Source organism: Aedes albopictus, chromosome 3 (genome assembly GCF_035046485.1).
Source record: "Aedes albopictus strain Foshan chromosome 3, AalbF5, whole genome shotgun sequence".
NCBI lineage: Eukaryota > Metazoa > Arthropoda > Insecta > Diptera > Culicidae > Aedes > Aedes albopictus.
Window position 1 is genome coordinate 89,982,773 of NC_085138.1, and position 72,089 is coordinate 90,054,861.

Here is a 72,089-nt window from a genome sequence, read left to right on the forward strand (position 1 = left end):
TGATAGGTATGTAAAAAAAGGTAAACATCATCAGTTCGGTAGTTGCGCCACCGAAACAAAGATGGGTAACAGTATGTTTTGTTTTGCCCTTGAAAGCCAATTACGGACCTGATAACAAATTTTAGGCCACAGAACAACAGACGTCACACTCTGCTCGCTTCCCATCGATCACCTTTTTAACGGTTAATTAAAATTTTCTGTAGTTGGTCGATTGACCACTCGCAGCGCTGGCTGGCATTGTTTTTGCTCTTGTTTGATGTTTGGTCACAACTGCCACCTAGTGATGGCCTGGCCAAGCACAGTACGTTTAGCATTGGGCGGTTATGTTTTGATGACGATGTTTTTCAATGAAATTTCTTCCGCAGAGAAACAGACGTCACACTCTCATCGCTTCCCATCGATCACCTTTTTAACGGATGAATCAAATATTCAGTGGTAGGTCGATTGACCACTCGCGGCGCTGGCTGGTATCGTTTTTGCTCCTGTTTGACGTTTGCTCACTACCGCCATCTAGTGGCGGCCCGGCCAAGCACAGTACATTTAGCATTGGATGATTACGTTTTCGTAACGATGTTGTAGGCTTTGGGCACTACGCGTAGATTTTGCCAATACATTGCAAGTAGCCGGTACATTCACAATACTAAGAATGCCTTACTGAAAAAGTTAGAACACTTTTAATACAGGGGAAATTGTGTGTTTTCGGCAGTTTTGTTCTCTTCGTCATGGGGGTTTTTTGACAGCTGTTTAACCCGAGTTGGTCTCAAACCCTTCTCACGACACGGTTTTATTTGACACGATTTTCTCAAAATTACGCGATGTGCTTTTGGAAAGATTCCTCCTCCTCTCGACTGGGCTCAAATTGTTATCAGAGATCTCTCTTATTTTGACACCGCGTTAAAATTTTAACACAATCCGGTAATGTTGTCACCGATTCCAAGAGCAATCCAAACGTTATCTTTTGTTTAGGATAGGCTTTAGTTGTATATATAAGATGATCTAATCAATAGTTTTCTATAATATTTAACAAATTTATCAACACATTTTTGACTCCTCCCGCTATATTATTCTACGCAGGTTTGTTTTGACTCGGCTTTTTCACTGAATCCTTGCTTAGCCCAACAATATTTAGTCAATACCCAACTAATGAAAAGACACGGCACCGCTTGTTTCAGAGCATCTCCATTGTTGTCCACGTCTGAATAGAGCATGCCCACCACAGGGAGGATTTCATCGTCACAGGTAAAAATTGAAAACTTTTTTTACGCGATTTTGTTTTTTGCGGACAAATCAATCGCGTAAAAACAGAATTTAGTGTATTCTTGATACGATGTGAAGGTATTGATCTGATTACTGATTCTCGTCAAATGAAGCACCGACCAATGAACAAATTTTTACTTGCTTTATATTTTATGACAAATTTGATACTAAATTACTAAATCATGAAGTAATTTTCAAATCTCATGTAATAATTTATGGTAACACCAAAAGAAATTGACCCTTTACGGGCCCGATCCCCGACAACTTGTTTTTTAATGTTGGATTTTCGTGGCTCATTCGATTTCTTTGAGACCACCCTCAATCGATCAAACATACCTAGATGCAAGTACGTGACTACCAAGTGACCATCTTCTTCGGATTATCTTATTGGCGGAACGTTCTAACTGGGACAACGCCTGCTTCTCTTAGCGCTCCCATTTTTGTTTTATCTAATTCAAACTTTATTCAGTAAGGCCATGTTATGAGTGTCTTAGTTCGATTCCCGGTCGGTGCAGGCTCTTTTGATAAGGGAGATTCCACAAATGACATTGTTGTTTTTTTTTTTAATTTTTGACGTTCTCCTGCCTTTTGCAGTACATATTCTCATACTAAAAACATTTTTAGTCAAATAGGCTAAAAGAGGTTCTGAAGACTATCATAAAACCAAAATAAAAGGTACATACTAGGTTTTATGACGGTTCTCAAAACCTCTACAAAAATAATTAACCATCAAAATGTTACTTGGCATACTTGATACATGGATCGTTATGCGGACCCCTCACGAGCATAAATACTTCATCAATATCGGTACTTTTAGTTGAAATTTTCATCAAACCTTCAGCTCAATCAAAAAATAATCCAAAAATAAATTGGGAAAACCATTAGTTTGACAGAAATTCCGACGAAAAGTACCGATATTGGAGAAGTATTGATGCTCGTGTGAAGCCCACTTTACACTATCGAAAAATTCCCTCCACTCACTAGGGGAACTGCGGCCATAACATCCATAGGGGGCAAGATGCGTCACCCTTGTTTTAGGCAAACCACGTTATTTTTTATACTTTTTTCATCTGGAATCGTTAAAATAAGAATAAAAATGCTTCTTAACATTTGAGTTTACATATTTTTACCATAAAAATTGTACAAAAACACCAAAAAATGGTTTTGGTTACTTTTGATGTAATTTTGACATGTCAAATTTTTGCCCTTTTTACCCTTCTTACACCCATAAGAAGGGTATAGATACCGCTCGAAAAACCGACTTTCGATCCGAGGCCCGCAAGGCCGAGTCTCATATACCAATCAACTCAGCTCGACGAACTGAGCAAATGTGTGTGTGTGTGTGTGTGTGTGTGTGTGTGTGTGTGTGTGTGTGTGTGTGTGTGTGTGTGTGTGTGTGTGTGTGTGTGTGTGTGTGTGTGTGTGTGTGTGTGTGTGTGTGTGTGTGTGTGTGTGTATTTTTTTTTTTTTTTATTCTAGGAGTCCAAAAATCTTCAAAAGACGCTGTGTGGGATTCGAATGTGCGCCTACCCACTAAAAACACTCTCCTAGTTCACCTCCACCTTAAATTCCCCTCCGGTACCACCATGCAGTATTTCTTCGGAGGGGAGGCGTTATGTGCCTTGTGCACCATCACCAATTTGTTATTCTACGCTGTTATTGTTAAAATTTTCTATGCTCTTTCGCTACCTCCATGCTAAGCCATTTAGCTCTTGTTAATTTGTTAGGTTTCGCCAATCAGCAAGCAACATGCGTCATGCTGAACCATTTAGCTCCTGTTAGTAATTTGTTAATTTCCTACATTTTTCGCCATTCAGCGCAGACCCGCCCGAAGGCAGACATCTTCTACGCCTTGCGGACATTACGAACTTACCGGCAGGGTGCCGAAGTCACTCCAGCGATGCCGGTGGGTCCTGTCGTCCGGTTCACTGGCGCTCCGACGACCCATACCGGTGCTACGACGCGTTCTACTCTACTAGCCCTCGGCTCTACTCCGTCAGAGAGTTTCCCGGCGAAGGAATGTCTCCCGAAACCGATCGTTGTTCCTCCCGCCAACTTTGCTGTAGTACAACCATGATCTGAACTACAGTCCTGTTAACTACGTTCCACTTTTCTTCGTCGCTGCACATACGTTCGACGATATTTTCCACATTTACGTCGACGCCGACAATTGCTGCCATTTCTCCTCGCGAATGCGCGAACCTTGGACAACTGAAGATGACGTGCTCCGGTGTTTCTTCTGTGTCCCGACACTCAGGACAGATCGGTGAACTGGCATGGCCGAATCTGTACAAGTACTGCTTAAAGCACCCATGACCAGACAGAAATTGTGTCATGTGGAAGTTAACCTCCCCGTGTGCTCTGGTGATCCACATCGACACGTTGGGAATTAGACGATGAGTCCACCTGCCATTCGCAGCGTTATCCCACTGCTGCTGCCACTTGTGTAGTGTGCTGACTCGCGCTCTCTTCCGAATTCCTCTTGTGCCTCGGTCCCTGTAGCATTCGCTATCTTCTTCCAGTAGAAGGCAGATAGGGATCATCCCGGCTATTACACACACGGTGTCTGACGAGATGGTTCGATACGCACTCGACACTCGCATCGCCATCAGCCTGGACGTACGGTTCAGCTGGGCGCGGTTTCTCCCAGTCTTTAATGCCGACGACCACACTGGGGCTGCGTATCTGACGATGGATGATGATACGCTCGCTAGTAGTCTCCGCTTGCTGCTGATGATCGCAGAGTTGTTAGGCATGATCCGGGATAGTGCCGAGATCACCACCGTGGCCTTCTTGCAGACGTAGTCAACGTGGTTGTTGAAGTTCAGTCGGTCGTCTAGCATCACTCCCAAGTGCCTGACTTCGCGCTTCGAGTCGATAGTACACTCGCCAACCACAATTGTTGCATGCTGCACATTCTTCCGGTTGCTGATGACAACTATCTCAGTCTTGTGGTGAGCTAGAGATAGCTTCTTCTCCCGCATCCAGTCTTCCACCGTGTCTATCGCCTCCGTGGCCAGTACTTCTACTTCCTCTCGTGTTTCTCCGATCACAAGCAGCGCCACGTCATCCGCGAATCCGACGACCTTTACTCCTCTGGGAAGGCTCAGTTTCAAAACCTCATCGTACATGACGTTCCAGAGAGTCGGGCCCAGAATGGATCCCTGTGGAACGCCCGCCGTAATAGCCACACTTCTCTTTCCGGCGTCTGTTTCGTAGATCAATCTGCGGTTCTGGAAATAACTTTTCAGAATCTGGCACAGATACTCAGGTACCCTCAGCCTGTGCAGCGAATCGGCAATTGCTGCCCAGCTGGCACTGTTGAAAGCATTTTTGACGTCTAGGGTGACCACCGCGCAGTAACGGTTTCCCCTTCTCTGTTGCTTCTGCGCCGTCTGCATAGCATCCACAATCGTTCTGATGGCATCTACAGTGCTCCTGCCTTTCCGGAATCCGAACTGCAATTCTGATAGACCGCTCTCACTCTCAGTGTATTTCGTGAGCCTGTTTAGGACCACTCTCTCCAACAATTTACCAACGGTATCCAATAGGCATATCGGCCTATACGCTGATGGGTCGCCGGGAAGTTTCCCAGGCTTTGGCAGTAGCACCAATTTCTGTCGTTTCCAGATGTCAGGGAAACTGCCCTCCTCAATGCAATGTTGTATTGTGCTCCTGAACATATCCGGGTTTTCGTAGATTGCTGCTTTTAGGGCCACGTTTGGTATCCCGTCCGGGCCAGGGGCTCTCTCGATTGGCAAGACTTTCGCTACCGCGATCAGCTCTTCGTTAGTCACCCTGATTTCTTCATCGTGGGTATCCTTATTGACGTACGGTGTGGGCGGCCAGATTGTCGGCTCGTGAATCGGAAACAGTGCCTCGATGATAACTTTCATCTTTTCCGGGCATCTGTCGGGTGGTACCGCAGGACCCTTTATCTTCGACATTGCTACTTTGTACGCACTACCCCATGGATTCATGTTGGCCTTATGACAGAGATTGTCAAGACAGGCTTTCTTGCTGAGCTTGATCGCTTTGTTCAATGCGGCTCTTGCTGCTCTGTAAGGTAACCTACGTTGCTCCCTATCACCGTCATTTCTAGCCCTCTGCATCCTTCTTCTAGCTCGTAAGCACTGTGCTCGCAGATCAGCAATCGTTGGGTTCCACCAGTAGACGGGGTGTCGACTGTTTCTTGGTTTTCCCATCCTTGGCATTGTAGCGTCGCACGCGCGGGATAGTACCGCTACCAGCTCGTCTGCACTGAGGTTCAGTGAATTGCTCTCCAGCCTTAGCGCCTCAACAAACACGTCCTTTTCGAAGTTCGCTGTCCTCCACCTCCGCTCATTTGTTTGTGTCCCACGTGACTCCAGCCGAGCCCTGCCTCCAATATGGTACCGGATGGCTTGATGGTCGCTGTGGGTGTATTCCTCACATACTCTCCAATTTATCGCTCCCATCAGAACAGGACTGCAAAAGGTGACATCGACGATAGACTCTCTACCTTCCCTACGATACGTGCTGGTGCTACCTTCGTTGGCGATGTCTATGTTTAGCTTAGCTAGGGCCTCCAGTAGACTACTTCCTCTTGGGGTTGTGAGACGGCTACCCCATTCGACCGCCCAAGCGTTAAAATCGCCGGCAATGACGACTGGTCTTCGGCCGATTAGCTCCTCGGTTATCCTGTCCAGCATTTGGTTAAACTGCTCTATCGTCCATCTTGGTGGGGCATAGCAGCTACATATAAAAATTCCGTTGATTTTCACAACCACAAAACCTTCATCTGCGCAGTACACCACTTCTTGCACGGGATATCTTCCCGCTGTCCAGACTGCTACTGTTTTCGCCCTATCTGCTGTCCAGTTTCCATCTTCGGGGGGGATTCGGTATGGCTCCGAAATAATAGCAACATCGCAGTTTTGCTCCACAACGGCTTGTCGCAGCAAAAGCTGTGCAGTCTCACAGTGGTTGAGGTTGATTTGGATTACCTCCACTGGGACTTAGTTGCACTCACTTGCTTGAATGCCGGGCATCTTCGGCCACCTGTCGGATGATTGCTGTTCTCTGTGTTTGCGCAGATGAGGCACTTCGGGGACTTCCTGCAATCCTGAGCTTTGTGGCCTTCCTCACCACACCTTCTGCATAGTTTGCTTCTGTCAGGCCCTTTGCAATCTCTTGCCAGATGGCCGTACTCTAGGCATTTGAAACACACTTCCGGTTGCTGAGAGATACTCAGGGGGCACACACACCAGCCTATTTTGATCTTGCCAACTCTTAGTGCCTTATTGGCTGCATCGATCGGTAGTTTGATCGATGCCACCTTCGTGCCAGAAGGTCCGTTTCTTACACGGATGGTCATCCTGGCTTCTCCTAGCTCGCACTGCTCCTTCATAGCTACTTCAACTTCCTGCTCCGATGTGACCTCGTCCAAGTCTTTGCATAGGAGGGTTGCTTCCGGACATAGGGCCCTGACTTCGACCTTATCGCCCATAGCTTTCTCGGTAAGCTCTTTGTAGGAGGAGCTGCTTCCTTTTGGATCCCTTCTTAACTCGAGGATCATTTCCCCATTGCGGGTGCGCCTAATTTTCTTCACGTCTTCCCCTAGCTCCCTAAGGTCCGGATTAGTCCGCATGGTGCGCAGAACTTCCGCGTACGAGTCGTCACTTGTTTTGACGATGAGAGCTTCACCTTTATTTTTTCTCTTTATGAGCTTCCGTTTGTCGGACCTGCTTTTACCGGCCGACTTCGCTTTTCTTTTGCCGACGACCTGCCACGGGGTATGGCCGTCTGTGACGACATTCTCTGCTGGATGGCGTGCACCAGTAACGGGGGCGTCCTTATGTTTCTTGGAGCCACCGGGTCTCACTTCTCCTGGCGATGCCCTTGGTCTCTTCGGCGTGAAAAAGGGTGTAGTTTGCATCCTCTGGGAGATGCTTTCCACCACGCTATTTTTCTCCGCAGTTTTGTTAGTGATCTGCCTTCTCGCTTCCGACGTTCGGCTTGCTTCACTGGCAGTCTTGGCTGCCAAGAGCTCCTTCTCTGCATCTTCGGCTCTCTGTGCCATACTCTTCCACTCTTTAACTGCCGATCCAAGGGCCCCTTGGATCTTAATCACCAACGCTTTGATGTCCTTGTGCACGTTGCTCCGTTTGTCGACGTATTCGTGCAGCTCGTCTACCAGCTTTTTGGCTACTTCTACCCTTGGTAGTTTTGGTACTCTCGACCATGCGCTGTATTGCTGCTGCTGCATCTGTTGGTGCTCCTTCTCTTGCCCTTGTAGCTTTTGCACCTGCTGGGTTTGCGATGGTGGTGTCCTCGCCAACCCAGTTCTGGCAAACGGATTTGCCGCTCCTGCTTCGTTGTTTGTTGTTTGATCTTCCATTCTTCAGGGTCCCCCCTCCGCACCGCTATCACCATCCGTTGTATCTAGTCGCTTTCGTGATCTCTTGGTTATCTATGGATCAGGGAGGCCAAGCGAGGGTTGGACACGTTCCTTCATGGGGTTCATGTCCAGAGCCAGATCAGCGTTAGTCGGGAATGGTTCATCCGAGCCTAGTACGCATCAGAGATGATGTACAGATGATGACCGTATCCGGAGGCTTGCCAAGGTTTTACCGGGACGGAGGCAAACGTGCCATTAGCCCACTCGCCGTTTCAAGTTGGTGTCACCCTACTTTACTCAGGGAGTAGAATAGCACGAGTACCAGCCCATCGTCGCCATCCGATCCGTATTCCGTAACTTGTCCATTGTCGTTTGCGTTGACCAGTATGCCATAATCAGGATGTTACTGGCATCGATCCTGATGTGCCGGTTGGCACTCCGGGTGTTTGGGCTAAGGCACTTTGGAAGCGGTACCAGGTCGCTTGTACGGAGTTGCTTGCAGATGTGTGGCTTTTTATGGGGATCCAACAGAGCCCACTGTTAAAACCCCGCCACATCCTAGGCATCCTCTGCTTGAGCTGTCTGGAAACCAGAAGCTCGGTCACTTCCCAAAGGAAGTGCCAATGGTGGTAATCCACACGGGTGTGTAAACAGTTTTCGCTTAGGAAAAATTCCCAAGCTTCCACCCGACTCGCAGAAGGGGGGGTTTGTCAGGCCCCTGGACTCCTGTCCCTGCTGCCCCAGTGTGTGTGTGTGTATATGTGTGTGTATGTGTGTGTGTGTATGTGTGTATGTGTGTGTGTGTGTGTGTGTGTGTGTGTGTGTGTGTGTGTGTGTGTGTTTTTTTTTTCCTCCCAACCTCCCCAGCAGAGAAAACCGATTGGAAAAACTCTGCTACACCTTGATGCCTCGATCCCCCTGGTACCACTGATATGCGACTGCTTCAGGGGGAGCAATTCGCTCATGCGCTCTTCTGCTACTGTGCTCATGCACTTTTTGTCGCTCCTAATCTGTACTCATACTCATACACGTCTCGTATTTTGCTAACTCCGGTTGGTGTTGGCTCGCCATTAAGCGGACAACATGCTTAGTTTCAAATTTGTTATTCTACACGTTCTAATGTTAGTACCTAACATATCGCCATTCAGCGACACATAGGTACAACATACACACAATTTGTTATTCTAACACCACGCAAGGCATTCGGATCCTACTAACTTGCTCCGAACAGTGTCCTCCCCGTGCCGCCGTTGTGCCATTTAGCACTCCAGCTTTTCGCGCACGACTCGTGTAGTCCCCGACGGTGGATCTACCCTACGCCGACAAAGAGTTCCCCGGCAGTGGAACATCTTCCGAAACCGTTTCTTCCCAGACAGGTGCCGAGGTCTCTCCTGCGATTCCGGTTGGAGACTGGCTTCCGGTTCACAGGCGCCCCGACGACCAAATTCCGGTGCTTCTTCGCGATAGACTCGGTCTAGTCCCCGGCGGTGGACCTAGCCTACTCCGACGGAGAAAAACCCCGGCGGTGGAAGTTCTCCCGATACCGATGCTTCTATCCCGACCAGTAAGGTGCCGAAGTCGGTCCGGCGATTCCGGTTGGTGGTGGACTTCCGGTTCACCGGCGCTCCGACGACCAAAAACCGGTGCCACGTTACGGACGACTCAGTCATGTCCCCGGCGGTGGATCATGCCTACCCGGATCGCGTTCCGCCGCTCTCTGGTCTTCGCGCCACTTCCTCTGCAGCGCGGACAGCACCCTCGTTACTGCTCTGTCGACAGCGTTCCACGTGTTTTCATCGCGACACATCTCTTCGACAATGTTCTCGACTGTCACTCCGCGCAGCAAGACGCGAATTTCTTCGAACCTGGGGCATTCGAAAACGACATGTTCCGGTGTCTCCTCCACGTTAACACACTCCGGGCAAAAGGGCGAAAGAGCGTGCCCAAACCGGTGCAGGTACTTCCTGAAGCAGCCATGGCCGGACAGGAACTGCGTCAGATGGAAGTTCACCTCCCCATGCTTCCTATTCACCCACGCTGACACGCTAGGGATAAGCCGGTGAGTCCACCTGCCATTCGCCGAATTGTCCCACTCTTGCTGCCATTTAGCCAACGAGTTCGCTCTGACTATATCTCTTACGCTCCTGGTACTTCTGCGTTGGTAGCATTCCACGTCTTCGGCGATGGTGATGCAAATGGGCATCATTCCCGCGATAACACATACTGCCTCCGTCGAAATGGTTCTGTACGCGCTGGCGACCCGAGTGGCCATGAGTCGGAATGCGCTGTCTAGCGCTCTTCTATTCCGCTTCGTACTCAGTGCTTCAGCCCATGCTGGGGCACCATACCTGAGTATTGAGCCTGCTACGCTCGCCAGAAGACGCCTCTTACTACTTCGTGGTCCCCCGACGTTCGGCATTATCGTCGCTATAGCATTGACAGCCTTCGCCGCCTTTCCGCAGGCGTAGTCGACGTGCTCCTTGAAGTTAAGTCGATCATCGACCATCACTCCTAGATGCTTCAAAGCTCGTTTCGATGTGATTACGTGCTCTCCGACTACGATCTCCATCGTTTGGACTGCTTTACAGTTGCTGACCAGAAGCACCTCCGTTTTGTGATGGGCAATCTGTAGCTTGACCCCAGTCATCCATCTTTCAACAGTGGACATTGATTCCGTCGCCAGCATTTCAACTTCTTCAAGAGTCTCTCCCATTACCGTCAACACGACGTCGTCTGCGAAGCCCACAATGACGACTCCTTTGGGAAGTTTTAACGACAGTACGCCGTTGTACATGGCATTCCAGAGCGTTGGGCCTAGTATGGACCCTTGTGGAACACCTGCCGTTACTTCTATAGACCTCTGCCCTTCGTTGGTCTCGTACACCAGTACCCTGTTCTGGAAGTAGCTCCGTAAAATCTGGCACAGATAATCGGGAACCCGCATACTGTGTAGCGCTACGGCGATAGCCTCCCAGCTGGCACTGTTAAACGCATTTTTGACGTCTATCGTTACCACAGCGCAGAATCGGTCACCTCTCCGTTTTTTCTTGGACACCTTCTGGGCATTCTCGATGACTAACCGAATCGCATCCACCGTCGATTTTCCCTTACGGAATCCGAATTGCATCGCTGACAGTCCCCTCTCACTTTCGGCGTATTCTGTCAACCTGTTAAGGATGACCTTCTCTAACAGTTTTCCTAGGGTATCCAGCAGGCAGATCGGTCTATACGATCCTGGGTCCCCCGGCGGCTTTCCTGGTTTCGGTAGAAGCACCAACTTTTGAACCTTCCAACCGTCTGGGAAGTAGCCTTCATCCAGGCATTTTTGGAGCACCATCCTGATCATGTCCGGAAACGCCAATATCGCCGTTTTAGCTGCTACGTTCGGGATCCCATCCGGACCGGGAGCTTTCCCGATCTTGAGCCCCTTCGCAATTACCAGCAACTCTGCATTGGATATCCGAGCACCTTCGTTGGGTTCTTCTGTATTCTCTGCGTATGGTGTGGGCGGCCAAAACGTTGGGCCATGGTGCGGAAAAAGACCTTCCACGATCCTCCTTAGTTTGTCCGGGCACATTTCCACGGTTACTGCTGGACCTTTGAGCTTCGATACCACGATTCGGTACGCGTTGCCCCAGGGGTTGGCGTCGGCTTCTCGACACAACTCTTTGTAGCAGTTCGACTTACTCAGCCTTATCTCGCGTTTAAGAGCGGCTCGAGCTCCCCGAAAAACGGTTCGCCTTGCTTCTCTCTCAGCTTCATTTCTGGCCCTCTGGAAACGTCTCCTAGCACGGAGGCAAGCAGCACGGAGGGTACTGATCGTCGCGTTCCACCAATACGCTGGCCGTCTTCTGTTTCTGGGCTCTATCTTCCTCGGCATTGCTATGTCGCATGCCGTAACAATCGCTTCCGTTAGTTCACCTGCATCAAGGGTTGCACCGCCGTATGGCCGCAGCGCCTCGACAAAGACTTCTTTGTCGAAGTCTTTTGTCTTCCACCTTCGTTCGCATGTTCGCGTTCTCCTCGTCGAAGTAGAGGCTCGCCGGCCAATGCTGTAGAGGATCGCCTGGTGATCACTGTTGGAATATTCCTCGCTGACTCTCCAGTTCATGTCTTCCGTAAGCGACGGACTACAGAACGTAACATCGATGATGGATTCACGGCCGTCTCTGCGGAATGTGCTGGCCATACCATCGTTGCAAAGCCTCACATCCAGCTTCACCAGGGCTTCCAGTAGGCTGTACCCCCTAGCATTGGTGAGCCTACCCAAGCAACACACATGTTATAATAAAGTTACTACAGCGCAAGTTTTGGTTGTATAGAAGTTTATTTTACGTAATTCTAACATAGTGTTGAAATAACGTAAAATAAACTTCTATACAACCAAAACTTGCGCTGTCGTAACTTTTATATAACATGTGTGTTACTTGGGTACTACCCCATTCCACGGCCCAGGCGTTGAAATCTCCTCCGATGACTACCGGCTTCCGCCCGACCAGCGTGTCCGTGAGTGCATCCAACATCCTGTTGTACTCTTCATCTGACCACCTTGGAGGTGCATAGCAACTGCAAACGAAGACTTCATTAATTTTGGCAACCACAAAGCCTTCGTATGAACACTCGATCACTTCTTGAATGGGGAATCTACCCATCACCTGTATGGCCGCTATCTGGGATCTGTCCGTCACCCAATTGCCGTTCTCAGGGGGCACCCGATACGGCTCTGCGATGATTGCAACATCGCACTTAGTCTCTGTTGTCGACTGCCACAACAGTTGCTGTGCGACGTCGCAGTGATTGAGGTTGATTTGGGTTATCTCAATCATTGTTGACCTGCCATCGCCTTTTTATAGGCCGGGCACTTAAGGCGAAACTGGAAGCATTTTCTCATTTTTTCGGTTTCTGATTTTTTATTAAATAACGAAGCAATATTTTCAAAATCGGTTTTCGTGCACATGTAGAGCATGGATCAAGGTATCTTCTGAATTTTTTTGAGTTGGAAAATGTTTTCCATTTTTGCAGAAACCATTTTTTTGTGAAATTTTGTTCAAAAATGGTTTCTGCAAAAACGAAAAACATTTTCCACTACAAAAAAAAATCAGAAGATACCTTGATCCATACTCCACATGTGCACGAAAACCGATTTTGAAAATATTGCTTCGTTATTTAATAAAAAATCAAAAACCAAAAAGATAGGATTTGCTTCCAGTTTCGCCTTAAAGCCTCCCGTCTTATGGTCGTTTCCGTCCTCCGGCTTACACAGCATGCACTTGGGTTGGCTCGTGCAGTCCCGAGCAACGTGGCCGTTTCCACCGCAACTCCAGCATCGTCCGGACCTGTCGGGGCCCTTGCAATTTCTCGCCTGATGACCAAACTCCATGCATTTAAAGCATCGCTCCATTTGTTTGGTGGCTCGGGGAGCCAGTCGCAACGAGCATTCCGCCCATCGAATTTTCACCTTGCCAGTTGCTACCAGCTTATTGGCAATATCCACAGGCAATCGGATTGCCGCCGTCTGAGTGCCTCCATACGACTTCCTTATCCGAATCACCATCGGTCCTTCGACGTTGCACTGCTCCTTCAATGCGCGTTTCAGATCATCTTCTGTCGTGATCTCGTCCAGATCCTTGACTTCAACCACCGCCTCCTGTGATAAGGCTCTCACATTGGCCTCGTTCTCCAGGGATTTGGCAACGAGCTCCCTGAACGCCGAGCTCTTAACCGTCGGATCCTTCTTGAGCTCGAACAGCATCTCTCCTTTTTGGGTGCGTCTGGTCTTCACTACGTTTTCGCCCAACACCTTCAACTCCGGGTCCTCCTGCAGTTTCCTAAGCAGAGCAGCGTACGTCGTCTTGTCCTTCGCCTCGACGACCAATGCATCGCCCTTCTTCCTCTCCCTAGGAGGCCGGTGGGTTTCTTTCTTCTTCTGTTCCTTCTTCTTTTCTTCCTTCTTCTTATCTTCTTTTTCCTTTCGCTTTTTCTTCTTCTTCGCCTGCTGGTTCTCCACAGTGCGCCATCCATCATCACTCCGATTGCTGGCACGCTCCCGTTCGCTTCTCTGTTTCTTCGGGACTTCCTCTTCTCCTGGCGTGTCCCTGCCTCGTTTCTCTGAGCGAGTACTCCGGTGGCTCCTCGGCGTCTCCATGTTTTCAGCCGTAGGTCTATCCGTGGCTTCCGCCAGAGACTTCTCGGCTGTTTCCACTCTCAGCTTCAGCGCCTTCTGATCGCGTTCCGCAACTGTAACGGCAGACTTGATGCTCGTCACTAGTTGCTTGATCTTCAGGTGAACGTTGTGCTTGTCTTTGACAAACTCGTACAACTCGTTCACCCTTCTCCTCACTTCGAACAAGCTCGACTCTTGAGCTGTGCCGCTGTTCGAGTTCGGTGTAAGCACTCGCTGATTCAGGAATGCTAGCTCCCGTTGGCTTCCTTGAGGCTCGCTCCGTATCGCGCTACTACTCGTTCTCGCAGCAGTTTCCAGCGGCGTCACTGGTGATCGCTGCATCATTCCACTTCTTCTGAACGCGTCCGCGTTCTCTCCAACTACTTCGGTATAATTTGATGTCTCCATTCTATTGGGTCCCCCCTCCGAGCCGCTATCTCCACCTGCTGTACGTAGTCGCTTTCGTGATCTCTTGGTTGTCTATGAATCAGGGAGGCCAAGCGAGGGTTGAACACGTACCTTCATGGGGTCCGTGTCCAGAGCCAGATCAGCGCAAGTCGGGAGTGTTACATCCGAGCCTAGTACCCATCAAAAATGATGGACAGATGAAGAACGCCTGCCAAGGTTTTACCGGGACGGAGGCAGACGCACCATTAGCCCGCTCGCCGTTTCAAGTAGGTGTCACCCTTCCTTACTCAGGGAGCAGAATGGCACGAATGTCAGCTCATCGTCTTCATCCTATCCGTAATCCGTAGTCCGTTGTCGTTTGCGTTGACCAGTATGCCATAATCAGGATGTTACTGGCATCGATCCTGATGTGCCGGTTGGCACTCCGAGTATTTGGGCTAAGGCACTTTGGAAGCGGTACCAGGTCGCTTGTACAGAGTTGCTTGCGGATGTGTGGCTTTTTATGGAGATCCAACAGAGCCCACTGTTGAAACCCCGCCACATCCTAGGCATCCTCTGCTTGAGCTATCTGGAAACCAGAAGCTCGGTCACTCCCCGAAGGAAGAGCCAAAGGTGGTAATCCACACGGATGTGTGAACGATTTTCGCTTAGGAAGAATTCCCAAGCTGCCACCCGACTCGCAGAAGGGGGGGGGTTCGTCAAGCCCCTGGACTCCTGTCCCTGCTGCCCTGGTGTGTGTGTGTGTGTGTGTGTGTGTATGTGTGTATGTGTGTGTATGCGTATGTTACAAAACAAGTCACGCACGTTTCTCAGCCATCTGATATCCGATTTGGATTCTCTTAGTTGCAAATGAAAGCAACAACATTCTAGTAGAACCCTATTGAATTTTATTACGATCGGACATTTGGTTACCGAGATATCTTTCAAAGAGTACTTTAAAGTAATATAGGTTAGCTTTTTGAGAGATTTTTGACATTTAGCATATTGATGTATATCTCAGCCGTCTGTCAACCGATTTGAATTCTCTTGGCAGCAAATTAAAGCTACAATATCCTAGTAGAACGCTCTGAAATTTTATTTCGACTGGACGTTTGGTTACTGAGATATCCTTCGACGAGTACTTAGGAGTTATACAACTAAACTTTTTGAGATTTTTAACAAAGTTTAACATACAAAATATCTCAGCCGTGTGTCAATCGATTTGAGTTCTCTTGGCACCAAATGAAAGCTACAACATCCTAGTAGATTGCCCAGAAATTTTATGTCGATTGGACATTTGGTTACTGAGATATCTTTCGAAGAGTACTTAGGAATTATACAACTAAACTTTTTGAGATTTTTAACAAGGTTTATCATATTAAATATCTCAGCCGTGTGTCAATCGATTTGGGTTCCCTTGGCACCAAATGAAAGCTACAACATCCTAGTAGATTTCCCAGAAATTTTATTAGGATTAGACATTTGGTTACAGAGATATCTTTCGAAGAGTACTTAGGATTTATACAACTAAACTTTTTGAGATTTTTTGACCAAGTGTATCATAATAAATATCTCAGCCGTCTGTCAATCGATTTCGGTTCTCCTGGCACCGAATGAAAGCTATAACATCCTAGTAGAACCCTATACAATTTTATTAGGATTAGACATTTGGTTATTGTTAAAAAACGGCTTCGCAGTACGGTTTTTCCCGCTACTCGACTGGAAGGAATAACTTTATTTAAACAAACATCTGTCGAATGAATTCAATGATCACTTACAAATTAGTTTCCTTACTATCCAGATAGATCCAATCCTGATTCCAGTAACAGATTCTGAGGTTAGGTAAGCTATAGTAATATAAAATTCTGATTAAACTCAGGTCTAAATGTTCAATAATCCGTACTTACTTATGTTTTATCTTGATCGTTAATCAGAATATTCCATAACTTAACAATAGATTTATCCATTTGTTAATCGATTCAAGATCTTTTCGCAGTTAACAAAAGATACAATATTCCAGAATATGTAAGCTATTTTCAAAAATTTCATACAAGATTCTAGAAGGTGTCTGGCTATTCTGGTAGTTTAGTCAATGGTCCATGATGCTATTTTGGAAACCAATCCACTAGATGCCAAATCCACAATATTTTATAGAACTTTTGGTCCATCACACAAAATAAATATGTTAAATACAAATAATACAACAATAGTTTTAATAAGTGTAAGAAGGGTTCTGTTCACCATAGGTGGATTAAATCGGGTTTTTACATAATATTCATGAAATTTCTTCTTGCTATCCCCATACATTGTTTTGCACACTTCCATTATTTGTGTTTCAGGCGAAAAAAGTATCGTATTTGATCCTTATAAGTTTTTTACAAGGGTCCAAACTTTCTTCGCTGGAGTATCTACCGATTGATTGATCCACGCTCTTACCTCGCTTCTATAACTTTGACGGCTCCTAGCACTGTGTCGGCTCCTAAAGCTAGAAGTGCTGCCTCTAAGCTGCTTGTCCGACTGAATCTCAGCCTCCAGCTGATGCTTCTCGGCTAGAAAAGCTCGCTCGCGTTCAGCTTGCTGCAGTAGAAGGCGATCTTCCAGCGCCTTAGATTCTTCTAGCTGCCTCAACCGCAAACGGGCATTCGAGCTTCCGGAGCTGACCGAAATCGCTGAGCTGTTAGTGCCGTCGTCCCGGCTGGAGCAATATCCACAATGCCATGGCTTGTTGCAGATAGAGGCTTGAACTCCTGCACAGGTGTAGTGGAACCAAGTTCCACAAATATCGCATGCAACCATATCGTCGGCATGGTCCGGCCGATTGCATGCCTTGCAGTGGTTGACAGACTGCATCGCTGCACTGCTCATTACTGGCTGGAACCTGATTGGATGCAGTAATTTTCGAGGATGTTAAAAAACGGCTTCGCAGTACGGTTTTTCCCGCTACTCGACTGGAAGGAATAACTTTATTTAAACAAACATCTGTCGAATGAATTCAATGATCACTTACAAATTAGTTTCCTTACTATCCAGATAGATCCAATCCTGATTCCAGTAACAGATTCTGAGGTTAGGTAAGCTATAGTAATATAAAATTCTGATTAAACTCAGGTCTAAATGTTCAATAATCCGTACTTACTTATGTTTTATCTTGATCGTTAATCAGAATATTCCATAACTTAACAATCACGACTAACTATTTGTTTTACTGTAATTTTAGGAATACATTGTAGGTTTAGATTTAAGGCATGTGCATGTTTTAGAATAGGTTCAATTTGCATGGATAAATCATAGAAATAATCTAGGAAATAATCAAATTATACAATTATACCAACCTCAAACTATTAGAAATTCACGCTATCGATTAAGTAGTCTGATAATTCAATTATTTATAGTAGAAATAATACAAGTTATTGCAAATTAAATTATTCATTAACTCTACGGTCTTGTGGTAATGTTTTCATTTGCTATTTGCTCTCGTGGTTCAATGCTGTCATCGATATGTCACGGTTGACGTTCAACGCAACGTCCCGCCGCCTCCATGTAGAGCAGATCCAAAGGGCCTATCATTCGTATTCCGCAACACCCCGACCCGTAATGCCTTACCTTTGAACGGCCTTACCACTCTGCAGAACGTCCAACAAAGCTACTTTGATCGCTGGTCTCTGGTATAATCCTGATGCTGTCTGGACATCAACCTTCCTGACCTGACCATCACTCGCTGTGTAGACCTTCACAATACGACCTCGAAGCCATCCGTTACGAACCGTCTCGTCTACGATGATTACCGGATCGTCAACTTGGAGCGGGCGGACATCGTTGAACCACTTGGTCCGACGTGCTATGGTAGGAAGATAGCCTTGAATCCACCGCTTCCAAAACTGGTTTAAAAGTTGTTGCATCAGTTTCCAATTTACTCTTAAGGAGATCTCTTCAGATATTGGTATTCTCGATGCAGTGTTGGCGCCACTCGAACTCATCAGCAAGAAGTTGTAGGGGGTAATTGCTTCTTCTGTAGAGTCTTCTAGCGGCACGAAAGTCAACGGATGGGAGTTGACAATCATTTCAGCTTCTGTCAAAAAGGTCGCCAGCTCCTCATCGTTCAAGTGTTGCTTATGGTGTAAAGATTTGAACGCGTCTTTGATTGAGCGTACCTTTCGCTCCCACACACCACCCATGTGGGGAGCAGAGGGCGGGTTGAAAATCCACTCGATTTCAGCATTGGTGAATGAATTGGCCAGTTCCCGATTGATAGTTTTGATCTCATCGGCAATCTCGCGAGCAGCTCCCCGAAAATTGGTACCGTTATCACTAAATATCTGTTGCGGTGCACCTCTTCGGGATATGAAACGGCGGATTGTCAGTCTACACGATTCCGTTGACAACGTATGCACTACTTCAACATGTACCGCTCGTATGGTTAAACATGTAAATAGTGCCACCCACCGTTTCTCATTACATCGCCGCCGCTTCACAATCAAAGGCCCGAAATAATCCAAGCCGGTAAAGGTAAACGGACGAACATAAGGCGCTACTCTTGGATGTGGTAGAGTAGCCATCTTTGGCTCAGCAGGTTTCGCTCGGTAGACTTTGCACCACATACATTGTTTCACGACCTTCTTCACTTCAGAACGAATCTTGGGGATGTAATACCGTTGGCGCAGTTCATTGACAACAGTGTCGACGTTCGCGTGTCCGTAGCGTTGATGATGTTCAAGAATCAAGAGCTTGGTGACATGATGACCCCTAGGAACTATCACCGGATTTTGGAATTCTGCCGAGTAATACAGCGAAACTTCGTTGATCCGACTACTCATCCGCAACACACCTTTGTCATCTAGAAATGGTGACAACTTTCGAATGCAGCTGCTCTTGTTCAGCGGCTTGCGTTCGTAACTGGGCATCTCACAATTCTTACGCAGAATGGATACCTCTTCGGGGTATTCTGCGCCTTGTATAACTCGCCACAAACTTGCCTCTGCTGCTACGTAATCTCGCTGCTCCAAAACTGCAATCCTACTGCCAGTCGTTTCTCGGTGAGGAGTTCGGCAGCGATGGACGAAGTGATGCAGGTAGCTCAGGTTCTTCACTAGATCCTTCCAGCGAGAAAACTTTCCGAAATCGTTAGTTGAGTCGCACACTGCAACGTGGTGTTGAACAGCTTTAGTCTCTTCCTGAGGCTCTGCGTATTTGGCCGGTTGACGCGGCCACTCCTTTTCCGCTCGATGTAGAAATGCTGGTCCCGTGAACCACGGACTATCTGGATCGAAACACGGACCGCTTCCCCACTTGGTACCCTTGTCGGCGACATTCAGGTTTGTTGGGACGTAGTGCCATTCATCGATACTTGTTTCTGACTGAATCTCAGCAACCCGAAAAGCAACGAATTGCCGGAACTTCCGAGGATCTGCTCTCAACCAAGCGAGAACGGTCGTTGAATCAGTCCACATGTAGCGTTTCTGGACTGGTATGGAGTGATTCTCCTGGATGCTCCTTAGAAGTCTCACTCCAATCACCGCAGCGCACAGTTCGTTTCTTGGAACCGATTGAGGTTTTAGAGGTGTAACTTTCGTCTTCGCGGCTACTAGGGCACAGCGTGGTGAACCTTCGTCGGAAATCCTGAAGTACGCTGCAGCACAGTATGCCATTAGGCTGGCATCAACGAAGATATGGAGTTCGAGAGAATCGTAGCTGTCCGGGTGGTAATTCGGGAAATAACACCTTGGAATTCGAACCTGTCTCAGATGCGGAGCCAATCGAACCCATCGCTGCCAATTCTCAAAAACATCTGTCGTCACAGGATCGTCCCAACTAACACCGGATCTCCAAACATCCTGAATCAAAATTTTTCCGTGCACTGTATACGTAGCTACGATCCCGATGGGGTCAAAATGGCTCATTATGACCCGGAGAACTTGTCTTTTTGTGGGGACGATGCTTCCGGATAATAACGGATGAAGATCTTCACGGAACTGGGTTTCAAATTCGAACATGTCATCCTTGGGATCCCATGTCATCCCCAAAACACGTTCGGCAACCGTAGACTTCTCAACTGAAAAGCATCTTGCAGTATCGTTGCTGTCGACCCCGACCCGTCGAAGTACCTCATCAGAATTAGACTGCCAGTTGCGAATCTCGAATCCAGCTTTATCGAAGATCAAGCGCACTTCTTTCACGATCCTCACAGTTTCATCTACCGTGTCTCTGCTGTCCAGAAAGTCGTCAACGTATGTACAGTTGATGATCGCCGCCGCCGCTTCTGGAAACGTTTCCTCAAAGTCCTTGGCGTTGGTGTTTTTAACATGCTGCGCCAAACACGGGGAGCACGATGCGCCGAAGATAACGACGTCCATGACGTACACCGTTGGCGCTTGCTCGGGATCGATTCGAAATAAGAATCTTTGGGCTTGGCGGTCCCTTTCCTTGACCAGCAGTTGGTGAAACATTTGGCGGACATCACCAACTGCAACGTACTGCCGTTGACGAAATCCACAGATGACCTTGAGCAGTGGGGTTAGAAGATCTGGCCCGACCAGTAACATGGAGTTGAGTGACACATCTCCTACACGGGCCGCTGCGTCCCACACGATGCGAAGTTTCTCAGGTTTGCGAGGATTCTGGACGATACCTAGGGGAAGGTACCAGACGTGACGTGGATCAGACTGCTGTAACTCGTCCTCGGTAGCAATATGAGCATAACCGCGCTGCAGATACTCGTCGATCTGCTCTGCTACCTTCATTTTCAGCGCTGGATTTTTGGCAAATTTCTTTTCCAAACAGATTGAGCGACGTTCAGCCATTCTGTAGCTAGAAGGGAACTCGAAATCGTCGCTCTTCCATAGGAGGCCGCATTCGAACCTGCCAGACTCGGTCCGCTTTGTGGACTGCATCAAAATCTGCCGAGCTCGTTGATCTTCGGAAGACTCTAAAGGTGGCAAAGGGTTCACACCGAGCGACTCCACTGCGAAGTAGTCGTTAACAAGCTTGTGGAGAGACTCGTCTGCGCTACAGTTGCACATGTGGAACATCACGTGATCGGTATGTGGCATTCCTCGGTGTCCACCTCCGAATATTGTCCACCCAAGTCGCGTTTTGGCTGCTATCGGTTCTCTGCTACGCCTCTCGCGTTTGTCCAACGTTAACTTCAGCGCGGCGTTATCCAGACCTATGAGAATACGAGGAACTGCATTCGAAAAACTTCGAACAGGAAGACCTTTCAAATGCGGAAATAGTTTGGAGAGTTCTTCATAATCCAGGCTTTGTTGCGGTAGGTCCAGGTGCGGTATTGTTTGGACCCCTGATATGGCGTAATCTGGTCCACCGTTGACACCGGAAATGCGCAACTCCACTTGCCTAGATGACGGTTCCTTCCTGGTAACGCTCCCTGTCCACTGGATGCATAGCGAACTGATATTCCCGTTCAGCCCAAGTTCATCAGCAATAGCTTCTTCCATCAGCGTGACATTCGATCCATCGTCCAGGAATGCGAAGGTTGAGACGGACTTGCCATTGCTGGAGAGGGTGACAGGAATCACCTTGAATAACACGCCGGCTTGGCGAGAACAGTGAGCCGAGATAATTCCTGACGGGCCTGCATGCTCAGCATTGTTTGGTTTGGTGTTCGCAGGATGGAGCAGTCTATGATGAGGTTCCTTACATCCGTTGGTTTCACAGATTTGCTTTGATCTGCACGGCCACTTTCCGTGGCTTCCCAGGCAACGTTGGCATAGTTTAAGCTGATCGACGAGACGCTTCCTTTGCTCCATACCGAAGCCAATGAATTTATCGCAGGTACGGAGCTTATGGTCACTATTATTACACGCAGGGCACGGTTTAGGGACATACGATTCGGATTTTGGATGATATTCCTTTTTCGGGCTCGATACCGGGGAGCTCCTCTTCTCCTCCACGGTGTGCGCGTTAATGAACCCCCCTTTCTCCTTCTTACTTCTTCGGTACTCGTCCGAATGCGAATCAGTAGGCAGCGACACTTTGCACGCAGCAGTTTTGATGGATGTGACGTAATCACTGAAGGCCCTCAGCGAGACCTGCGGTACCCTTTGCGTATGAAGACCCCATTCAAGGCGAAGACTAGGAGGTAGTTTCCCTACCAATTCTGACAGCAGCATCGGGTTCGACAGGTGGTCTTGCAAATTCGCCCCGTCAATGAAGGTTACCAGGTTTCTGACCTCCCTTCCGAAACTGATTAGCGTCTCAAGCTTGTTGACATTGGGCGGAGGTGCGTGTCGAATTTTGACCAGCAGACAATGAACTAGCTGTTCCGGTCGGCCACATTCGTCGCGAAGAGTTTCAATGATCTCTGGGATCGCCGTCGGCAGAGTTAGTATGCTCTGGACTTTCTCCCTAGCAGCGCCAACCAAGCTTTTTTGTAGCCTGGCCAGATTCTCGTCTGGTTGAATCCCACACATGGCCGTCGTGGACTCAAACGCGTTTATAAACATTGGCCACTCAAGAGGATCACCTGAAAATTTAGGCAACTCACGTGATACCACTTGTCGTGCAGCCAACTGCTGTGCGCTCAATATGCCTTCAGCAGCCTGTGCTCGGTGGAAGCTCGAAGCTTGACCAAAAAGTGTCTGCTGATTAGAATGTCCTGCTGGATCGAGTTGTGGTTCCGATGCGTAGGTTCCTGCTACATTTCCCACAGTTGTACTCGATTGCTGGAGTGGCACCGATTCTGTTGACCATCGAGGGTACGACGGTTGGTAGAAATTCATCGGGTGAGAAGCGCCGATCGGTTGCACAACGGGAATCTGGTTTGCAGTTGGGAAATACTGCTGGTTGTCGACGAAAGTCACACTTGCGTTTCGTGGCCACTGTGCTGGAAACGAAGAGGCGTTCTGGTTCAGTGTTGGAGGAAAGGGCTGACCAGTTTGTTGACCACACGGCTGGAACCGTTGATGAATTTGGTGCTGCATCCTGGGTAGCTGAGCATCTGGCAGCTGAGCTTGACTTCCACAGCGTACACGGGCAGAAACGTGACTTCCCAAAGGATTCGAACCTGAAAGCACTGGCTGCTTCGGACCTGACAGAACGGTCGGTGGAAGTTGCCGGTTAGGCTGATGCAGTGGGTGTTGTTTCTGCTGTTCTTGGTGGACGACGTTGCTAAGCGGAACTGAACACGACTGCTCAGGAGGATGAATAGTTGTGCAGTTTGTCATTGTTTTCGGTGGGTCGCTGTTAGCTACTGACACGACGGGTGCGACGACTGACGGCAAATCACTTGGTGGGAGAATCGATGTGACCTGGCCAACGTTGGGGTGCACGAATGGAGGTTGATTGGCAAGACCCTGGGTTACCATCGGATGATCGAGAGAAGAAACCGGCTGAGCTGATACCGTTTGTTCTTCTGGTACCGCTAGAACCACGTTCCCAGTGGAAACAATAGGTGTCGATGTTGACGCCCCTGGTTGATGATCCACCGTCTTCGCTGGAGTATCTACCGATTGATTGATCCACGCTCTTACCTCGCTTCTATAACTTTGACGGCTCCTAGCACTGTGTCGGCTCCTAAAGCTAGAAGTGCTGCCTCTAAGCTGCTTGTCCGACTGAATCTCAGCCTCCAGCTGATGCTTCTCGGCTAGAAAAGCTCGCTCGCGTTCAGCTTGCTGCAGTAGAAGGCGATCTTCCAGCGCCTTAGATTCTTCTAGCTGCCTCAACCGCAAACGGGCATTCGAGCTTCCGGAGCTGACCGAAATCGCTGAGCTGTTAGTGCCGTCGTCCCGGCTGGAGCAATATCCACAATGCCATGGCTTGTTGCAGATAGAGGCTTGAACTCCTGCACAGGTGTAGTGGAACCAAGTTCCACAAATATCGCATGCAACCATATCGTCGGCATGGTCCGGCCGATTGCATGCCTTGCAGTGGTTGACAGACTGCATCGCTGCACTGCTCATTACTGGCTGGAACCTGATTGGATGCAGTAATTTTCGAGGATGTTAAAAAACGGCTTCGCAGTACGGTTTTTCCCGCTACTCGACTGGAAGGAATAACTTTATTTAAACAAACATCTGTCGAATGAATTCAATGATCACTTACAAATTAGTTTCCTTACTATCCAGATAGATCCAATCCTGATTCCAGTAACAGATTCTGAGGTTAGGTAAGCTATAGTAATATAAAATTCTGATTAAACTCAGGTCTAAATGTTCAATAATCCGTACTTACTTATGTTTTATCTTGATCGTTAATCAGAATATTCCATAACTTAACAATCACGACTAACTATTTGTTTTACTGTAATTTTAGGAATACATTGTAGGTTTAGATTTAAGGCATGTGCATGTTTTAGAATAGGTTCAATTTGCATGGATAAATCATAGAAATAATCTAGGAAATAATCAAATTATACAATTATACCAACCTCAAACTATTAGAAATTCACGCTATCGATTAAGTAGTCTGATAATTCAATTATTTATAGTAGAAATAATACAAGTTATTGCAAATTAAATTATTCATTAACTCTACGGTCTTGTGGTTTTGTTTTCATTTGCTATTTGCTCTCGTGGTTCAATGCTGTCATCGATATGTCACGGTTGACGTTCAACGCAACGTCCCGCCGCCTCCATGTAGAGCAGATCCAAAGGGCCTATCATTCGTATTCCGCAACAGTTATCGAGATATCTTTCAACGAGTACTTGGGAGTAATACAGGTTAACCTTTTAAGAGATTTTTGACCAAGTGTATCATAATAAATATCTCAGCCGTCTGTCAACCGATTTGGGTTCTCTTAGCACCAAATGAAAGATACAGTATCCTTGTAAAAGGTCCTGAAATTTTATTTCGATTGGACATTTGGTTACTGAGACATCTTTCGAAGAGTATTTCAATAAATTCCTTTTTTTATTATTATATTCGCTTGTTATCTTGCATGAGCTTTTGACCAGTCTATGGGAAATTCTTGTTCAATAATGCTATAATGCTGACCTCATATAAAGTGTGTACTAGCAGGTTATTGTTTTCAATAAAATTATAAATAACAAATTACAAATAAACAGGAATTCTATGAAAACTAACAATATGTTAAATAAAAGCTTTGAATTTATATATTGTTGAAAAAATGCAGGAACTGAACAGCCAAAATAACTAGCTAATTCCAAAACCACTGATTAAGAGATATTAGACAAAGTGTATCTCGCTGATTTTCTTATCCATTTGTTAATCGATTCAAGATCTTTTCGCAGTTAACAAAAGATACAATATTCCAGAATATGTAAGCTATTTTCAAAAATTTCATACAAGATTCTAGAAGGTGTCTGGCTATTCTGGTAGTTTAGTCAATGGTCCATGATGCTATTTTGGAAACCAATCCACTAGATGCCAAATCCACAATATTTTATAGAACTTTTGGTCCATCACACAAAATAAATATGTTAAATACAAATAATACAACAATAGTTTTAATAAGTGTAAGAAGGGTTCTGTTCACCATAGGTGGATTAAATCGGGTTTTTACATAATATTCATGAAATTTCTTCTTGCTATCCCCATACATTGTTTTGCACACTTCCATTATTTGTGTTTCAGCTGAAAAAAGTATTGTATTTGATCCTTATAAGTTTTTTACAAGGGTCCAAACTTCTGAGGCATGTGTGGGGTAAAATGCCCACCCCTAGGTAATTACATTAAAAAAGACATTTAGATCCAAATGTTGGCATAAATTGTATTGAACACAAATAAGAACCATACAATAGCACTTTTGCATTAAAAATAAGTTCACTAATCACACATCCGATGGTCATTTTGCGAAATTGTTGATAAAACAGCTCATTATGCGTTTAAATGGTATTGACCCATAATTACAGGTGATCCATAATTATTTAATGACTGTATACCGTTCACGAACAATGAAACTTGATAATAAAACATGCACGTAAGTATATGTGCACAATTTGGCATCCTGGCATTAGCTGTAGCTAGTGGCGCGTTTTACCCCGCATTAAAACTAAAATGCCAAAAATCGAACTCTTTTTTTCGAATTTGAATTTTTGAGTAGTTAACAATAAAACTGGTTCATGGTTTCTTCCATTTGGAAGGAAACATGTTGATGCTTCATACTTGTGTCAAAAAATTGTGTATTATGAAGTGTTTCGTGTTCAAAATTGGACCCTTCCTTAACGTGGGCGTCTTACCCCCAGTTCCCCTACCTGTTGGTGGGGCCGATGTTTCTGCCCGCCGCCACTGTGGATTTCAACGGTGCTCATCTCACAACCGTGGGAGAGACTGCGAATTGGTATACTTTTTGTTTACTTTTATTATCTTCGACCATCAGTACCAAATACAATACGTGTGTGAAGTTTTTCGCTTTCTCCACTCACGTAGTCCGATTTTTCCCAGTTTACCCGGTCTCAATCCTGGTCCGCCGCATAGCTTCTTCCGTCGGAAGTTCCAACACAATCAACACATCAATCATATTTTACTTAATACGTGATTCAATGGCTCATTCGAAAATAAATTTTATTAAGAATTTTTGTCTGATACCAAGTGCTCTGAAACGAGTTACAGGGGCCATTTACCAAAGTTCTCCTTAAATTTGGAATGTATTTGTTGGAAATATTTGGAATCGACTCGTACTTGTTGGCGCAAAAATTCAAAAATTCCAACTTCCAAAATATTTTTCTTTTATAAATAATTCATCTGCATTCGATTATCATTTCAGTTATCATTAAGATAAAACACATTAAATACTGGGAGAAATTCATGCAGGAATCCAGGGAGAGTAACCACGAAAGAATTTTGAAGGAATCCCGACAAAAATCTTTTAAAGAATCCCAAAAAGAACCTTGGAGTTATCTCTGAAAGAAACTCCAAATGAGTTTTTTTTTCTCAAATATCCAGGATGAATCCCTGTAAAAACATTGGGAGAGATCTCTGGAAGAATCTTGGAGTAAACCATGAAGCAATCTGAGGAGAAATCCTAAAAGGAAATCCGGGAGAGAACTAATGTAGGAACCCCAGCAGAAATCCCTGAAGGAATCCCTAAATGCAATCCGAGAGGAATCTCTGGAAGGATCCCTGAAGAAATCATTAACCTTCCGTCAGTCGTGCAATTGGCCACCCCCATTATCACCACGCTGAAGCGAGCTTTTATCAGCGCGTTGTACGAAATAAAATAGTACGACTATTGGAGGGTTGAAAGAATCTCGCGAGAAATCCTGAAGATATACCAGGATGAGTTTATTAAGGAATTCCTAAAAAAATACCCTATGGATCTCGCGAGGAACATCTGAGAGAATTCCGGAAGCAATCCCGGGAGAAATCAAAGAAGGAATCTCAGAAACAAGAGGAAACATAGGAAAAACCAGGGAGTAGTTAATAAACATATCCTAGGAATTCCTGAATATTTCCCAAAATAAATCCTGGAAGGAATTCCGGATGATTCCCTGCACAAAGGCTCAGTGAAAACCCAGGAAGAATTCTGATTTCGGGAATTTCAATTACATTCCATGGACAGTTCAAACGACACTGAAATAGTTTCAGTGTCGTTTCAAGGGTGTTCCAAGAGGTTTCAGGGGCATTTCAAACGGATTACGGGGGTTTTTGGAGCGTTTCAATGGGATTATAAAGGATTTCGGGAAGTTTCGAGATTTTTCAGGAGCATTTTAAGAGGTTTCAAACGTATTTTTTTCTGGAGGAATCTCAGAAGTTAAGGCTGAACACCCTTATTTGAAATTCAAAACAGATAACGAGGGTTTCAGGAGCGTTTTAATAGTATGAGACGTCTCAGAGACCTCCTGGAACCCCCAGAAACACGTGAGACTCTCTAAAAGCACCCCCCCCCATCCAAGACACCCTTAAATGCCCCTGAGACTCTCGTAAACGCCTATGAGACTCCTGCAACGCTCGTGAGACCTATTTGCCTATTTCACTTTCAGTATGACATGTCGGTTGATCTTGAAACTTTGCAGCATTGTCTTGTGTCCCCCTGAATTCCACTGAGACCCTAAGAACACTAAGTTGGAAAAATGCATGCGATGTTTTTAATTGAGACTCAAAGAACAAAAAAAAGAAGAATTGCATTGCACATTTTCCTATGCTATAAGTGTTCCATAATGCACAAATATGTTTTTTTTAATTAGGGCCTGTCCATAAAATACGTAGACTCTAAAGGGGGAAGGGGGGGGGGGGTATTCTGGTCAAAGTCTACGCTCCTTACAAATTTCAGAAATTTTGTATGGTCAAAAGTCTACGAGGGGGGAGGAGGGGCGTATGAGATGGCCTTAAAAAAGTCTACGTAGTTTATGGACAGCGCTTTAGAGTGTAGAGTGGTATTTCGTGTGGCAACTACTTCGTTCATTATTGATTCTATAAAGCAATATAACTTTCTCTAATAGTAATTTAACCTTTTAGCAGTTACTTTCTTTCCTTCGCATGAGTCAATCAAAGGAACATGCACGACAGGACCCGTCGTGGTTGCTACAGGCTTCCCCTCAAAATAGGCGCTGTCCATGAACTACGTAGACTCATTTTTGGCCATCTTGGAAAATCCCCTGTTCCTCGTAGACTTATCCATAGAACATTTTCGGAATTTGTATGGACCGTAAAGTTTGGCTAGAAATCCACCCCTCCCTCCTTAGAGTCTACACGTAGTTTATGGATAGGCCCATATCGGAAGCATTTTTGTTTTTGTGGTGCACTAGCTTTTCATTCACGTTCATGTGAGTTCAAGTATATATCAACCACGCTCTGCTCGCACGATATACCTACCGGGTACATATTGAAAATGCAACAAATCGTGTCCTTCACATGCATTGCCCTTCCGCATGGCGACGACGACGACGACGCCAACAAAAGTCGGGACCTACTCCAATAGCTGCTGAAAATAACCGCCGCCTTTGAGTACCACCAACCAAAGCCAGAAGCGGAAGTCGTTTCATAATAGAATGTATTTTTCATTTGAGCTCTAAGAATGCTGTAGATATACTCGTGGGTATATTGGGAGGAATGTGGGTTAAGTGAACATGGCATTAACAAAAGGTTCTGAAAAGTTTCAATTGTATAGTTTTGATTATGAATAAATCTTCCAAAAAAATAATACTACTCTTAATGGTTTGCCTACAAAGTTAATAATTTTAGGTATATAATTCTGTTCATTTAAAAACAATAATATATTCTAAAATGGTTACGTCCGTACTGCCCCCAGCTCCCTCACAAAGGCTCACAGAGCAGAATACTTCACCAGAAGAGCCGAACGTTTCCCGTGTGCCATGCCATTCTCGAGTGCAGCTAGCACCGACTCGAGGGAATGCGGTTACGATTGTCGTGCATTTTTCACGATGTCAACATAATTTTGTGGGAAATTTAATTAAATTGCCTCGCCAGTTCCTCTCCTCTCCGAGGCTCCCTGTCCTGTCAGTAGTGGTGGTAGACAGTGGCCGTGATATGTACCTATGGATGGCTCTGTGTGTCTCGTTCGTTCGTCTGTCGTGGTCTGACTCGGTGTGATGATTTTTGTGAATGGAATCCAGGCGACAGGTGAAGGCAACCCTTCATGATAATGGACTTGAAAGTGCACTTTTGACGATTGATTTTTTATATTCAATCATGTAGAAAGGACCTTACGGAACATCAGTGTTGTCATCATAGAGATATATAGCGATTCATAATTAGTGAATTCCAAAATAATAGACATCAATAGGATTTATTATTAACACGCTTTAATTCTTAGAAGATTTGATTTCTGTATTGGAAGTCAGACATCTAACCATTGGTCTTACATACTTATGATCAAATATGAAGAAAGATACCTATTTGGATTAACCTTCTTCGTGCATTAGCTTGCGCTCACCTCGCTGACCTAGTGCACGACGAGGGATAAATGATAAAAACGTTGAAAATCGAAAGATTGGATTTTCTTTTCATATAGTTTTTGTCCAATGTAGTTCTATGGAACATCTGTATATTTGTCCAAATCATACATTTGTTATTCAGTATTTTCAATAATTAAATATACGGGCATCACTACCTTTGGTATTTTACGGAGTGGATACCCTGAAGGGTGAGGGGGCTTAGGTTCCAAATATTTACGCCAATGTTCGAAAAGCAAATCAAATGAGCACACTTCTAATCCTAGGAATTAACATGACATTACAAATTGCCCGTAAAAGGGGTAGCAAAGAGTGTGCCTATCTATTCGAGCACGCAGTTGTTTGTCACGCTTATTTTACTGTTTACATGGCGTAACCTATACAACTAACATAACACTATCATTATCGTTATGTTACCAACATCATTCACCTAATCATTATAAGCAAACATATACTTGGCTTCATTCAGTCGCCCTAGAATTGCCCTACGGCATCGGAATTCTGGAGAAAGTAAGAAAAGCATCCAGCTGGGAATGTCTAATTACAATTGTGTAGTTTGAAGCTTCTACTTCCAGCCTTGGGGTCAGCATACCACCATCATCGCAGAAGGTATTTTGGCACATTGGGCTGCAGCTTATTGCACAAAAGTGGATAAAACCTGGATTTCGTAAGCTCATCTGGATTCAAATGACATACAAAGAGAAACCTCTGAGTTTGAGCAAAAAATATTAAGATTTAGAGGTGGCGCAATCGCCTCAAAGTTGATTTTCGAGTAATAAGAAGGTGTTTTCACTTCAAGTGCAATATGTTTTTCAATTTTCAACCGATTTTCAATATTTTTCATGAATCTTTCACAAATTAAATTTTAAATAATCTTGTAGAAAACTATTTTTTTCCAAAGTCACGCAAAATATGAGATTTTAAAGATTTAATTCATTTTTTTCTTCTTTACACAAACAAAATTAACTTTAAGGTCCGATAACTTATTAACTATTTGATAAATTTCGAATTTTTTAGCGTGCTTCTGTAGATATTTCGGTTGCCTATCTTTCTCCTGAGCGAACTATGCGTCAAAGTATTCATTTTTATAATACTTTCATCAAAAACTGTCAAAACATGCCTTTTTTATGTTAAATTGGAGTTTTAGACGATTTTTTGCAAGTTTTTATTCCAAACCAGGTTCTAAGCATCTTATTAACCTTCACATACCCGACTCCCGACAACTCATTTTGCAAATGCTGGCATTTCGTGGCATTTGGTGCATGTTTAATGCTTATTACACTCAAGTGGTCATGTAATATCCGGAACCATTCCGGAGATATTCTGGATTGTACTGGGGTCAGAGGGTGGGGGAGTTGTCTGTTTTGCCAAATGGCCAAAAGTGATTATTTCGTGTGTTATTGTGTTTGAGAGGCCCTCGCGGAACTTGTTTCAGGTGTTCCGGAGCGGCCATATCAGTTGCTTCATACTTCAGTCAATTTTTTTAGTCCCATTCTCTTCAAATCATGAAGTTTGATAAGTCACACGGCATGTTTTAGTTGCAAACCCGAAATGTCCCCAATGTCACCCCCGTGAAACCTATGCTAGATGTTCCGGGTAGCCATATTAGTTGATACAGACTTCTGGGTATCGTTTCTGACTCAGTCATTCGAAATCATGAAGTTTGATATGTCGCACGACATGTTTTAGATGAAAACTAGAAGTGACCCCAATGAGGCGCCCGCGGAACCTGTCACGGTGATTCGGATGGTCAAATTATTCAAATCTGCTTAGGCTGATACAAATTTAATTTTAACATTTTGTTCCCCCCCCCCTTCAAAAATTTTTGGCTGAATTTTGCATTTTGAGGGGGCAGACAAAAACATATTTATCAAAATATCGGGTTTTGCTGAAAATTCTTTAACAAATCCGATGAGTTTTTAATATTTTTCAGATTAAATGCTTTATTATTTTTATCCCCCCCTCGACCAGCCAAAGAGTGGTGGGACAAAAAGTGAAATAAATATTTGTAACGGCCTTATCGCAGTTGTGTTTTATTGTTTGCAATGAAAATTCCGCTGAGAATCGATGGTTCAAACACAATAACACTCGAAATAATCATGTTTAGCCATTTCGGCACCCTATCTGAACCCAGTACAATCCGGTATATCTCCGGAATGGTTCCGGATATTGCATTACCACTTGGGTGTAATAAACTTGCACCAATTTATGATCGATTGAGGGCGACTTCAAAAAAGTTGGATGAAAATTGACGAAATGCCTGCATTTTGAAAATGAGATATTGGGGGTCGGCTCTGTGAAGGTTAAGGGACATAGAACATAGTAGAGATTATTTATTTAAAAAAAACCGCATTTAGAAAAAGATTTTTTTTTAATTCAGAACACTTAAAAAGTTGAAGTTTAGGGTTTCCATATGATTATTTAGAATAAATTTCTCACTTTTAGCGAACCTAAGCATGAAAACAATTAAAATTTCGCCAAAATTCTCATTTTTCTTGTAAAATACGTGTTTGCGAACGATTTTTGATATTAATCCATGTTGAAACCATTGTTTATAGGTATAGTTTATTTACAGAATTATTTGGCAACAAAAATATTTAAAAAATCAGGTTAAAGATTTGAAATTGTTCAAGCTATTAAAAAGTTATCGGGCCTTGAAGTTATTATTTTTTTTTTTGTAAATGAAGAAAAAATAAATAAAGCTATTTGGAATGCGACCAGGGTTTTGTTGAATAGTCCCTCTGTTATTGGCTGTTTCCGGTCAGCCAATAACAGAGGGACTATTCAAAATAAATAAAGTGTTTAGAAACTCATATTTTGCGTGACTTGTGAAGTGCGTGAAAAAAATGTGTTCTACTAGTTGATTCGAAACTTAATTTGTGAGAGATTCATACAAAAGATTGAAAATCGGTTGATAATTGAAAAAGTTATGGCACTTGAAGTGAAAACACCTTTTTTTTATTCGAAAATTCAACTTTGAGGCGATTGCGCCACCTCTAAATCTCAATATGTTTTGCTCATACTCAGAGGTTTCTCCTTTCATGTCATTTGAATCCAAAAGAGCCGACGAGTTCCAGGTTGCAACAACTTTTAAAAAATAAGCCGCAGCCTAGTATACATTCTAGTAGAAAGAAGTCAAACATTGATTACTAATTTTAAATCCAATTTGTAAGCGGTTTTGTGGAAAATTTTACTGGTAGTAGGGAGGAATAGTAACATAACACACCACCTAAGCTTATGTGGGCATGAACTAATCATTGCACACATCAAATGAAGCCCCGTGTTTAGCTATTCTAATTTCGGTGAAAGTTCAAATTAACTTCCATTTCCAGCAAAACATCACCAAAGGACGGTAAAAAAATTCACGAACGTTCAGTAAATTGTACCAAATTATGGCCGAGGCACTAACTTTTGCACCGGGTTAAATTAATCTTCTCTATAATCCAACAAACAAAGCGAAAAAGTATAACCATTTGGGTGCTGAAAAATTTTAGGTGACACAACGGCTTTTGAAGTGAGCATTTTCCGCTTTATCTTGACTGGAGCCTCCATCGAACTCTTGACAGCTGCTGCAGCAATGAAAGGAGAAGGAGACGCGTGGTTCTCTACTTGATTTATTAGCGTTTTATCGCTTAAGGTGTCATGATGCATTTTCAATGATTGTTTGCCTCGTGTTTTTGAAGTGACAAAAAACTGTCAATTCTACAGCAACGGAGCTGAAAAAGAATCATCGCAATCAGTACGAGTGAGCATATAGGATGATACTTTTTCATACGTATAGTTGCTTTGATGGCAGGAAATTATCACTTTGAAATTTCGAGCCACATATTTAACATGGCTGCCGATGCTGATGATGCCGTAAAAAGCCTTAAATTCCGAGCGATTCAAATTTGGATAATGATTGCAAATGTGGAAAATTGTCGGTTTATCACACACTTCTCTTCGTGAATGGAAAACAAACAAGTTACATGTAGAGTAAACTTTAAACAAAACAATATAGATTTGCGACGAGACAAAAAACTGCCTGAAACACAATAACACACTCCCGATCAAAAGTATGAGGTCACCCCTCGAAAACATGTCATTTTTTGAGCCTATATCTCCGCCAACTAGCGTCCGATTTTAAAAGTCTAGGGTCTCATCAAACATATACATAGGGTATTTGTGCCTATCTTAGTCTCATTAAGGATGTGCAACATGAAAAATCACTCACAGCGCAATGTATACGCTTCAAACTTAATGATACAAACCTTTAACACACGTACTCACTTCCACTGTTGATCCTACGATGCACTAGAGTGGGATTTATCTTCAATATTTGATTTAATTGTGATCACAAATCGCGAGCCACTCGCACCTATCTTCAGCACACCGTAAAATTTTCATCTCATCGCGGTCCACCGGGTGGCCCCTTTTTCATCTCAACAGTATTTACAGCAAATCCACAACCACTCTCACATTTTCTCATCGTAGAGCATTCTGCACTCACCCACTAACGCACTCCCTTTCCCTAGCAGGTGACAGTTTCATTGTGATTGTTTTTCTCTCTCGCAAAGGAGAAGTCACAACAATGTGCGGCGCGACGAATCGTCTATGCTCGCTCCCCACGTTTTGCACTCGCATACAATCACAGCTGATTGGCAAATCAGTGCTGCCGAACTGGATGATTGTTCGTAAAGCTTGAGCGGTAGCAGCATGTTTAGATGAAAACCAAACCAAATATTTTGAAGGAAAGGGGGTTGGAAAATGAAATTATTGATCGATTTGCGTAGAAGTTCGATTACCAAGATGTTAAACCAAGAAACGACCATATTCTGATTGAAAAAACATCGTATTTGTAGTGACCAAATCTCATTCAATTAACTACTTGTTTCTTGATGTCTGGCACCGCTGTGATGCTTGCTTTGGTGCTTCGGCAGAGATGTGCGCCGCGGTTAAAACATCATTTTTGGTCGTCGGCGGCGGCGGCGTTAAAAATGAGATTTCAATATTTCGCTCTTTTACATCTCATATAGCGAAACATTTTAACAAACTATACTTTGCATATGAGAATGTAAATACACTAAAACCTCAATTTATGCATGTTATTTTTATGCACCTTTTTTTATGACCTGCATAAATTAAGGGAAAGCTACTCAGAACCAATATTGTGCATAAGAATATTTAATAATGACGGTAACTATTGCAACGGCGGCTAAAGGGTGTTTATAAGAATGAGCAAATGGAAGTCACAGGGGAGTTTCAGGGGGTTCCCAGGGGTTTCCGCGAGGTACCAGGAGATCTCCGGGGGGTTTTCGGGGGTCTGAGGAGGTTTTCGAAAGCATTGCAGAGAGTTTCAGAGGATTTTCGACGGGGTTTGGAGGCGTTACAGGTACGTTTTCGGGGGTTTCCGAGGATCTCACGTGCGTTAAACGGATGCAAGTGGGTCTTAGATGGATTCGGAGGCGTTAGGCAGGCGTTTTTGGGGGTTCAGATGCGTTACATTGGGTCCGAGGGGATTTTAGAGGGATTTTGGAGGCATTTCAGGAAGTTTCAGAGCATTTTTGGCGGGATTCAGAGGCCTTACGGAGGCGTTTTCGGGGGTTTCGGAGCGTCTTATTAAGAGGAATTTTGGGGTTTGGGATTCAGAGGCGTTACGGAGGAGATTTCGGGGGGTTTTGGAGCGTCGCAGGTGCGTTACATGGGGTCCGAGGTGGTTTAAGGGGAATTTTGGAGCCATTTCAGGAAGTTTCAGAGCATTTTCGGCGGGATTCAGAGGCGTTACGGAAGCGTTATGGAGGAGTTTTTATGCACAAATTTCCCTCATTTTATGCCTTTTTTAATTTATGCACCCCCAGCCATGTGCATAAATTGAGGTTTTAGTGTAGTAACTTGTAATTGCGCACTCGTATATAGTGCGGCAGACAATTAAACGTTCCATAATAAATAAAAAAAATCCATAAGGCGCAGTCCACAAATTACGTAACGCTCTTGGAGGAGGGGGGTAGTATGGCCAAGCGTTACGGCCCATACAAAAAATTTTGGATTTCCATACAAAAAAGCGTTACGGAGGGGGAGGGGGGTCGCAAACATATCAATTTTAGCGTTACGTAATAAATGGATGCTGCCTAAATAATTCTTAAGTTATGGCATGAATTGAATTATTAGGACCTGAATTCTTCAGATTTCAAGCTTTCAGGAACTTTTTTAAGATTATTTTTACGATGATTAAAAAAAACTTATAATAAATCGGAGAAAATTGGGTTGATTTTGAAATTCCTCACATTTTGTATGTATGTATTGTGGATTTACCGGCTACTTGTATTCTACCGGTTACTTGAGTAGCCGTTACAAAGTAGCCGTTTTCATATAAAAATCAACTTGATTGTCAAAAAATGAATATCGCTGAATAGCTCGTGGCAACGAGGAATAGCGCATACAATAAAAATGTTTAAAAACATTTTTAAGTTACTCTTTTTATAAAACGGCTACTTCGGATGCCATACTTAAGCGACCGGTAGAATACAAGTAGCCGGTAAATCCACAATAATGAAAATTGACGAAAAATTTTGAACCTCATTTACTCAAAAGTGGGGTTTTGTCACTCACACCCCTTTGCTTCTAACCCCCTCAATTATAAACGAACGTCGTTATGACGTCACGCGGGGAAAAGCATGCATGCTGTCATTGCATGCTTTATACACCTTGTGTGAAGAATATGATATTTGCTAGGATTTTTATATGATGATATATAAGTGACTAAAAAGTAACTAAAATCTCAACAGGATCATTGAACGAAATATTTTGTTTATTCGGCAATGAATGACATGCATTCATTTTGGGAGCGTTTAAACTTAAATCGATTATTTTCTGAAGATTATTGGGGAAATTCCAAGTTCGGCGGCGTGATGAGTTTTAAGCTGGCGGCGTGCTAGAAAATCAAAACATCCGGCGGCGTGAAGTAATAAATCTCGACGGCGCACATCTCTAGTCTTTGAGACAAAATGAGATGAATATAGGTACTAGGCCGAAGAAGGGGGCTTTTACCCTATATTTATTTGTTCTGCATCACATTCAAGACAAGACATAATCAACAACAGTACGCCACAATACTCGGTTTGTGGCTACCGCTCTCCATCCTCGGTCGCGACCAATGCTCGCCAGGTCACGCTCCACCTGGTCCGCCCATCGTGCTCTCTGCTCTCCACGCCTTCTTGTGCCAGCTGGATCTGTCGCGAACACAAACTATGCAGGGTTGTTGTTCGGCATTCTTGCAACATGCCCTGCATATCATCGTATCCTTCCGGCTTTGGCCACCTTCTGGATGCTGGGTTCGCCACGAGCAGCGAGCTCGTGGTTCATCCTTCTCCGCCACACACCGTTCTCCTGCACACCGCCAAAGATTGTCCTTAGCACGCGTCGCTCAAAAATTCCGAGTGCTTGCAGGTCCTCTTCGAGCATGGTCCATGTCTCGTGTCCGTAGAGAATCACCGGTCTTATTAGTGTCTTGTACATGGTGCATTTGGTGCGTGGGTGAATCATTTTCGACCGCAGTTTCTTCTCGAGCCCGTAGTAGGCCCGACTTTCGCTGATGATGCGCCTCCGAATTTCACGACTCACGTTGTTGTCAGCCGTCGGTAAGCATCCGAGGTAGACGAATTCCTCCACCACCTCGAAAGTATCCCCGTCTATCGTAGCATTACTACTCAGACGGATCCAGTCGTGTTCGGTTCCGCCTACCAGCATGTACTTTGTTTTTGAGGCATTCGCCACCAGTCCGACCTTTGCTGCTTCGCCTTTTTAAGCGGGTGTACAGCTCTGCCACCGTTCCAAATGTTCTGGCAATAATGTCCATGTCGTCCGCAAAGCACACAAATTGACCGGATTTTGTGAAAATCGTTCCCCGGCTGTTGAACCCGGCTCGTCGCATCACACCTTCCAGAGCGATGTTGAATAGTAGGCATGAGAGTCCATCACCTTGTCGCAGTCCCCGGCGAGATTCGAATAAACTGGATTGGATAGTTCACCCGAAACCCTTACGCTGTTTTGCACACCGTCCATCGTTACTTTAATCAGTCTAGTCAGCTTCTCAGGAAATCCGTTTTCGTCCATGATTCTTCATAGCTCTGCGCGGTCGATACTGTCGTATGCCACTTTGAAGTCGATGAACAGCTGATGCGTTGGGACCTGGTATTAACGGCATTTCTGGAGGATTTGCCGTACGGTGAAGATCTGGTCCGTTGTCGCAGATCTGTCATCTGGGGTAAGATGCCATTTTAAATGGATAGCAAAAGCACCAACAACCATACACCTCCATGTGTTTCTCAATCTCCTTAGAACAACAAAATCACAAGAAAACCTTAATTCAAGCAAGAATTCCCGGAAGTTGTCAATTCATTGAGAATTCGTGAGCTTGCCTGCCTGGCTTCAAGAACAAATCTTCTTTTTCTCCAGTTTGTTATTTGTTTTTTCTTTCTGTGTTGACATTATGTTTTGGGCTTTTGGTCAAACACGTACGTGACCGCATCATCTCACATGCAGTGTTACTGAATCCCATTCATGCACAAAATCATGTTGAGGTGAAATTTTGCATCGTCAACAAACGTCAAGCAAGTAATCATTGGAATATTTCGTTTTCAATTATTTTTTGAAAGCACACGAGAAGAAAATGCTGCTCGGAGTGAATTTTAACTTAAGAATTTATCTCGGATAGCAATACTTTCCTCGTTTTAAGTAACGTAATCAAACGGGCTACAACTGTACAGGGTGCGGCAGGAAAAAATGCGAAAAGTTCAAGGCACTATTACACGCTAAATATAGGATATATATGTGTATTTTTTCATGACAGTGTATCAGTCAATGTCTATATTCTAGCACTGAAAAATAAAAATGAACAAATTGGATGTTTAACATGTGATAATGTAGGCCTAATAAGCGGATATCAAAAAACTGCGCGCCCAATGGTCATTAAACAAAATGACTATAACAGTAACAAAATTAGCTCAAATTCGATGAACAACCACACCACACTGATCCAGATCCATGTAGTTTCACATACCAGATGAAATAAGTACATATATTTGATGATATTGTAGAGAAAATCAAAAATTTTGTTTTATCAGATGCAAAATTTAGCGACCTGTGCGATTTTTTGCGGTTTGAAAATTCTGGTTGTCTTCATCTTCAGGTGCCGCCCTGTAAAGGTTAGAGACCAAAATGGGAAATTTTTTAATTAACTTTTCAGAAAACTAGCCTATTATCGATCATGGAACGTTGAAACATAGATTGGTTAATGTCAAATGGACGAAAATGAGGTTTGAAGTTGAAAAACACTTTCGCATTTTTTCCTGCCGCATACTGTAGGGGAGACTGAGGAGATTAGATCCCTGGGGAGACTTGCTCCCCCAATGTTTTCTCGGAATCAAAACCAGTTTTCTTCTAGCATATTTTTTTTTCAAAACTACTTTTAGACAAAAGAATATGTTTAAGCTACAAGTGGTTTCGTTTGCGCATTGCAATATTTTATAATGGCTGATGGTTGGTTTTCAATCCCTCAGAAATCTTTAAGGCGATTCCGAAAAATCTTAATAACTTTGTTTAAATTTAACAAAGTCATGTCAAAATTTCACAGCACATAGTTTAAAGCGACACGAATGCCACTCTAGTGGTAAAGTGTCTTTAATAAACTAATAATAATAATTATAATAATAGCTTAAACAAAATACATACTATAAAACATGTTTATCCAACTAAGGTTGTTATAAAACTATTTTAGTTAATACAGCTAAATATACTCAATAGCGACATGGGGAGACTTGATCCCTCGAGTATTACACACATTATATGTACGAAAAAAATCTATTTGGAAGCCTCTATTTACTTGGAATTCTATCATACTCATTGATAAAATGTGCCAGATAATTATTATTTTAGTACAGACCATGAAAAAGGAGATCAAGTCTCCCCATTTCCAAAATACAGCATATTCTTACAATTATAGGACAATCTTACAATTTGAAATACAGTCAGGTTTTTTTTACGCGGAGGATACGTACCGCGTAAAAAAAACTCAGTTCAAAATTCAAAAAACCGCGTAAAAAAAGTCTCACCATTTCTCGACGAATCATGCAAAAATAAGACGATGAACTTTTTTTTATGGAGTTTTCATTTACGGGGCCGCGTAAATGAAAACCGCGTAAAAAAAGACCTGACTGTACACTATATTCATCAAAAATACAAGAAAACTTGAACAGAAAATGAATAGCAAGCCAATGAGTTATTTTCTCTTGAAATAAATCATGTGCCAAAAAGGGGATCAAGCGACCCATTTAAGTGAAATACATCATAAAACATGCCTCCACAAAAACGCAGTTTTGAAAACTTTAATAACAATTTAAAGCCTTTCTGTTGTGTATAAACTTGCAATAGAATGTTTACTTGCCATTCTGTGCGAAAATCGGATCTAGTTTTGTGTTTTCCCTAAAGTTACAGGCAACTCAAGAAAAAGGGATCAAGTCTATCCAGTCTTCCCTACAATAAAAAAAAATCTCTCTTTGAATCGAGGGCTGATTCCTTAACTAGGGTAAATTGCCAATTATTGCGCGTTTATGAAAGCAGCCTCAGTATTTTGGCTGTCATATAAATAAAAATAATATTTTTCGGAAAGTTTTCTACCACAAAATGCCGATGTACAAAACAACACCGTTATTACGCTATTTGTGTGCTTTATTTAATGGTTTCTCAAACTGTGGGTCGCGACCCCCCAGGGGGGTCGCCGGTCTTTATCCAGGGGGTCGCGTGGGACAGTCGAAAATTTTACTGTAACAGACAACAAACGAGAACATTTCTATGGTGGGTCGCGAAAAGTACGTCTGCTGTCCAAAGGGGGTCGCGGACCTGAAAGTTTGGGAACCTAGGGAATCGCGCCACTTGGGCGGTGGCTTCTATATTCGTCTGTTTTCCACTATAACTCAGTCAAATTTGAACCAATTGACACAACTTTTGGAATGTGGTGAGATAGGTATAGTATCTACCCGTGTACAACATTTCAAGTCAATTGGTTCCAAATTGACTGAGTTATAGTGGAAAACAGACGAATATAGAAGCCACCGCCCAAGTAGCGCGATACCCTATGCTTTATTTTATTCATTTAAATGTCGATCGACTATTTCCATTGAATGGACCGTAGCTGTGGCATACCAGTTTAGCACCCTATGCGCAGAGAAGCGAATCGTCAGCATTCGCGCATCATCGAACACCGCGACCCAACCGCGACAACAATATTCGCGCTCCATCAGACATCACGACTTCGCGACGTCGCGTCGCGCACGTCGTCGGTCGTCAGCGACACGAAGACTCGAGCCGGTCGGACAGGAGAGACCGCGCCGCCGACGACCGTCCTCTTTCGCATCGCAGCAACCGGGCGGCAAGCATGTGTCATCCAAAAGAGGCTGGAGGCAATTTTGCGGCAATCGGCCGAAACTGTCAGTGCAGAAATTTACATTGGTGATCCTGCCAGGTTTGCTGCTTAAAGTTTTAAGAGCAAATAAATTGTGAAGGCGGAAAACATATTCCAATATAAACTAAATGGTAAGCATATTTGGTGGAAGTGATTTTTTTTTCATACTCGCAAAGTAATGCAATTTGATTGTGCAATGACGCTGAAGAGCAAGAAAGGTTATGAGTGCTGATTGAAAAAAATGGAAAAGAACTACACATGGACTTGTGTGAGGATCCGGCGCGATTGGAGTTCCGCCGGGGGAAAATGAAAAGAGCCACACATGGACTTGTGTGAAGATCTGGCGCGATTGGAGTTCCGCCGGGGGGAAATGAAAAGAGCCACACATGGACTTGTGTGAAGATCTGGCGCGATTGGAGTTCTGCCGGGGAGGAAGTGAAAAGAACCACACATGGACTTGTGTGAGGATCCGGCGCGATTTTAGATCCGCCGGGGGAAAATGAAAAGAGCCACACATGGACTTGTGTGAAGATCTGGCGCGGTTGGAGTTCCGCCGGGGGGAAATGAAAAGAGCCGCACATGGACTTGTGTGAGGATCTGGCGCGATTGGAGTTCCTCCGGGGGAAAATGAAAAGAGCCACACATGGACTTGTGTAAAGATCCGGCGCGATTGGACTTCCGCCGGGGAGGAAGTGAAAAGAACCACACATGGACTTGTGTGAGGATCCGGCGCGATTGGAGTTCCGCCGGGGGGAAATGAAAAGAGCCGCACATGGACTTGTGTGAGGATCTGGCGCGATTGGAGTTCCTCCGGGGGAAAATGAAAAGAGCCACACATGGACTTGTGTAAAGATCCGGCGCGATTGGACTTCCGCCGGGGAGGAAGTGAAAAGAACCACACATGGACTTGTGTGAGGATCCGGCGCGATTGGAGTTCCGCCGGGGGGAAGTGAAAATAACCACACATGAACTTGTGTGAGGATCTGGCGCGATTGGAGTTCCGCCGGGGGAAAATGAAAAGAGCCACACATGGACTTGTGTGAAGATCCGGCGCGATTGGACTTCCGCCGGGGAGGAAGTGAAAAGAGCCACACATGGACTTGTGTGAGGATCCGGCGCGATTGGAGTTCCGCCGGGGGGAAGTGAAAATAACCACACATGAACTTGTGTGAGGATCTGGCGCGATTGGAGTTCCGCCGGGGGGAAGTGAAAATAACCACACATGCACTTGTGTGAGGATCCGGCGCAATTGGAGTTCCGCCGGGGGAAAATGAAAAGAGCCACACATGGACTTGTGTAAAGATCCGGCGCGATTGGACTTCCGCCGGGGAGGAAGTGAAAAGAACCACACATGGACTTGTGTGAGGATCCGGCGCGATTGGAGTTCCGCCGGGGGGAAGTGAAAATAACCACACATGAACTTGTGTGGTGATCTGGCGCGATTGGAGTTCCGCCGGGGGGAAGTGAAAATAACCACACATGGACTTGTGTGAGGATCCGGCGCAATTGGAGTTCCGCCGGGGGAAAATGAAAAGAGCCACACATGGACTTGTGTAAAGATCCGGCGCGATTGGACTTCCGCCGGGGAGGAAGTGAAAAGAACCACACATGGACTTGTGTGAGGATCCGGCGCGATTGGAGTTCCGCCGAGGGGAAGTGAAAATAACCACACATGAACTTGTGTGAGGATCTGGCGCGATTGGAGTTCCGCCGGGGGAAAATGAAAAGAGCCACACATGGACTTGTGTGAAGATCCGGCGCGATTGGACTTCCGCCGGGGAGGAAGTGAAAAGAGCCACACATGGACTTGTGTGAGGATCCGGCGCGATTGGAGTTCCGCCGGGGGGAAGTGAAAATAACCACACATGAACTTGTGTGAGGATCTGGCGCGATTGGAGTTCCGCCGGGGGGAAATGAAAAGAGCCACACATGGACTTGTGTGAAGATCTGGCGCGATTGGAGTTCTGCCGGGGAGGAAGTGAAAAGAACCACACATGGACTTGTGTGAGGATCCGGCGCGATTTTAGATCCGCCGGGGGAAAATGAAAAGAGCCACACGTGGACTTGTGTGAAGATCTGGCGCGGTTGGAGTTCCGCCGGGGGGAAGTGAAAAGAACCACACATGGACTTGTGTGAGGATCCGGCGCAATTGGAGTTCCGCCGGGGGGAAATGAAAAGAGCCGCACATGGACTTGTGTGAGGATCTGGCGCGATTGGAGTTCCTCCGGGGGAAAATGAAAAGAGCCACACATGGACTTGTGTAAAGATCCGGCGCGATTGGACTTCCGCCGGGGAGGAAGTGAAAAGAACCACACATGGACTTGTGTGAGGATCCGGCGCGATTGGAGTTCCGCCGGGGGGAAGTGAAAATAACCACACATGAACTTGTGTGAGGATCTGGCGCGATTGGAGTTCCGCCGGGGGGAAGTGAAAATAACCACACATGGACTTGTGTGAGGATCCGGCGCAATTGGAGTTCCGCCGGGGGAAAATGAAAAGAGCCACACATGGACTTGTGTGAAGATCTGGCGCGGTTGGAGTTCCGCCGGGGGGAAGTGAAAAGAACCACACATGGACTTGTGTGAGGATCCGGCGCAATTGGAGTTCCGCCGGGGGGAAATGAAAAGAGCCGCACATGGACTTGTGTGAGGATCTGGCGCGATTGGAGTTCCTCCGGGGGAAAATGAAAAGAGCCACACATGGACTTGTGTAAAGATCCGGCGCGATTGGACTTCCGCCGGGGAGGAAGTGAAAAGAACCACACATGGACTTGTGTGAGGATCCGGCGCGATTGGAGTTCCGCCGGGGGGAAGTGAAAATAACCACACATGAACTTGTGTGAGGATCTGGCGCGATTGGAGTTCCGCCGGGGGGAAGTGAAAATAACCACACATGGACTTGTGTGAGGATCCGGCGCAATTGGAGTTCCGCCGGGGGAAAATGAAAAGAGCCACACATGGACTTGTGTGAAGATCTGGCGCGGTTGGAGTTCCGCCGGGGGGAAGTGAAAAGAACCACACATGGACTTGTGTGAGGATCCGGCGCGATTGGAGTTCCGCCGGGGGGAAGTGAAAATAACCACACATGAACTTGTGTGAGGATCTGGCGCGATTGGAGTTCCGCCGGGGGAAAATGAAAAGAGCCACACATGGACTTGTGTGAAGATCCGGCGCGATTGGACTTCCGCCGGGGAGGAAGTGAAAAGAGCCACACATGGACTTGTGTGAGGATCCGGCGCGATTGGAGTTCCGCCGGGGGGAAGTGAAAATAACCACACATGGACTTGTGTGAGGATCCGGCGCAATTGGAGTTCCGCCGGGGGAAAATGAAAAGAGCCACACATGGACTTGTGTAAAGATCCGGCGCGATTGGACTTCCGCCGGGGAGGAAGTGAAAAGAACCACACATGGACTTGTGTGAGGATCCGGCGCGATTGGAGTTCCTCCGGGGGAAAATGAAAAGAGCCACACATGGACTTGTGTGAGGATCTGGCGCGATTGGAGTTCCTCCGGGGGAAAATGAAAAGAGCCACACATGGACTTGTGTAAAGATCCGGCGCGATTGGACTTCCGCCGGGGAGGAAGTGAAAAGAACCACACATGGACTTGTGTGAGGATCCGGCGCGATTGGAGTTCCGCCGGGGGGAAGTGAAAATAACCACACATGAACTTGTGTGACGATCCGGCGCGATTGGAGTTCCGCCGGGGGAAAATGAAAAGAGCCGCACATGGACTTGTGTGAAGATCTGGCGCGATTGGAGTTCCGCCGGGGGAAATGGAAAAAGCCACACACGAGCAGCGACATCGGAGTGTGAAGATCCGTACGAGATTGAAGTATCGTCGATAAATTGAAAAAAAAATCCAGACGTTATGCACGTGGTTGTGCTTTTGATTGAGTGCTCGTATTGAAGAGCATCTTATGCATGTGGATTACCGTCAGAAGATGCAGATCGAAGCTCGAGAAGTGGCAGCTCAACGTTCATAAATCCGCATACATGAGCTTGTGTGCGCAATTTCAAACTACCGTCGATATTTTAAGGGAATTCATTTCTTGATTTTAACGAGATGTGGTTCCAAGACCGAATGCCCACGTGGATTAATGTTCGTACGACTTGCGACAACGACAGCAAATAGTGCTTGTTGCGACTCCTTAGAAAGAAACCCAGCGGACGTGGTTATGCGTCCGCCTTTGTGGTGTACTGATAGCCTCGGATGTGCTTGGAGAGTCACCGAAATAAGAAGTATCTCGGATTGAGAAACTATGGAAAATATAAAAGTTACTGTACAATTTTTATAGATTCGAAAATCCCGAAGTTGTTTGAGCAGCATTGAACGCTTCTTTCACAAGTTGAACGTGTCCTATAATGTTGAAATTCATGCATAAAAACAAAAGATTTGAAAAACCGTCGTGCAGGTAGCTACATTAGTAATTTTGGCGTATTGTGAGTGCCCCAGACGACTCGATTCGCACTGCAGGTGGAGGAAAATTTCTGTTAAACGAAAAATACTCAACTGGTCCACCAGATGTTTCATGTTGTGGTTTCTAAGGGTTGTAATTATGAAGTGCTATTGCGGACCGATTGGACAACCGTTTGAATGAGAACGACTTCGCTTAGAAAAGATTTCATGTCAATTTAGTATTCTCGGGCGAGTTTTGTTTCACGATGAAAGGTACATTTCGTTGAAAAAAAATCAAGAAAAAGTAACATAACAAATTTGGTAGCAACCAGACATAAAACTAATATATGAACCAACATATAAAGTCTTTAATACATCATTCATAACGTCTAAGTTTGCATTTTTGAAAGTTTTTCAATGGGAAATCTGTCAAACTACTGCCACGCAAAGGCATACGTACCATTATATGGAGCTTTTAGGACATGCACCGCATTTAGTTTGCCAAAACATGTTCAGTAGTTTTTTAATAAAAGGCAATGTTGAAAACAATTTGTATAAATTCGCGAATTAAAATCGATCAACAGATTATGTCATCGAAATTACTGTTAGGTATGAATCACTTAACACGGGTATTTTGAAACATGGACAATCGTCAGAATAATTATGTTTCAAACAAAACCGTGCATGGAATAATGACATATTCAAGGATTCTCAAATAAATGCTTTGTTCGCATTAATAAATACTTCTTTTCAATTTAAAACTGTAAATGTGCTCCAAGAACACAAAGTTGGAGAGAAGCAATCGTTCTAGTGAGAACGTAGAGCCACAAAGAAAAAGAAGAAGAAGAACCATGACAGCAACTAGAGAGATCACAAAGCTAAATTAAAAGCTATGGTTCGTGAGGACAAGCGAATGCGGAAGAAGCATCCTGAGTAACGTTATGATTGAATGTTAATGTAGAGTGAAGGAAGAGTCGATATTCAACCTACATTGTAATGCAGTAATGGAGGAGTATAATGAAAACATGGTGGTAATTTATGCATTTGGTCAAACCATAGTCGTCTCTAAATGACGAGATGTGGTTCCAGGGCCCTTCCGGTGTTCTGCAAGTGAGAAACAAGTGCAGGTTTATTAAAAAAAACGTACAGGACCTCGAAGAAGCAAATTTTAACAGCTAAGAAGTAAAATTTTTGAATATAACTGGCACACAACTCTTACGATCATGAGATCGTCTGAGATTCTGGCAACGAAATGTTTCTGTTATTGGCTGTTATTGGTATCTGTGTTTTAGTAAATCAATAGGTTGACGAAATAATATTCCAGACGCATATGAAGGCCGTATACAATATGTAGCTGGGAGATGGTAACCTTTTTTTGTGTGTTTTTTGTCGAGAGGAGAAGGAAGATGTGGCATACCAGTTTAGCACCCTATGCGCAGAGAAGCGAATCGTCAGCATTCGCGCATCATCGAACACCGCGACCCAACCGCGACAACAATATTCGCGCTCCATCAGACATCACGACTTCGCGACGTCGCGTCGCGCACGTCGTCGGTCGTCAGCGACACGAAGACTCGAGCCGGTCGGACAGGAGAGACCGCGCCGCCGACGACCGTCCTCTTTCGCATCGCAGCAACCGGGCGGCAAGCACGTGTCATCCAAAAGAGGCTGGAGGCAATTTTGCGGCAATCGGCCGAAACTGTCAGTGCAGAAATTTACAGTAGCCAAAACTAAACTTTAGCACGGTTAGAAATTGCACTAAAAATAATCATTTTATCAAATAAAAATGACAGGAGCTGCATTTTTCAATTATGTGTGCAATAGGAAAAGGGCACTTCGTTCCAAACGCTATCGTAGATATTTCAATGTGGGACAACAAAGTGAAATAACATTCCAGTCGTGAAATAAATGCTTGAATACTGTCGTATTTTTTGGATGAGTGATTGTTTTTGGGCCGCCCAGACAGTGTGATTATTATCGCATTACAGAACATAAATAGGAATGCATTAGAACCCAACAAATCATCTTTTCGGCGATGTTCTATTTTTATACAAAGCACGTGACTTCGTGATTCGTGATTGCTCCTACGCATTTCAAATCGTGAACTTGAATCGTTGAGTCGTACCCGTCCATAGTTCGACATTTTTACTATTCGCAAACTCAGCCACAGCAACAACTCATTGGTCTAGGCCGAGTCTGGTTGCGGTTCCGTTTTTAGTAACTATTTTTATTGTTTCCTCACCAGCACACCACACAACATTGGTCAACTATTTTAATTGGTTCGTTTGGTTTCAACCCTTTGTTTGGCCCCATGATTGTGCGTGCCACAATACCTAGTTCTCTAGGCAGAGGAGCAGAGAGGGTTGGGTACGATCTGGTATGGTGGTGCTAGCCAGCAAAAGTTTGAATTTATAGGCCCAAGTTCCGTTTATACGCTTCCTGAATTTGCAGCTTTTTGCGGTGCGTTGCTGTTTAGATGCGATATGTATCTAAAACTCCTGTTGGCTTGATTGCGGTGGAGTGTTGTTTTATTTTATGTTAGTGAATTGTTGTTTCGTTGTTTTTGTTTCTGGCAGTTGGTGATGTTTTCCAGGCTGAGCAGAATGCTCCACGAGCTCGATGATACTGTGAAATCCTGATTATTTTAGTTAGTTTTAACAGTCACAGATTCTAATAATGCATTCATAATAAGTCTTTATGAATTCTTGAATGTGTTTGCACTTAACAACTCCAGATATAAAAAAAATACGGACATGTTTGTGTTTGAGTTTTTGCCACCAATATTCAAACATCATAAATGCCATGCGTCTCCATTGAAATCGACATTTATCATCCCCAATCATTAATGAACTGACTCAAAAATATCTTCTCATTCCCACTGAACATATAAGTTAATCCAACAGAAAATACTAGGCACTCATGTGGAACCAGTTCACAAACGATTTTGAAAGTTTTACCCTACCAAAAAGAACTACAGTTTCACAACCTCCGATTTCCAAATTTTTCAAGTTATTACGAGTATTATAATCGAACACAGCACAGAGATTAGGAACCGTCCCACTGATTTATAGACACTTTTCAATGTTTATCTCCCTTTATTCAATATCAACGGTAACTGTGGTAAGAGTCGTTCTATAGGTTTTTTTCGCGTAATTACGTACGTCCAAAATAAACTAGTTAGTTGGAAAATAAAAATTGGCCTTAGATAAATTGAACAAAAAAAATCGTTACCAAATTCAAATAATTTTGTTATTATCTCAATTGTAAATTTGCCCAAATGTTTTATTTCTCCAAAACATTAGAATAAATTAGAGTATAAAAGTAGTACGCACCAGCGCACAGTGGGACGAAATCAAAAAAAGTGGGACATGGGTATTTACTCAGAAACTATTGGAGTTAGCGTTATGTGGTCTTCTACAATGTTTCTTCATTTTATAGGTACTTTATTTTGATGTAATAAAATTTCACTTAAGGGTGGTATACATTTAGATAAAAAAAATAACTTTTTTATTTTACGTCAAAATTGAAAAATGTCTAAGAAAACATTGTAGATAATGTATTTAGAAGAAACTTTGTCGAAGACCAAAAAACTCTATCTCGCAGTTTAACAAAGTTATAGGGCGAAAATGGTGTATATGTCCCTTAAAATCGATTTTTCGAAATATCTTTTTAGAATGAATTTTCCCAGTTTTCCAATGTTCGGCAAAGTTGTAGATACTGCAAAAATACACATTTTTTCTGAAGACAGCAAATGGCTATCTTTTCGTTTTAAAGACTTAGGAATGTTTTTCTTACTTTTTTATACCAACTTTAGGTGGATAGATCATACAGAATAGCGGCTATTAGCAGCTAATTTCCACGTTATGTTTTGCATGAACTTACACCCTTTCGATACATATGCAAATCACAACGGGATCGAGCGGGATTCACTACACTTTTTCAATTGATGTATCGTAAGATTTTAACACAAATACCTCACTTAACAAACAGTATGTTTAAAAGATTTTTTCACTTTTTTTTATTTTGCCTTTGATCTGCAAAGTTGTAGATGCTCAAAAATACACGGTTTTATCAGATTGCAGAGCTCGATTATGTAAAAAATATCAAATCCTGAGAACTAATAGGAATAAAGACAAATTAAAAAAAAACAGTTAGTTTGGAGATAATATTTTTTCTACTACCGCGGTTGGCACAAGAAGGTGTAGATCACAGAGAGCACGATGGGCGGGCCAGGTGGAGCGTGACCTAGCGAGCATTGGGCGCGACCGAGGATGAGAGCGGCAGCCACAAACCGAGTATTGTGGCGTACTATTGTTGATTATGTCTTGTCTTAAAAGTGATGTTGAACAAATAAATGTATGTATGTATGTATAACTTTTCTCCTTCAAATCAACCTTAAACTAAACAGTAAACAGCTCTGACCTTTGAATATTAAATATTAGATTGGTTTGAAATCACTTTAAGAAATTACACTCTGACACACTCTGACTGACCTCGATATATCTAAAACCAGAACACGTACAAAAATACCGCCTCCTGAAAAGTTGTTGCTTATTTGGGCTTAATAACTTTGCTGAAGACAGCATCTTTGTAAGTCCTCAGGATTTGGAGATATTGAAGTCAGTCAATGTGATGCAATATTGCTGTAATATTTTTTGTAGGTCTATACTTATGCCGGGTAGTGTATTTCTATGCATCTACAACTTTACTAATCAAATACAAAATAAAAAAAATGTTTTGAAATCATCTTTCAAACATACTGTTTGTTAAGTGGGGTATTTGTGTTAAAATCTTAAGATACATAAATTGAAAAAGTGTAGTGAATCCCGCTCGATCCCGTTATGTTTTGCATATGTATCGAAAGGGTGTAAGTTCATGCAAAACATAACGTGGAAATTAGCTGCTAATAGCCGCTATTCTGTATGATCTATCCCCCTAAAGTTGGTATTAAAAAGTAAGAAAAACATTCCTAAGTCTTTTAAACGAAAAGATAGCCATTTGCTGTTTCTACAACTTTGCCGAACATTGGAAAACTGGGAAAATTCATTCTAAAAAGATATTTCGAAAAATCAATTTTAAGGGACATATACACCATTTTTGCCCTATAACTTTGTTAAACTGCGAGATAGAATTTTTTAGTCTTCGACAAAGTTTCTTCTAAATACATTATCTACAATGTTTTCTTAGACATTTTTCAATTTTGACGTAAAATAAAAAAGTTATTTTTTTATCTAAGTGTATACCACCCTTAATTGAAACTTTATTACATCAAAATAAAGTACTTGTAAAATGGAGAAACATTGTAGAAGACCACATAGCGCTAATTCCAATAGTTTCTGAGTAAATACCTATGTCCCACTTTTTTTGATTTCGTCCCACTGTGCAGCGCTAAAAAAAGGCGTAATACGAAAAATTTGTATACACACTAACATCAGAATCCGGACGTATTGTTGATTATACCGAATCGAGGAGCATTAACACTTATACATACAAGCACAGCGAATTGAATTTGTAATGAAAACACAAATACAACACCCACACACTGACACAATTTAAGAAAATTTGGTAAAATTGAGTAGCACGAGGCATCTAGGAAAAATACAAGCTGCTTAAAATAATCGACGCACAAACAAATTGCAGCAAAATCAATACACAACTGCTCCTCCTAGGGTTCTCAGTGTGTTCGTGTGTGTATTGTTAACCCGATAATGATGGTGTGAAACAATATGGTAGCCTAAATCGGAACTGTAACAAAGGTGTTGTTATAGTCGTATTCAATCACGAAAATAAAGTTCCACCTAGGAAAAACAATTCGAGCATGGGGCTGCCGAAACAAAATATAAGCTTGTCATGATCAGGCAATAACGTTACTGGCAACTGTTTCAAGCCAAACAGTACTGCCAGGTTTCGGATTTTGCGCACTGGTTACGATGACATGATACAAGTAGGTATTATATACGAAAAGGGGGAAAAGAAATCAAAAAAATCAAAGTACGTGCAATGTGGAATGCAAACAGCCAATGCACCACTAGGGCAGTTCAGATTTTAGACATGTTAAAACTTCAAAGCTCCCATATGTTCATTACAATCCTTGGTGCAAAACTAGAGTCCTGTCAAATTTTCAGCCATTTAGGTGGTAATTTAATGGTGGCCCAAAAGCAAAATAGGTTTATATGGGAATTACTATGGAGAATTTTCGAAAAAGGTTCTCCGCGCTGTAGAGCATTATCACATGGATGAAAGCGTTGGGTCAAAGTCAAATTGAATTCTTCAGGTCTCAATGATGAATGTTGTCGAAGACCGCAACTCGTTTCAACTCACGAGACAGAAGCTATTAATCAATATTCATTCATGTATGCTTGAACAGAAGACCACAGCTCGATCGATACGCTTGACACGCAATCATAGTATGCGTGTTACCTTCTTGCACATCTTGCAGGACATCGTGTATAAAAATGCGCATGCGAGTGAGAATTTGTTTAATAACTTTTTCCCCGATTGTCGAAATAAGTTCCGGTCTTCAGCAACATTCATCATTGAGATCTGAAGAATTCAATTTGGCTTTGACCCTATGACTTCGTCCATGTGGTAATGCTCTACAGCGCGGAGAACCTTTTTCGAAAATTCTCAATAGTAATTCCAATATAAACCTATTTTGCTCTTGGGCCACCATTAAATCACCCCAGAACTGGCTGAAAATTTGACAGGACTCTAGTTTTACACCAAGGATTGTAACGAACATATGGGAGCTTTGGATTTTTGACATGTTAAAAGTCTGAACTGCCCTAATGCACCACCTATAGCGGGTTTATCAAACTAAGATAGCGAATAATAAAAACGGCGGCATAATGAGATACAATGTATAAATTGTAGTAAATAAGTAGCCAATAATAGAAAGCTATTTAAACGTGCGCAAAATGTAGGGAGATACGCAATGCCAGAGCAGTACTTAACCATTTAGGTAAAACATTTGAACAAATGAACAATGTAGATATCTGACACATAATGTGCTACAGTAAGAGATGCATACATCACAAACACACGCGAAGACGCATACCAATAAAATACCAGTCGGGAGAATGAACGAAACAATACCATTGATATCCGTATGTGTAGTAAACCCCAGAGACGAAAGAAGCTGATGATGACGTTATTTTTCATAAGTTTATTTTTTGTATAAAGCAAAGTATTATTATATATGGATATAGAAAAAAAAACTGTGTAAGGAAAAAGGCGAAACTCGAAACTGAATGGGCGATTGGGAGAAAAATAGAAAATAAATTAAATACGAAAATTGATTATATTATTGGTGTTCTACCCACTCTATTGAAAGAAAGCATATTCTGGTGAAAATGTATCTCGATATTACATGACCGTGAGTGTGTTTCTATCAACATAGTTAAGAAGGCGTCAGGGATACTGCTTGCGTCCTGGATTTCGAGTTCCAACTATAGGATACTACTTTAGGTAAGTAATAACTCACATTGTTTAAACGGCACTTATTTGATACTTCGACAATGATTTTTCATTAGGGCCTAAGGGGCCGTTCATAATCCACGCAGACTTTCTGGTGGAGGGGGGGGGGGGTCTGGCAAGAGTCTACGCACCATACAAATTTTAATTTTTTTATGGACAAAAGTTTACCAAGGAAAGTTGGGGTCTGAGATGACCAAATTTTGGTCTACGTGGTTTATGAACCACTGACTTGATCGATTTCTCTTCGTCGACTCTCCATGACGATAACGGTTCAATTCCTGGTCGGTCCAGGAACTTTTCGTAAAGCAAATTTCCTTGACTTTCTTGGGCATAGACTATATTCGGCGTTCTAACTCGCTTTTCTTCCGAAATCAATGCTAAAAATTTCACTCCATTTCTTCAATAAGCGCTGTTTGCAGATCAGAAGGAATTCCTCAGCCTATCTTGATGCATGGGAAATTCCTTGCCTGAATCGCTCAAAAATTCGGTTTTTTTCGATCGCAGTACGCAGTAGCGAAGAAATGACATTTTCAAATGGCAGTCACCGAAGAAAGTTTCTGCCAGGAATCACTCAAGAAGTTTCTTGAGCGATTCCTTTCGAACTCGAAACTGCGCTATACACATAAAAACAGAAAACTCGACGGTAACTGATGGAGACGTTTGTTTGCTGAATTTATTAGCAAATAATAAAAGGCTTGGAATTAGGAAAATTATGACCGAGATGTATTTTTTCAGAATACATCACACGATGTTCTAATCCTCACCGCATGAAATTATGGCCAATCGACGACCTCGTTGGCATAATTTTATACAAAGACAAGAAAACGGACCATCTACTAAACAAAGCGGAAGGCAAATTACCTTTTGAACAACCTCGCTCTACTCCAGTGGTCCTCAGCCTAACCGTCTTTGCGGGCCAAAATTGAATTTTGAAAAGAAACTGCGGGCCGCAAGTCATTTAAGAGTTGATTTTCAATGATTTTCAAGATTTACAATAAAATACATTTGTTTGATTTTTCGAAAAGTGTAAAGAATAAGCATTGGTTAACCCTTTATAAGGCAGTGGCAACTATATTGCCACCTTATACACATATTTTTTTCTGTTCGTTTAAAATATTTTTACAACTTCTGTTTTAACTGATGGACACATTAGGCCTTTGTGAACACTCATGATTTTTTTGAGCCATAACAAATATGAATGGGCTTTTTTAGAACAAAATGTCTCTCCAACAACATCCATTTTTGAGTGCATGAAGGTTTATAAGCTCGAAATTCTGTTATGGTGAGCGAATTGAAAATCGAATGATGGAGAATTAAAGGCCTATGTTCCTTTTACTTGTGGACAAAATTTCAAATTGATTGCTTCATTATTATTAGAAACTCAGCCTTTGAAAAAATGTACTATAATAAATTGACATGTACTAAAATTGCCATAACGTCCAAAATAATTGACCAATCGAGTTCAAATCCACTCAAGTTACTCATGAATATTAGGGCAATAACATGTCAAAAAATCAGCATGATTGATTAACGCATCTCAAAATAACAACATTTTAAACTTTGTTGACAAAAAGTTGAAATTTAGACCAATTTATTTCATACAAAATCGACCATCGAATTTTTTGAAAATAAAAACGTTTTTGTTCATTACACCACATGTACTTAATATTCCAATGTAGAACGAGTGGATTCCGTGCCTGGTTCTCTCGGCCTTATAAAGGGTTAAAACTCATAAATAAAAAGAAATTATTATTTTTTTTTTAACGTTGAACAAGAGCAAAATACTAAACAACCTAGAGTTATCAGGAGATTTTATTTTACTTAGAAAAATTTTGAAACTTGTATGGTATTAAAATCACAAAACAGTTTTTGCAGTTTTTGGTATTCATAATGCTGGAAAAATATTTCAGACAAGCTACTTTAAGTCACAAAGTGGCTAGAACAATATGAACCTTTTTAACCCTTATGTGGCCGGCAGGGTACCCGGGTACCCAGCACCCATTTAAAATACACGGTGTAGAAAAAAGCAAAAAATTTGCCGGCCACATAACGGTTAAGGTGAATATATAACGAAGCCACACTGAGAATTTTCAAAAGCACAAATCTGAAGAACCGAGGGTTGAATTGCGCTGAAAAGTTGATCGATTGGTCACCACCAGCGGGTCACCAATCGATCAACTTTTCAGCGCAATCCGTCTTTTAATTCCTCAGATTTGTGTTCTTGAAAATTCGAGGTGTGGGTTCGTTATATATTCTATTGTGGATAAACTTACAGCGTACTTATAGCGCAGATTATATGTGCAGAATTGTGGAAGTCCTAGACACGAACACGGACAAATTTCTTGTAAAACCTCTGGATCCAGTTTTGATAAATTTCCGAATGGAGTTTCTTACTGCAGCTTAAGGATTTCCTGAGAAGTATTTAAAAAAAAATCTTGGAACTGTGAGGTTTTTTGGGACTTCTCGTGGATTTTGAGAAATTTCAGAATGATTTCTTTAGAAGCCAATGAAGAAGAACCTGCAGGCATGATTTTCTGACCAATGTGGACAAGTATTTGTATCCGATTTAGAATAGATATTTTAAAAGGAATTACCAAAAGTATTGCTAGGAGAAGAATAAAGAGTATCTTGCAGAATCCCTGAAGTTTTTAGCAAAATTCCGAAAGTTTGGGCAACATTTTTTTAAAAGAAATTATAAGCAACAATTCTGTAAAAAAAATTTGAAATAGTTTCCTGGCAGAAGTGGTGAATATAAAGCCGATAGAAACAAAATGGAAATTTTTAAGTATATTTTCGTGAATTTAAATAAATTACTAATAACGAGTTCAAAATCCATGGAAGAGAATCTGTGAAATTTAGCCTAAACTCATTATTCAAGCGAAACACATCGTTCCTAGCAACAGTTTCGAATATTTTTGAAACAACATTCAAAAAATTAGCCTCTTACAGTTTGGAAAACTTTCAAAAATCTTACTTCTTTTGAAAAACTCTTTATGATATTGGCAAAATTCATTCTCATTAAAGTTTTAAAATATGGTGAAATTTCTGATTTTCATTATGGAATCTTTACGTGAGCCGCTTCCTTATACATTTCAAAATCAGTTCACGGGCCGGACAAAACCTGGTCGAGGGCCGCATGCGGCCCGCGGGCCGCAGTTTGGTGACCACTGCTCTACTCTCTGAAGCAACATCAATATGGTAATTCAAAGCAGGAAGTGGGTCCTGTTGTGATCCATTGTAGGCCGTTGATGCTAGCAGTGCATATAGGTAAGTATTGTCGTTAGTCTAAGCTCGCCGCCCGCCGTGTGGCGAGGGACACACATTCGAGCGCAACCTACACAAGTTTCTTTCAAGCGCAAATATGCAAAAGTAGGTTACCGTTCAAGAAGTTGTTCACTAATTTGAATTTGAAGACCCAAAACGGTTCGGGGACAGCAGGTACGAACGGGGAATACAATGATGTTAGAGCTGAAAGAAGAATGGTAGCCACAGCTGATAGAGTTGAGCCACAAATTTTGCTTCGAGAGCAGAATTCTTGAAGGATTAAAAAACAACGCACATTTTGAAAGTAAGCAATTCAACTGAAATAAAAAAGGACCAATACAGCCACGGCTGTAAATGCGTGGTATTTAGTATGACCATACTGAAGGTGATGGGTTCGATTCCTGGTTGGTCCAGATACGTTTCGCAATGGAAAATATCTTGACTTTTTCGGACATAGAGCATCGTCGTGCCTCACGATATTCACATACAAAATAATTATTGGCTGAGGAAGCTCTCAGTTTAAATGTGGAAGTTTCCATAGAAAACCAAACTAAGAAACAGGCTTTCTCCAAGTGAGGACGTTACACCAAGAAGAAGAAAAAGAAGAAGAGAAGCAGAAGAAACATATACTGAGTAATTCTCGCTATTTACACTTTTCTTCATAAATGTTTTAGGTAGCGATTTTCTGAAAGTCCTCGCCAAAAAGTAAGGAAAATGCATTTTGTTACTCAAATTGATGGACCCCCCGTTAGTAAGAGCCACAGCAATTTTTGCAGACCCCTCGATTTTGATTAAATGGTGGCTCATTTAAACCATTATAACTCGAAAGTTTCTCCAAAAACAACCTCAAAATGAAATGTTGTTCAAAAGAAAAAGGATAGAGCTATTATTTACAGTTATAAAAAGTTGGGTCGGCCATATTGATTTCGGCCGCCATTTTGGATCTTTATACCAAAACTTTTGTTCCACCATGTTGGCAACCACCGATTTTCAATTTTTTTGCATCAATTGAAAGCTAAGACATTTGTATACAACGTACCTATCAAAAAATTGGAGATGTCTTTTCTTCCTTTCAAAATTTATCTGCCGTTTTGTAAATTATGTCACTTTTGCGCACTGGGACAGGTGCCGGTTGTTTACATAAATGCAGCGTTATTTCGCAGTGTTTACGAACACGAATTTAAAATCTTAATCCACTAATGAAAAGCTGAAAGTTTCAGCTCTTCAAAACACTTAAAAAGTTATAAAAGCAACGCACAGTGGTCCACCAACCAGATTTACAAGGAAAGATGCATTCAACGCCTTCAAATGAGTTTTTAGGCAAATATGGTCTTCTACAAAGTTGTGCCTAATAATAAGGCCCTCTTTAAACTGTGCATGAAAATTAGGGTGGTCCATATTTTCAAAGAAATTGGTAATCAAACTTTTTTATTTGCAAGAATAACTGTATACATTCTTCGGGAAAGTTGTAGATCTATCAATTTTGAGCAAGTTTGCTGAAGACACTTTTATGTAGCTTTAAAATTGACCGATCTAGAGGTATTTTTCTGAATAAGCTTAGGGTGGTTCAAGAAAAACCGGTTTTCTGGCGTTAACTTTTTCAGTTTCGATTTTTCATCAAAGTCGCCCAAAAAACACTTGTAGAGCATCTGAAGACGCGTCGTTTCGTGCGCTGAGATGGTCATTATCTCTTTTTTTTTTTTTTTTTTTTTTTTTTTTTTGAAATTAAAAGTTTAGTTTTATTTGTCAGTTCATTTGTTAACTATTATACAATTATTTCAATTTAAAAATCTATATCTAGGTGAAAATTTAGTGCATTCAAATCAATTCTACCGTTACATTGATTAACGAAGCAGATGTAGTTAATAAACAACTTCAAAATTTTCACTCGTTGAATTCTGCTTATCCCAACTAGGACAGGTCTAACCAGCTCTTCAAAAGTAAATCGTCTCCATCCATTCATGATGCCCGCTATTCTCTGCTGTAGGACCGTCCAAGCCGGGCCGACACGAGCGCAGGTACAAAATTTGTGTTGGAGAGTTTCTGTCGCTTGGATCCCACAATGTGTGCAGGTTTCATCCTCCACTCTCTGCATCACGAACAGTAGCTTGCGGTGGTCGGTTTTGCCGTTAACTAGTAGGAAAAGTTGAGTGCGCTGCGCAGGAGATAGCCGTTTGTCTGCAATGTTTCGCCAGGCGGCTGGCCAGTTGACTGCCGGGCTGTTGCGCTCCACTTTTGGCTGTTCAGTTTGTTGTACAAAGTGTCGGTAGATTTGATCGGCGGAGGGGTTTTGTTGGATTTGGAGTGGAATGTGGGATAAATTTGAGAGGATTAGTTTGATATCAGGATTGTCTACAGAGATTGCTGGACGGGGAAGATCGTGGAAGATAAGGGATTTATAGTGGGGAAGGGAATCGATCTCTTTCAGAAACCTATTGATGACGAGCGCTCTGCATTTGAAAGTGGGGATATGCAGGTTCAAACCACCTTGCTCCTTGGCACGGGCTAGTTGGGTTATCGGGACACGAGCGACTATTCCTCTCCACAGAAATGTGCCCATGGTTGACGTGATTTTCGCGGTGTGGACTGCGAACGGAGGTAATACCTACGACAAATACCACAGCTTGGATGTTCCGTACACGTTCAGCATGACGACCTTCTGCTCTAATGTCAGCGTGCGCAGAGATTGCAGCCACATTTGCTGTGTAAACTTCCTCACCATTGCGTCCCAGTTGAGGGTTGTCATCAACCGTATCGAATTTGCGAACGTAATACCCAAAATTTTAACAGTGTTGGCTGTCTGCAACCACTGGGTAACGATCCCATTACCTTCGCAGAATCCAACGTTGACGGCAATTGTTTTTCGTACATTCAATAGACGAGTGCACCGATGAACTGAATTCATCGCGGACCGAGAATTTTGACACTAGAGCGGGGCCATTCCCAATCGGAATTGTTCAATTCTGATTGGAAATTGTGCACTTCTGATTGGAAGCGGCCCCGCTCTAGTGTCAAAATTCTCGAACCGCGATGAATTCGGTTCATCGGTGCACTCGTCTATCGCGCACCGGCAGCTCTGCCGAAGCGAGTGAATATTTCATTCATCGCTTCGATCTGTCCAGCTGATGTGACGATCACGCTGATGTCGTCCGCATACGCAACCAGCAGATCATTACCGCATGCTTGCTCTAATCGTCGAACCAGAGGGTGGAGGTACAGCACGAAAAGGTGCATGGACAACGGGTCCCCTTGCCGGACCGAGCGTTGAATCTCGAACGAGCGTGAGAGCCGTCCGTTGACCAGCAGCCGCGATGTGGACCGGCTTGCGATACGAGAAAGCAGAGAGACGAGTTCTGGATTGAACCCGAGCGATCGCATGGTTCGGAAGAGAAATGTGTGCCGAACCCGATCGAAAGCGTTCTCCAAGTCGAAGCTAATGAGCTTCCCGGCGCGACGTTGGTGACGGAGGCTTGCTATTCGATCCTTCAGCGCAAGAGTCGCCTGAAAAATATTTCGTTCTGAGTTGGAGCATTTCTGCCCGTCGCTAAGCACGTGGTGGGCTCTCATCACACTCTCCAAACGAGTTTTAAGAATGCGCGAGAGCAGCTTGTAGTCGCTGTTGAGCAGCGATATGGGTCGATACGACCGGGCCGTGTTGTCGCCTCCCTTCTTCTTCACCAGCACGATGATGCCCTCCACAAAAGCGGGGGGAAGATTGCCGCCAAGTGCCTCATTTAGTAGGAGATTCAACTCGCGATGGATGACATCGAACATTCGGAGGTAAAACTCTCGTGGGATACCATCGCTGCCCGGGGATTTTTTAGGGGCACTCGCTCTGATTGCAGCCAATATCTCTTCCGTGGTGATCTCGTTCGTACAGGCTGCATTAGCTGGGTCGTCGGGGGGGATTACTTGCTCGCACGCAAAATCGTCGTCGTTGTTGTCTACTGCTTCCTCCGTGTAGAGGCTCGAGAAAAAATCCAACAGATTTGCCTCGATTGCTTGTGGCTGGTCGACGATTTGGTTTTCTGCCGTTTGTATCTGCGTGATGTTGGTCCTCTTCCGTCGCCTTTCCCCCAACTGGAAAATCGAAATTGGTTCTCCCGCCACATAGGTTTCATTAATGCGCATGAACATGTGAGAAAAGTCCCTTTGCAACGCCAACATTTCGCCTTTCAGTCGGTTGATCGTGGGCAGCATTTCTGGATGCAGATAGTATTGATCGTACGCTAGCCGGAGCTCAGCATAAAGGCGCTGATGCTGGTCGTGGAATTCCTCGAAGACGGCTCGAGATTTCCACTTGAAGAAACTTTTTATTTTTGGCTTGACGTACACGAGCCACCACTCCATCCACGATGTGAAATTTCTGCGCTGGCGGGTCCAATATTGCCACTTGTATTGGAACTCCGCCACATTTTCTTCAGTCAACAGGTGTGGCCTCAATGATCAGAAACCGCGCCCAGGCTCATGGCCGAGCTGGGGGAGACAGAGTCGTACTGTCAACGCTTTATGGTCTGTGAAACAGCAGACGTGCGTGTGGGCGGTTCGGAGGTTCTGTCGCAAGCCACCGCTGACGTAGATTCGATCAAGGCGTGACTGTGCGTTGCGGCAGATATACGTATAGCCAGCATCCCGCGGACACAACTTCTCCCACACATCATGCAACTGTAGCTGTTGAACAGCTGTTTTGAGAGCAGGACTTGTGTTTGGGCTGGACGAGTCGCATGCGCGCAGTACGCAATTGAAATCGCCAGCGAGGATGACGTGTGCGGTGCGATGACGTAGGTAGTACGCGAGAGTTCCGTTGAAGAAATCCTCTCGTGCTGCTCGCTGCGCTGAGCCGGAGGGAGCGTAGACGTTACAGATGGTCGTGTCTTGCACTCTGAGCGCAAGCAGTCGGCTATCGAGGCTCTTTTCGATGTGAGATACTTGGATGTATTCTTTCACCGCAACTGCTGTTCCTCTTCTCGTGTGGTCTACATTAGTGTATACGACGAAGCCAGGCTGGTCGTTTTCCACTTCTTGTAGACACACAATATCGAGGCTTTGGCTGCTAATGAAACTTCGTAGGGCGTTTAGTTTCGTGGGGTTCGTGATCGTGCCGATGTTGATAGATGCGATGTTGTACGACGAGAGAGCCATTTATAACAGTTTATCCTCACCCTGTTCGTCGTCAGCATCTTCTCGGCGGGGCTTTTTGCCGGGAGGACGACCTCGTGCGCTTCGTCTGCTGCTCGTTGATGTGGAAGAATCATCTGTTTCATTACCGTTGCCATTGTCGCTCTTGCTCTGCGATCGCATCGCATGAGTCGGCTTTTTGAAGCAGTCAACCAGCGACACAATGGCTTTTGGGGACTCTTCGGATCGTGTTGATCGCAATGATGAAGAGGAATGCGCGCGCTGAGGTGACGGGCGGTAAGATGTCGTTAGGTCAACACTTGCTGGTTGACTTTCGGATCGTGCTGCCGAGGCAGACGGTTCGGGCAGACCCGAGGGATTCGGTAGCGCAGGAAACGCGTCCAATGATGGTGGTGGCGGAGCGGAGGGTTTCGAGCCGATCGGTTTGGAGATCGGTGGCTTCGCACCAGCTGATTTTTTCGGTGGTGGTCGTGGCCCAGCTTGCTTCGCTACGTTAGCGTAACTCTTCTGCACCAGCAACTTTTTGTTTTGCACACAAGATATGCCAGTGTGTGCCTGCTCTTTGCAGTGTTTGCAGGACTGCAGCTGCCCCTTGTAGAAGATGAAAGCCTGCTGCCCGTCGATGTTGACCCACGAGTCGATGTTCCGCTGCACCAGCATACGGGCCGACCATATGCCGAGTGGTATACCGGCGAACTCGTAGCCCTCTCCCCACGTTAATTCGCGAATCGAAATCACTTCGCCGAAACGACACAGAAACTCGATTATTTTCTCCTCGGACACGTTTTCGGGCAGGTCGTGAATCTTCACTTCCACACTACCATCTTCCATGGTTATACGAAGCCTGTGCTTCTTCCCGTTCAGTTCCACTTCGTGACGATTGTCATGTTCGTCCACAACTTTTTGTGCGAGCATCAGATCATTGACCTTGACGAACGCACATTGTTCACCCTTGTGGCACTGTAGTCTTGCGACATCTTCTTTCTTCAGCCCAAGCACTGTACGGCAAAAACCGTGCACCTTTTCGAATGAAGGTTTCACAGGGAAACTCGAATAGTCTATTCGAAAGGTGTTTTCTCGCCTCATCGCGAAACACTCCAGCACGCGACGCGGCACGGCGAGATAAAAAAAGAGAAACACCGAAACTAGACGCTTGACTTGTGATGAGCGCTATCGATAGAAACACGTCCGCGCGTCTCAGAAGCTGAGCGATAACTGACTTTTGGTTCAAAAGTTACAGGCATTTTTCTTAAAAAATCATAGTTTTTTTAAAGGGTTTATGATGGGTTGGGGCGAACATAAAAAATATCTTTTGCCCGCATCCAAAAGAAGAAATGTTGTTATAAAACATATCAAAAAATTAGAGGGGTGTTAATTTTGTAACTCAAGTGAAAAATACTTGAAAAGTGCCTATTTTTTTCTAGAAAATCATAAATATCTTTTGAACGGAATGACGTAGCAACATTCTCAGCGCACGAAAATGCGCGTTTTTGGAAGCTCTAAAAGTGGTTCTTAGGCGACTTTGACGAGAAATTTGAAACAAAAAAGGGCTCCGTGGCCGTGCGGTTAGCGGCGTCAGTCGTCTAGGCGTTTCGTAAGCCTCGGAGTGCGGGTTCGATTCCCGCTCCAGTCGGGGAAAACTTTTCGTCAAACGGAAAATTCTCCATTGGGCTACTGGGTGTTACGTGTGTTGTCCGTTGTCTCGTGTATGTGTAATGTTCAGTCTGTGCAGCCTCTGGCTGAAGACGGTGTAGTGTATTTTTTTTTTTTTAATCTGGTTCGTGGACCACTGTGCAGTCTAATGTGTATACATGCAGGCGTAAACTCTGATGCTGTTGTATGTCGTTGTCGGTGCGCATAAAAATGTATGGAGAAAACCAAATTATTCCACCTAGCGGTGACGGCGCCTATCTCATGCCAAAACCCATTTCAACAAAACTCAAGTGATATGTTGATTATCCTACTTTCATACGTTTAACAAAAATCCATTTCATGGCACCAGAAATCGTATCGTTTATCTGGCTTTTGATGTTAACTCTTAAAATAAAAAAAGACACGACACCTTTAACTCTTAAAATAAAAAAAGACACGGACACGTTTAGTACTTCCAGTGAGCTATTCGCTCTTTGAAGGAAGCACGACACTAGACAACGGACTAGCATGCAACTAGCATGCAACGCCCAGTGGCACAGCCGAAAACTTTTCCTGACAGCTGTGGCGGGAATCGAACCCGCGCTCCTAGCACGATGCGACTAAATGCTTGGTGACACTAGCCGCGCGACCACGAAGCCACACGTAAGCCGTAATTTTGAATTTTGAGCCGCCATTTTGGATTTAAGTCCACAATCTTGGAAATTCTGGTCGCCATTTCAAACTCCAGACTTCTCCCTCATATCAGATATGTGCCCATATTGAATGGTTTTAGAGACTGAAACTCCATTAAACAGCCGTCATGTTAAATATTCGATCGCCATCTTGCTTATTCTGGTTGCTATATTTGGACTCCGGAAATCCTCCCTAAACCAAATATACCCTCATTGAATGATTTATTAGCCCAAAACACCATTGAATATCCAGGAGGAGGAATTCAGACAGACGATTGGTCAGTCATGTTAAATATTCGATCGCCATCTTGCTTATTCTGGTTGCTATATTTGGACTCCGGAAATCCTCCCTAAACCAAATATACCCTCATTGAATGATTTATTAGCCCAAAACACCATTGAATATCCAGGAGGAGGAATTCAGACAGACGATTGGTAAGTTCAGCGCCCACCAGCAGACGAACGAAAATGGCCTACGACTCATTGATTTCGCCGCCTCCAAATATATGGCCATTCGTAGCACTTTTTTCCAACATAGCCTCCCTTATTGTTACACCTGGAGATCACCACAGCAGACGGAATCTCAAATCGACCACGTTCTGATTGACGGACGGCACTTCTCCAACATTATCGACTTCAGGACCTATCGTGGCGCCAACACTATCTGATGATGGTGAAACTGCGCCCAAAACTCTCCGTCATCAACAGTGTACGGTACCGGCGACCACCACGGTACAACCTAGAGCGACTGAAACAGCCGGATGTCGAATCAGCATACACGCCGAATCTCGAGGGCGTATTGCCAGACGAGGGCGAGCTCGATGAGACCCCTCTAGAAGACTGCTGGAGTACAGTGAAAGCAGACATCAACGACGCAGCCGAGAGCACTATTGGGTACGTGGAAACGAATAGTTCGACAAAGAGTACAGAACGGTTTTGGAGGAGAAGAACGCAGCGAGGGCGGTAATGCTGCAGCAAGGGACCCGACAGAACGTGAAACGTTACAAACAGAAGCAGAAACAACAGACCCGCCTCTTTCGGGAGAAAAAGTGCCGCCTGGAAGAAGCGGAGTGCGTAGAAATGGAACTGCTGTGCCGTTCCCAACAAACACGGAAGTTCTATCAGAAGCTGAACGCATCCCGCAACGGCTTCGTGCCGTGAGCCGAAGTATGCAGGGATAAAGACGGAGGCCTCTTGACGGACGGACGTGAGGTGATCAAAAGATGGAAGCAGCACTTCGATCAACACCTGAATGGCGTGGAGATCGTAGGCACGGGAGACCATGGCAACGGAGGAAACGACGACGCCAGTGCAGCGGAGGACGGAAATGAACCAACTCCCACGCTGAGGAAAGTTAAGGATGCCATTCACCAGCTCTTGCACCAGCTCAATACCCACAAAGCAGCTGGTAAGAATGGTATCGCAGTTGAACTCATCAAGATGGGCCCAGAAAAGTTGGCCACCTGTCTGCATCGGCTGATAGTCAGGATCTGGGAAACCGAACAGCTACCGGAGAAGTGGAAGGAAGGGGTAATCTGCTCCATTCACAAGAAAGGCGACCATTTGGAATGTGAGAACTTCAGGGCGATCACTATTTTGAATGCTGCCTACAAAGTGCTATCCCAGATCATCTTCCGTCGTCTGTCACCTAAAACGAATAAGTTCGTGGGAAGTTATCAGGCTGGCTTCATCGACGGCCGGTCGACAACGGACCAGATCTTCACCGTACGGCAAATCCTCCAGAAATGCCGTGAATACCAGGTCCCAACGCATCGCCTGTTCATCGACTTCAAAGCTGCATACGACAGTATCGACCGCGCAGAGCTATGGAGAATCATGGACGAAAACGGCTTACTTGGGAAGCTGACTAAACTGATTGAATCAACGATGGACGGTGTGCAAAGTAAGGGTTTCGGGTGAACTATCCAGTTCATTCGAATCTCGCCGGGGACTGCGACAAGGTGATGGACTCTCATGCCTACTCTTCAACATCGCTCTGGAAGGTGTGATGCGACGAGCCGCACAGAAAAAAATATTCATGTAAAATTCAGCGAGAAATAATGCACATAAGGGGAATGCTAGAGTTGGTGCATATTTACATGAGATAGCATGTAAAATTACGTTACAATCGTGTAAATTTCCGCCAATAATCACGTAACCGGTTTGAGTCCAAGATGTTTTGCGCGATGGTTGGCGGAAATTTACACGATGGTAATGTAATTTTACATTATATCTCATGTAAAAATGCACTAACTCTAGCATTCCCTTTATGTGCATGATTTCTAGCTGAATTTTAATTACATTTTTTTTTCTGTGCGGGCTCAACAGCCGGGGATCGACTTTCACAAAATCCGGTCAATTTGTGTGCTTTACGGACGACATGGACATTATTGCCAGAACATTTGGAATGGTGGCAAAGCTGTACACCCGCCTGAAACGCGAAGCAGCAAAGTAAAAAAAAAAGCAAAACAAAGTACATGCTGGTAGGCGGAACCGAACACGACCGGATCCGTCTGGGTAGTAATGTTACGATAGACGAGGATACTTTCGAGATGGTGGAGGAATTCGTCTACCTCGGATCCTTACTGACGGCTGACAAAAACGTGAGCCTTGAAATGCGAAGGCGCATCATCAGCGGAAGTCGGTCTTATTACGGGCTTCAGAAGAAGCTGCGATCTAAAAAGATTCACCCACGCACCAAATGCACCATGCGCAAGACGCTGATAAGACCGATGGTCCTCTACGGACACGAGACATGGACCATGCTCGAAGAGGACCTGCAAGCACTCGGAGTTTTAGAGTGACGCGTGCCAAGGACGATCTTCGGCGATGTGCAGGAGAACGGTGTGTGGCAGAGAAGGATGAACCACGAGCTCGCTGCACTTTACGATGAACCCAGCATTCAGAAGGTGGCCAAAGCCGGAAGGATACGATGGGCAGGGCATGTTGCAATAATGCCGAACAACAACCATGCAAAGTTGGTGTTCGCGACAGATCCGGTTGGCACAAGAAGGCGTGGAGCGCAGAGAGCACAATGGACGGATCAGGTGGAGCTTGATTTGGCTAGCATGTAGCATGGCGTGACCGAGGATGGAGAACGGCACGGGGCAGCCACGAACCGTGTATTATGGAGAAATATTATTGATTCAGTTTAATCTTGAATTTGATGCAATACTAATTAAATGAATGAATGAAATACATGCGCAATACATCGTCAGATATAACGACATAACTATTCAAGAAGAATGTTAAGCGTATTCCGTGACAATTTAGCTGGTCTTGATCCGGCTCATTATACAATTTGTGAGGTTTGTAATACCGTACCCCCTTCTCATCTTTCCATGCCGGCGTCGCGTCGATCTGTATTGCACACGGCGTAAGTTGATGGATGAAAATCGGAAAATTACTAAACCGCATGCATGAACTACACACCACACCACCACGGCGACGCGACGGCAGCACTCGATCTCACCTTGCACGCCATGCCATCAAGCTCATTTGACACCGAGAAGCTCGCTTTTGAACTTGTTACTGGTAAAACTTTTAATTACATTTAAACTCGTTACTTTCCGTCGACGAAATTTTCCAAAGACTTTCACACGAGAGTGCACGGTCGCTTGCATGAGTAATTGCTTGACTGACTGGTGAAGGGTTTGGGGAACGGGTCCCAACTGAAATTTGATATGCCGGAAACCGGAAGTAGCCTACCTGGGAGCCATGTCTGGAAAAAATGAAGTAACTTATTTGCATAACGTACTATGCGCTGAGGTTAGGTTCCAGTTGCAAAGGGTAGATATATGTCGAAGTTTCTTTCAAGATGTTAGTAATACTTGCAGCGGTTTTCGTGAATGATTCACCAGTTGGTCGACATCTTTCATATCGCGTTTATAAAGGCATTTAAATATTCATTTACTGAAAAAGACTCCCATTGTTAAGCCTGCACATAAACTCCAAAACTCTGGGCGAGGCTCTTCATCGGTTGCATGATTTTTATTCACAAGAAATTACCAACCAGCACGAAACATTATAAATTAAATGCACACATCTGGCCACACTTGGCAACGGGCTTATGGGAAGATTTGTCAAAACTTTACGAACAGATGTGTCTGAGACGCCAAAAACTGCACATGAATGACGACAAACCGGTCAATTATGCACCTGGTCAGCCAAAACTAGCACGACATATAGGATGAATAATGCTTAAATACATACTAAAGTAGTTGCTTATTATGCGGAACTCAAGGACTCAAAAGGCACATGCCGCAGGCTAGTCCGGTAACATGTAAGCATAATAATTATTAATAATAATACAATTATTGTACTTGCAATAAGAAGCATATGAAGGTGTTTCAAGAATACTCTTGTAGTCTTCGCAAGGAGCCTTTTTAAAGACACTCACATACATTACCATTTTTGTAACTCTACAAGTTTATAATAATGCTACTACTACTTACTTTCACTGAGCACTCATGGTGGTGCATAAGGCTGAATACTCGCATACTTTTTCAAAACGACGTATAATAAACGCAAATCCTATGTTGATACGTCGTTTTGAAAAAAGTATCCGAGAATAGTCTATTTTACGAAACGACAACAGTGTTGGTATTGATATCCACACTCACGGGCTTGGACGCGACCAACTTTCACTCAGTATTTCTGTCCCTATCGGCTTTTGATGACATCGACGATGGAGCTTTACATTACCATATACTTCTATTTTCTTACTAAGTGCTACACGTAGTCCATGAAAAAAGCGAACATAGCGTCATTTCTTCTCAAATTCCAAAATTGCACGTGACATATTTTGTGAACGCTCTCACAAGTACATGTCTACATTGGTGGGAAAAAATTATAAGTGTTATTGCACTAGAGTAAGATGCTGTTAAATTGTGATCTGACAAAAGTAACACTTTATTTGTTCTTTTCGTGGATTACGTGGAGCACTGTGATTTAGTAAGAAAATAGAAGTAAGTTTTCATGTAACGTACTTTATGAATGTTCCAGAATACTCCACAAACTTTTCTATACATTCATACACACTTACAATAACAATAAAAATGCAAGCTGAAATTAAATGTCAAATAAATATGTTGAAGATATAAATAAATCCTACATAAGAGTAACATAAATGTAAATGATTGTTAGTTTCTATGCAAAAACCATCTTACAGTCTCTACCAGTTCGATAATTTTGGATTTCTAAGAGAGATAATTACTTGTACTTCCACATGCGTATAAGGAAATTTGCATATAATTGCCTATAGCAAAGTTACATATGCCTGAAATATGGCCCAAATGACTATGAAAACCATTATAACTATTTAATTCTTGGTATTAGCGGGATGTCATGTTTAGCAAAATTATGTATTTTACCATTATCTATAACGCTGTTGGAAATCGACTGTAATCTTGACTCTATAGATTAACAGCAACGCAGTCTTAGGGTTCAAAAAACGAGTTTTATTATTCACCCGACGTTTCGACACGGGGATAGTGTCTTCCTCAGGGGGAAAATAAATATTAACGTTTTTGGTCAAATGTTTTGTCTAACTTTAACTGTCTCGTTTTGTGTCGTGTTATAACGATTAATAAGTGTGAAAACCGAGGTGTCTGTATTACAGGGGATAGACAAAATGATCGGGACACGCAAAATAATCACTTTCCTAAAAATGTTTAACTGGCTCTAACTTTTTGAAAAGTGCATCAAATATTCTCATATTTTCAATGTAAGTTGATCAACTAGATGTGTATCAGGCTATTCTACACGAAGTAATAAAGATTCTAGAAAAGGTAGAATTATTCGATAGCCAACTTCGAGCTGTTATATCTTCAGATTCAATGAACCGAATACAATGCAATTTTGACCATTTATGACTTATATAATGAACTCTTCATGACGCTTGACATAACTTGAAATTATTTACAAGAGAAAAAGTTACAGCGATTTCATTTATTTTATGTTTTTTTAGGAAATTGGTTTGTTTTTAATATGCATCCCATTACTTTTTCAATTTATTTTCGGCTATGTTGTTACTTTCCTTCAAAACATATTTATATTCAAGTCAATTTGAGGGAATTTATATGAACTAAAGTTAGCATCGTGAATTTTGAAACTATGTTGTAGTTTTGAATAATTTGGTGTTTTATTATAAAAATACCCAGTCAACCAGTAATCGCATAAGAATGAAGAATGCATGCTGTACATCGTATAAAGTACTATTTTAAATCACTATCGCATATACGTACAGCAGACGGACAATATTCGTCGCATATGATGCGACGCATCAGATAAAGTCATATAAGAATTTTATTTGGTATGAGTTCATCGTAGTAGATGCCATTCTGATGTTTTATTACGATGATCTTTACTTATTCGCAAAATCGTGCGAGTAAACCCGCAAAGCGTCAAATGAATTCGCATAATTGTGTACTGCGATGATTATACGACTTCGCTTGGTACTTTTCTTATTGTGTCTGTTTAACTCGCATTGGTGTGCGGATGAAATCGCATAAAAGTACAAATAAACCCTTTAAAGTGTGCATACAAACTCGCATAAGCTAGAAGTGTTTATGTTGACATAATGCGATTTTATATGTGATAACAACGAAGAGTTGCACTTGGGCTGCGGATGCTGGGCCAAAATGCTAAAAGAAAGTGAACAGCCGTAATTATGGTTACAAAGTCATCATTATTTGTTTTATTGGCTTGATAATCAACAATGGGGGGTGCCAACCAGAGAGGTGTAGTGAAAACTGTGTGGGAAATGGTGCCTCGTCGTTTTTAACTCCAGATAGTCTGCTAAACACGCACAGCGCAGGTGTACCAAGTGCATTCCAAACACTGAGGTAAGTTAGAATATTATTATAATTAATCAGCTTGTTTTATAAGTAGCATTTGGTGTTATGTGTGAAGTGTGGCTCATCAATCCAAAGATCATTAGTTCGATATCGAGTTGACAAGATTTGTTATTTTTTTTCGAATATTATTAGGTCGCATAAGATGCTGAATAACGTCACAATAGTGCTCACGGTACATCGCTTAAGATATAGTTTCAAGTCACATAGCGTTATTATTGTTCTGTGAATGTACGTATAGCGCCTCCACTTTAGTACGCATAAGGCACTTTTACTGCATCTTATATGATGTAACTTTAACGCATAAAAGTACGTATAACATGAACATAAACTTCATTATACGTGTAAATTGATTGTCTGGGTAATCTAATCGTTATGATTTTCTGCCGTGTTAATAATTTTGAGTTAAATCAGACCCCCTCAACTTACAAACATTTCTGGAAACAAAAATGCAGCGCCATCAGTAAGCTTGCGGAAGAATATAGAATCAAAATAGTGGTATAGGGGTAGAAGTGTGCCTTGCTTTTGGTGGTTGCTAACTAGGATGTTGCTAACTGAAAGTTACTAATAAACAACACTGTTTTCAGTTATCAAACTTTTGTGCTCTGTGAGGTAAGAAAAGGTTTGTAACTTCGTTTCATTTCAACAATTTATTATTGGAAACTTTGCTTTTAATCATTTTAGGCTAATGCCAAGTGCTCTAGCTGAAGATAGTAGTAGAACTATTACAATTCTAAATTATGGGGGCGAGTTGCTAAAGGAGTTAAGCTGATCTCCAGAAACAATGCTGCGGACAATCTGGAGCATCCTGGCGAGTGGGAGCAACCCGGGAGTGGTGTCAGATCATCTCTTGGATCATCTGTACTACGCCGCCGACAACGAGTCACCCATTTCAATAGAGAAATGCCAGCACTGCGCAAGAACTCGGAAGTTCAAATAATTTTATTATGAACGTTTCTTTATAATGTAAAAAAAAAATATTTGTAAATATTTGTTCCATTCATTATGTGTTAAATATGAGAAAAAATTAAAAAAAAAACTAATTCAAGGGGCGTGTATTAATTTAGAAGGACAAACATTTTAATGGCTATGCATGAATATGCTTGGGCGAGACGGATTGAACATTGAACCCCATCATTTCCCAAACATGACTCTCGTAACGCTCGCGACCCCCAGTCTGTTGTC

The 72,089-nt window shown here is 43.4% G+C and overlaps 2 protein-coding genes across 3 annotated transcripts; both read right to left on the reverse strand.

Moving 5' to 3' along the window:
- Positions 1-3,245: 3,245 nt before the first annotated feature.
- LOC134290278 (uncharacterized) lies at positions 3,246-17,051 on the reverse strand. Its single transcript, XM_062857378.1, has 4 exons — positions 16,623-17,051; positions 6,269-7,543; positions 3,848-6,203; positions 3,246-3,496 (listed from the first exon to the last, which is right to left on the reverse strand). The coding sequence occupies exons 1-4, from the start codon at positions 17,049-17,051 to the stop codon at positions 3,246-3,248; spliced, it is 4,311 nt and encodes a 1,436-aa protein (XP_062713362.1).
- LOC134290064 (uncharacterized) lies at positions 16,591-24,610 on the reverse strand. Of its 2 annotated transcripts, none has more exons than XR_009998833.1 (2): positions 17,194-24,610; positions 16,591-17,134 (listed from the first exon to the last, which is right to left on the reverse strand). XR_009998833.1 is itself a non-coding variant. In XM_062857045.1 (2 exons), the coding sequence occupies exon 2, from the start codon at positions 24,098-24,100 to the stop codon at positions 17,786-17,788; it is 6,315 nt and encodes a 2,104-aa protein (XP_062713029.1). In that variant the 5' UTR covers positions 24,101-24,183; positions 24,243-24,610; the 3' UTR covers positions 16,591-17,785. The 2 variants fall into 2 exon arrangements, 1 of the variants encoding a protein (XP_062713029.1); XM_062857045.1 differs by having other exon boundaries at positions 16,591-24,183; positions 24,243-24,610.
- Positions 24,611-72,089: the final 47,479 nt, after the last annotated feature.

What these genes read in the sequence shown, in the direction of transcription:
- LOC134290278 (XM_062857378.1), bottom strand. Translation starts at nt 17,051, where the DNA reads ATGAGCAGTGCAGCGATGCAGTCTGTCAACCACTGCAAGGCATGCAAT. An exon ending in GATGCCCGGCATTCAAGCAA is followed by an intron (nt 6,204 to 6,268) that starts GTGAGTGCAACT and finishes GAGACTGCACAG; the next exon opens with CTTTTGCTGCGACAAGCCGT. An exon ending in GATGGCGATGCGAGTGTCGA is followed by an intron (nt 3,497 to 3,847) that starts GTGCGTATCGAA and finishes GTCGGGACACAG; the next exon opens with AAGAAACACCGGAGCACGTC.
- LOC134290064 (XM_062857045.1), bottom strand. Translation starts at nt 24,100, where the DNA reads ATGAGCAGTGCAGCGATGCAGTCTGTCAACCACTGCAAGGCATGCAAT.